The sequence below is a fragment of the Malania oleifera genome, chromosome 8 (genome assembly GCF_029873635.1).
Source record: "Malania oleifera isolate guangnan ecotype guangnan chromosome 8, ASM2987363v1, whole genome shotgun sequence".
NCBI lineage: Eukaryota > Viridiplantae > Streptophyta > Magnoliopsida > Santalales > Ximeniaceae > Malania > Malania oleifera.
Window position 1 is genome coordinate 77,683,884 of NC_080424.1, and position 72,089 is coordinate 77,755,972.

The following is a 72,089-nucleotide window of genomic DNA, read 5'->3' on the forward strand; positions in this document are numbered from 1 at the left end:
TAATTATTATTTAATTATATATATTACAATTATTAAAATATTTTTTACTTTAATATATAGAATTTATATATTCAATTAATGAAAATATTTATTTAAATTTATACATTTGATACATCAAACTTTATAGGTTAATATTTTGATTAAAACAGTTTATATATTTTAATAATATATGAATGAAAATAAATATACTATATGAGTCAAGATAAATAAATTATAAAATGAATGAAATTCTTATGATTTAATGAATATATTTATCTTTAAATTTTAATTATATAATTTATTGCAATATAATTTATAAATTATTAAAACTTTTATATTATTAAAATAAGATATCTTCAAAATTAAACACTATAGGCTATAATACTTGTAAAAAGTAAAATTAACTAAAATCAATTTTTAAAGATGTACTTAAAATGAAGATATTTCTTCAAGTACTACATACAATAAAAAAAATTTTGAAAAATATATTTTGAAAGTAGTAAATATTTAGCATGTTTGAAAAATAAATTTTCTTTATTGTAAATTTTCAAATAATTATAAAAACAGCATTTTATTTTTCAATATTTTAAAACTTGCATAGAAAAGTTAAAATTTTTTCCATATTTTCTACACAAATATTAAAAAAAATTAAAAATAATGCCACTCTTTTATAATTTTTAAAAAAATAAAAACTATTTTTTTGACATGCTACCAAAAGTCCGACAATGGCTTAGTTTTTTTTCTATAAAAAAAGAAGAAGATTTGTTAATGATTTTTTTCTCCCTACCAAATATGGTGACGGTAGACACCCCATTTTTGTCCAAAATTTATATAACACAAAGTTGGACAACTTTATAAATGTATTAAAATGGAAAATTATAAGAAAAGAAGAGAAAACCTGAATGCATGGAAAAAAAATTTTAAAAAGTGAGTACAATAAAAAAATAGAAAATGAAATTAAAAAAATGGGTCAACATTTTTATCTCTAAACTTATAAGCACAAAAGCCAAAAAATGGAAATTAAACATGTGGGAATTTACATAAGATATATGTGGATAAAACTATGGTTTAATGCAAGCATAAATTGATCAATTCAGTTTAATTTTGATTGATTCTATCATAATTGATTGAATTGATCCCTCAAGCTTATAAATAGTGAGTTTCAAAGGGAGAAAGACACACACAAAGATGGAAATACGGAGTGAGTAAAGAAAAAGAATTGTTCATTGAAAATTTTGAGAAAGAATTGTGATGGAAGGTTGAGTGGTTAAGATTGAAGAAAATTGAGGAGGACTAAAGACTAAAAAGCTGCAGAAAAAGCTTGGAATTAAAGAGGCTCAAGAAAGGGAAGGGCAGGATAGTAGATTCAAGAATAAAGGTTGGTCCTTTAAATTTCGTGTTAACTAGTTTAATTCTGATTGAATTTTGCAATTTAAGCTTAAATTCGAACAAAATCCTTGGACATAAGTCAAATTTTAAAACAAATAAATTTGAGGTTTCTTTTAGATATTTGACCTGAATATGAAAGTTCACATCCAGATTTGAATTTGAATGTTCATACCTGATTATCCGAGACCTAGACCGAAACCCAGGTCAAATTGAACCGGAACCAAGTCAATTGATCCAAATACCCATAGCCGGATACTCCTGGATCCGACCCAAAGGACCTGGGTCAACTTGACCTAAGTCCAGGTCTACTGGTCTAGGTCCAATAACCCAAGTCCAACTTAATAGCTTATGACCCAATTAGGCCTAGCCCAAAATTGATCAAATCCAATTCCCCAAATTGAGCTCAGCGTAGCCCAATTAATACAACGCAGTTGTCTCCAGCCTTCGACCCAAAACCAAATCAAGCCCATAGTTAGTCCAAGCCCATGACCTCAATTAACCTAACTTAGCCCAAGATTAAACCCAACCTAGGTTAGATTAACTTAAGCTCCATTTTGTTTGTCTCGAGAAAATCCAAGAAAATCAAAAATGAAAAGAGAAAAAAATATAAAGAAAAAAAAAAGATCAAAGAACTTATCTTCGGGGTTGAACACAGATTTGAAAAGCAGAGAACCCAAAACTATTTACTCATGGTTCCTTTTGATCAAAACCTAAAAAATGAGAAAAGAATGTGTGAGAATAGAGAAGAAAGAAAAGTCGATGGGGAAGGAATGGAAAGATAGAGGAGATCAAAGGAAGAGAGAAAGAGTGGGTGAGAGACAGAGAGAGAAGGAGAAGAGTGAGAGAGAGAATAGAAGTGATGAAAAGAGAGAGAGAGAGAGAGAGAGAGAGAGAGAGAGAGAGAGAGAGAGAGAGAGAGAGAGAGAGAATAGCTTTTATATATTCAAGTGGTACATGTGTCACTGTATAAACGATGACATGTAGCACACTCTGTGCATTTGAGAGTGACATGATGTGAGAGTGACATGACGCAATCCTAACTGTCCAATCTGTGTTTTCTTTAGACGATCGGATGGCTGTCACGTCAACAATCCGTGTCAAAACTCTCTAGATCAACCAAGACTTGCCATATGACGGTAGTGTCATGCTAACGTCACCCTCACCCTACTGTAAATTATTTTAAAAAATAATAATAACTAAAAAGCAGTGCCACATGTCGCCACCACTATTGGCTGACACGTGGCCACTCTATTGACCCGATTTAGACCGACTTAACCGTTCTAATTTATCAGAACTGTCGGATCAGCTAACTTAATATTAAAATTTGATTTTTAATTAATTTTAAATTTTCAAAAATTAGAAAAAATCATAAAAAAAATATTTGAAAATTAGGAATAAATAAATAAATAAATAAAAATTGTTTGAGTTATTTTGACTCGAATAACAAAAAAAAAAGGAAAATAAAATATAAAAATGAATGAAAAATTGTTTTAAAGTTCTATAAAATTGTAGAAAAATGTTGAAAAAATTTGAAAAAATCTAAGAAATGTTTTAAAGACTCTTTTTGATCAAATTTGATGAATTTGTTTAATTATTATTTATATATATATATATTCTATTTTTTTGTGCATCTCAATAAATAAATAAAGGATAAAGATATATTTCACACCTTACCTATATTAGTTCTAATGGAGATTTATTTAATAAGATCTACTTCGTTGGATGTCTTATTAGACATTCTTAAATTGTACCTTATTTCACTTTTTTTAAAAAAATTAATATTTATTTATTTAAATACCATTATATTTAGTTTAACGACAATTTATGATTAATTAGGTACCATTTGTAAAACAGATGTGTAGGAGGTGCTAGTATCTTCCTTTTGCATAACTAAACTCGTAATCCAAACTTTAGTAAAGACATACTAAGATTACTAGTTCTTTAGCTTATAAGTAGTTTAGACACCAATCAATAAATAGTAATTAGGTAAACTAACTGTACTTAGATAAATTACAAATTTGTAATGATTTTAACAAATTTTAATATTATTATTTCTCTCTATTATGGACCACTTTTCTCTACCGTCACAATAAGCAAATGCCCAACAACCCAAAGGAAGGGAGGGAGGGAGGAAGTTCATTGTCACTTCCATAATTCCATTCCATTCAAATGGGAAAGTCTAAAAGCAAGTAGATATTGACTAATGGGAATTGGGATCTTGGGCCACATTCTTTTGTTTTTGTTTTTTTGTTTTTTTTTGCCCCAATAATAATAATAATAATAATAAAGTAAGTGACCAAGGGCTCTTTCCCCTTTGTGATTTTTATTTCATCTCAAAAACAAAAAGGTGGCATCTAAGGTACACCTTCCCACGCAGAGTCCGCAGTCTTCCAATCACGCCGCACATCGCGGCCCCCAAGGTTTGTTATGCCATCCCACTCCAAGTTGTCATACAAAACAAAGAAAAATAAGCTAGATAAGGCCAACTTTGCCTCTTATGAGTTTTTGTCCTTACCCTTTGAAAGTTTGAAAAATGATTGTAACTTGAAATTTTTTTTTTATAAATTATGAAGAGTCTATTTTTTTTTTCATAATTGAAAAGAATTTAAGTTTAACCATTATTAAAATTTATTTAAAAATTTTTTAGTTATATTAAAATAATTTTTAATTTTAATTAATATTTTATACCAAAAAATATAACAGAAAACAAAGTTTATCCTCATTTTTTTTTTATTTACTCAAGCAAAATTTTTTTAACATCCACAAAACTCATTTTGTGTTATATCTCAAACTCTCTCTTTAACATGATTCTCTATAAAGGGAACAATAATAATAAGTATTTCAAGAATATAATAATAATAATGTGATTTATTAATTACTTGTAATGTACATAGATTATAGAAATATGTTTGCTAATGACAATTATCTATATTTTATGCTTCCATGCTAAAAAGACCATCTTTGGTCGAATACCTTAGTGTACAATGTATGTGAATTTAGAGTTTAAACTTAAATCTAATTGGGATATTGCTTGAGATGGGTTTTCTTGGGATATTGAATATTGTACTTTTATAAATATCTTGATTTAAAATAAAATGCCATTATTATAAGAGTATAAACTATTATTAAAAAAAATTATATATTTTTCTTATTTTGTATGACTGCTAAATTTTTAAAAAAATTCCAACATTTGTCATTGAAAATTTTAAGGATGAGTAAGACATGAATTTGAGATTCTTATTTAACATTTTCAAGAATACCCATTTACTATTTGGGATTTTAGAGGTACAATTTTGAATTTAAATTTAGATGAAATATAATATAAAATTACATTAAGGTTTTCTTGAATTTATCCGAAACAAATTAAGACCCAAAATTTATATTTTCAAAAACAATCTTAATAATTTTTTAAACAATCATATGACTTATATTCAATTTGGTATTGTGATTTTGTTGACTCTTTTGCACTCCATTTTCAATTTGAAAAAAATAGGGTTTTTTTTTTTTTTTTGGAACTTTCTTTGGAAATGCTGCCCAAAAAAGACAAAAAACAAAACTACAACTTCATCTCTAAAGTATGCTCTCTAGAAGCACCTCCCCCTACTTCACAAAAGAGTGAATTTAAAAAGGAAATGCATCCTTGTAGTTAAAGAGCACCAAAACTATTAAAAAATCATACCATGTGTAAATCTTGGAGCTCATTTTTAATGGGTCCAATAAATAAAACTTGCTATATTTGTGGTCTCATTAGTGATAATTATATATTGGGTTCAAAGTTTAGAATACTATTGAGATTCACCTACTTGATGTGTCAATTATTGGAGTAAATTGGAGAAGAAAATTATACGTATAAGTCTTTACAATGTTAAGATTTTTTTGTTTTTTTTACTAGTTGATTCACTTGGTTGACATGAAAAGTCAGAAAATTTTAATATATTTTCAAAACATTTTATATAGGGTTGAATGTGAACGTATTGTTTGTGTAAAGCTCAACACTTCATCCTTCGTTAATCTTTTCCTCTCATATGAACTTACATTTAAACATAAAAATGACATGTTTTTATGATAGAAACTTTGGGGTGGTAAGGTTTTTTAAATCTTTATTTTCTAATCAAATTCGGAGTGAATTGATCGCGTCGATCATATTCAATACAAGATAATCTATGTCAGATTCAAACTTAAAACCTCTTATCTTTTTCGGTGCTTGTTACTAGACTACATTCTTATTTGCTAAAATGATATTAGTAGATAAATATCTCATCAACACATTGAAGTTAGAACCTTCTTGACATGAGTTTTGTACACAAATCGCTACAATTGACCAAACAAACTTCAATTATTAAATTGTGAGCCACTATTTGTCTTAAGTTGCCATTGAAAAGGACAAACCAATTTTGATTATTTTGTGGGTCAATTTTTCTCCTTAAAGAGTATTTTTTTTTTTAAAATGTGCTTCATATACACATGCCTAAATTTATCATTAAAGCAATGCCCTCTCCTATTATAAATTAATGATCAAATTATTCCTCAACAATTTAAGTTGTAGTTGACTTAAATACTTAAATATAATTAATCTCACTTTACCTACTTAAAATTTGGAGTCATTTCTACACCCTCGTTTCCTTCACCTTACACAAAGTTATTGAGGCAGGAAATCATCCTTTTATGAATTACGAAGATCAGTAGGTTGGGGATTTCGAAGGATTTTCCTCTGAGGATTGCGATAGGGGTACTTGAGGAACTTCCTAAGTCTTTTGTACGCACAGGGTTAGCATATAAACAATATTGTAACCCTTATTTGAAGATTGATAGTGAAAATTCAGCCGTTTGCTCCCGTAGATGTAAGTACATTGCCGAACCACGTTATCTCTTGTGTCATTATTTATTTGCTTTCTTTTTATTATCTGTGTGATTGATTATTTTCATATTGTTTATCGTTGGTTGCCGTATTGCACGATCCGATCGATTTTTGTTTCTGTTACACATTGATATTTTTGTACAACAAATTGGTATTAGAGCCGTATTATGATGACTAGTATTTCTTCTACGAAGTTCAACATTATCAAGTTCAATGGATCATAAAATTTCAAATTTATTTGGTATTGTGATTTTGTTGACTCTTTTGCACTCCATTTTCAATTTGAAAAAAATAGGCTATTTTTTTTTTCTTAAACTTTCTTTGGAAATGCTACCCAAAAAAGACAAAAAACAAAACCACAACTTCATCTCTAAGGCATGTTTTCTAGAAGCACCTCCCCCTACTTCACAAAAGAGTGAATTTAAAAAGGAAATGCATCCTTGTAATTAAAGAGCACCAAAACTATTAAAAAATCATACCATGTGTAAATCTTGGAGCTCATTTTTAATGGGATAAAACTTGCTATATTTGTGATCTCATTAGTGATAATTATATATTGGGTTAAAAGTTTAGAATACTATTGAGATTCACCTACTTAATGTGTTAATTAATCGAGTAAATTGGAGAAAATCATACATATAACTATGTAAGTCTTTGCAATGTTAAGATTTTTATTTTATTTTTACTAGTTGATTCACTTGGTTGACATGAAAAGTCAGAAAGTTTTAATATATTTTCAAAACATTTTATATAAGGTTGAATGTGAACGTCTTATATGTGTAAAGCTCAACACTTCATCCTAACTTTGTTAATCTTTTCCTCTCATACATAAAAATGACATGTTTTTATGATAGAAACTTTGGGGTGGTAAGGCTTTTTAAATCTTTATTTTCTAATCAAATTTAGACTGAATTGATCGTGTCGATCATATTCAATACAAGATAATCTATGTCAGATTCAAACTTAAAATCTCTTATCTTTTTTTCATGCTTATAACTAGACTACATTCTTATATGCTAAAATGATATTAGTGGATAAATATCTCATCAACATGTTGAAGTTAGGACTTTCTTGACATGAGTTTTGTACACAAATCGCTACAATTGACCAAACAAACTTCAATTATTAAATTGTGACCCACTACTTGTCTTAAGTTGCCATTGAAAAGGACAAACCAATTTTGATTATTTTGTGGGTCAATTTTTCTCCTTAAAGAGTATTTTTTTTATGTGCTTCATATACACATGCCTAAATTTATCATTAAAGCAATGCCCTCTCCTATTTTAAATTAATGATCAAATTATTCCTCGACAATTTAAGTTGTAGTTAACTTAAATACTTAAATATATTTAATCTCACTTTACCTACTTAAAATTTGGAGTCATTTCTACACCCTCGTTTCCTTCACCTGACACAAAGTTATTGAGGCAGTAAATCATCCTTTTATGAATTAGGAAGATCAGTAGGTTGGGGATTTTGGAGGATTTTTTCTCTGAGGATTGCTATTGGGGTACTTGAGAAACTTCCTAAACCTTTTGTATGCATAGGGTTAGCATATAAACAATATTGTAACCCTTATTTGAAGATTGATAGTGAAAGTTCAGTCGTTTGCTCCCATGGACGTAAACACATTGCCGAACCACGTTATCTCTTGTGTCATTGTTTATTTGCTTTCTTTTATTATCTGTGTGATTGATTGTTTTCGTATTGTTCATCGTTGGTTCCTATTTTGCACGATCCGATCGATTTTTGTTTCTGCTACGCATTGATATTTTTGCACAACAAATTGGTATAAGAGCCAGATTAAGATGACTAGTATTTCTTCTGCAAAGTTCGAGATTATCAAGTTCCAGGGATCAAAAAATTTCAAATTTATTTGGTATTGTGATTTTGTTGACCCTTTTGCACTCCATTTTCAATTTGAAAAAAATAGGCTTTTTTTTTTCTTAAACTTTCTTTGGAAATGATGCCCAAAAAAGACAAAAAAACAAAACTACAACTTCATCTCTAAAGCTTGTTTTCTAGAAGCACCTCCCCCTACTTCGCCAAAGTGTGAATTTAAAAATGGAAATGCATCTTTGTAGTTAAAGAGCACCAAAACTATTAAAAAAACATATCATGTGTAAATCTTGGAGCTCATTTTTAATGGTCCTATAAATAAAGCTTGTTAAATTTGTGGTCTCATTGGTGAAATAATTATATATTGGGTTAAAAATTTAGAATACTATTGAGATTCACCTACTTGATGTGTTAATTAATTTAGTGAAAACGATGCAGGTAAGTCTTTCCAATCTTAAGATTGTTTATTTATTTATTTATTTTTTGGTGGCTAGTTGATTCACTTGGTTGGCATGAAAAGTCAAAAGTTTTAATATATTTTCAAAACATCTCATATAAGGTTGAATGTGAACGTATAATATATGTGAAGCTCCAACACTTCACCCTTTGTCAATCTTTTCCTCCCATATGAACTTACATTTAAACATAAAAATGACATGCTTTTATGATAGAAACTTTGGGGTGGTAAGGTTTCCTAAATCTATTTTTTCTTACCAAATTCAGAGTGAATTGATCGTGCCCATCATATTCGATACAAAATAGTCTAAGTGAGATTCAAACCTAAAGCCTCTGATCTTTTTTCATGCTAAAATTATATTAGTAGATAAATATCTCATCAATACGTTGAAGTTAGGACCTTCTTACTTGAGTTGACCAAACAAGCTTCAATCATTAAAATGTGAGCCACAATCTGTCTTAACTTGCCATTGAAAAGGACAAACCAATTTTCATTATTTTGTGAGTCAAATTTTCTCCTAAAGAGAATTTTCTTATATGCTTCATATATATATGCCTACATTTATCATTAAAGTAGTGCTCTCTCCTATTTTAAATTAATGATCAAATTATTCCCCAACAATTTAAGTTGTAGTTGACTTAAATACTTAAATATATTTAATCTCACTTTACCTACTTAAAATTTGGAGTCATTTCTGCACTTTCGTTTCCTTCACCTCAGACAAAGTTGTTGAGTCAGTAAATCATCCTTTTATGCTCATTTTTTTTTTAAAAAATTAATCTAAATTTAAATAATGGGGTTATTTGATAGTTAATTTAAGAGACAAATTATAGTAATATTTGTCAAATATTTAAACTCTCTTGACATTTCAAAAATAATATAAACCACTAGTGATTTTGTTTTTAGGACACTTCTTAATTAGCTACTTTTCTATAAATGAGCCATTAAAACTTATATAGAATGTGGTATTGTCACCCTTAATTTTTTAAAAATATCCCATCTACACTGATACATTTTTGCCCATAGTCTATTATATTTTGCCTAAACTTTCTTTTTCATTTAATGTAAAACAAAGAGAAGGAAAAATTATGAAATGTAAATAGAATTGAAATTCTCAAAAATGAAATATTAGGAATTAGAATTAACAATGGGTTTTCAATTACCAAATGTTGCCTATCAATTGTAAGTTGATGAAGGATTTTGAAAATAATATCAAACTTTAATAGGACATAAGTGAAACTAGCCTTAATTTTTTTTAATATGAAAGTCAATTATTTTACAAAACTATTAAGTTAAAATAATCACATTCTATTTTACAACAAATTAAATATTTGAATTTTTTAGGTGTTTATGAAATAAGTGGACTAGAATAAATAAAACATCTCTCAAAAACATCCTAATAATTAAAATTGGGACTTTAATTTTGAAGATCTTGAGTTCAAATTCTAGTAAAGTGAAAATGGGCATGCAATGGAGATGGACTACCTCCTATTGCCATGGCTCACCTCGCCTACAATTGACCAAATAAATAAATAAAAACTATCCAAAATCTAAAAAATTGGTGACATTTATTTATTTATTGTTGCTATTCCAAAACTCCAATTATTGGATGAGTTCTTTGTAGAGCTTTCAAGTGGCACCAAACCAAAGAAAGATAATACTATAAAGGAAATTGTGTAGTTTTCCTGCAAACCGTCGACGATTTCTATACATCTTTCGACGGTAGCTTCGACAGTTTCAGGTGGAATGATTTTTAGGAGAAAACCGTCGACGGATTACTACAAACCGTCGACAGTTTCAGCAAATCGTCAATAGTTCTACCAGTTATTGAATTGTTGAGAATCCTAATAGTTGAAGATTGACTGATATCCAATAGTCTGCAATGATTTGGGATTCTTCAATTGTATTACTTGAATATTTATTTGTATTTGATAGTTTAGGATATTCTTGATTTGGTATTTAAATACTTTTGAATTTGTAACAACTATACCTTGTACAAGTCCTATATGACATTTCTACATCAATGAAAGTGTTTTGCATTTTCTATATGGTATTAGAGCTCTTTATCTAACGAGCTTTCTTTTTTTCTTTCCTAATGATCATTTCCTCTGAGTCTGTTATTGTCAACACTCACGAGTTTCCTGGCAGTGGCAACTCTCCTCTTATTGCCATCAATGTCGGTTCCCAACTTCCTTTGAAGCTGACCCCTTCCAAATTCCCTTCTTGGTGCACCCAACCGACGTCATTTCTCATTGGCTATGACCTCTAAGGCTATCTTGACGGTACCATCGTATGTCCATCATGAACCCTTTCTACCAGCACCTCCTGTGTTGGTTCATCTTTTGCATGTGCCTCCAATTCGGCTTTCTAGCATTGGCCCCAGCAAGATAAGCTGATCCTTCATGCCATCCTTGCATTTGTCTCTAAATCAGTTATATAGTTCATTGCCGCTTCAACAACTACTCATGATGATTGGTCTAAGTTGCAACGATTGTATGCCAATCATTTACACACTCGTGTTATGCAACTTATGGAGGAGTTGACTCTCATTCAGCAAAAGTCCCGCTTGGTCTCAGAGTATCTCCATGCCTTCAAGGTTTTAGTTGATCAACTTGTTGTGATTGACTTTCATGTCTCAGAGGATGACATTACTCTATATGTCCTCAACAGTATTGGTCCTAAATTCTGTGAGATTGCAATGCCTATTCGGGCATGGGAGACTTCTCTTACGTTTGAGGAGCTTCATGACATGCTGGTTGGCTACGAAAGTTACTTGCAATGTGTTGATGCTTCCGATTCCGTCTTGGTTACCACTGCGAACACCACTCAACACTGCAATACCGCTTCCACATTCAACCGCAACTAACATTCTAGCCCTGGTTCCTATAGTCAGCGTCACCCCAACTCTGATTGTTATAATTGTAGGGAGCAGTCTGGTAAGACTCGAATTATTTGTTAGCTATGTGACAAATTGGACCACTCGGCCAAGACTTGTCACTCGTATTCAAGAGTGAAGTCTGCAAATTGTGCCTCTACCAATGTGTCAGCTGACAAAAAGTGGCTTGTGGATTCCATTGCTTCTCCCAACATCACCTCTAATCTTGCCAATCTCTCTATTCACTCGGAGTATGGTGGCAAGGATGAGGTTGTCATTGGCAATGGCTTAGGTTTGTGAGTCACACATATTGGCTCTATGACTCTTCCCTAATCCTCGTAGCCTTTTAAATTGACTAATACTCTTTGTGTTCCTAATATTCAAAAGAACTTAATCTCCGTTCATAATTTCACTCGCAACAATAATGTCTATCTTGAGTTTCACCCATTTTATTTTCTTGTGAAGGATCGGAGCACAGGGGCAACTCTTCTTTGTGGTAAATATCAGGATGGTGTCTATCCAATGCCGATGGCATCTTCTACTAAAAAGTCTTCTATTTTAGCACTTGTTGGTGAACGAACAACAATTGACACCTGGTATAGATGACTTGGGCATCCGTTAAATAAAGTAGTTGATTTTGTTATTCGTACTTTTTCCCTTCCAGTTGTAATGTCTCATGTATCTTCTTTCATCTATTTGTAATGCTTGTCAATGCAATAAAGGTCACAAGTTGCCTTTCTCTTCTACTTCTCTTGTTAGCACTCATCCACTTGAATACATTTATACTGATGTTTGGGGGCCTACAACTTCCACTTCACTTGATGGGTTTCGTTTTTATGTCTTGTTTGTTGATCACTTTACTAAATATTGTTGGTTGTTTTCCATCTGACGAAAAAGTGATGTTTGCTCCATTTTCTGTCAATTGAAAAGGCTAGTTGAAAAACAATTTGGTTTTCACATCAAACACTTGTACTCCGATAATGAGGGAATCAAGCTCTTCATCATTTTCTCTCCTCTAATTCCATTAGCTGGCTTATCACTGCACCTCATACACCTCAACAAAATGGTATAAGTGAACGTCAGCATCGGCACATTGTTGAAACCGGTCTCACTTTGTTGAGTTAGGCGAGTTTTCCTTCTTCTTATTGGTCCTATGTGTTTTAGGTAACAACTTATTTGATAAATCGTATACCCACTCCTATTTTGAAAAATAAAAGTCCTTTCGAATTTTTGTTTGGTTGTCGCCCCAATTACAAAAAGTTGCGAATTTTTGATTGTGAGTGTTACCCATGGCTCAAACCTTATACCACCGGTAAACTTCAACCAAAATCTACGCCTTGTCTCTTTCTCGGTTACTCGAGTTCCTAGAGTGTCTATAGGTGTATGGACCTTGTTACATCTTGCATTTACATGTTTAGGCATGTGGTTTTTGATGAATTTGTTTTTTCCTTTTCTTCCTCTACCCATGTTGCTAGTTGTGCCTTCTCTATCAATTTCAGGTGCTAACACATAGGATCTTGCCATACCAGTGGTGCCTTCCTTTGGACGGATACCCTCCTCTTCTACCACCGTGACAAATAGCGCTCTTGCAGCTTTGGGTTCACCTTCTGATCTTCATCACCTTCCCTTGCACATTCTCAGCCATAGGTAATTCCTTCATCCACTACACCTGCATCTCCGGCCTAATCCACCCATACTCATTTGATGACTACCCGGTCTATGAATAATATTCATAGACCCAAACAGCTTTAACTTGCCACTAGACACCCTTTTCTTCAACCTATCAAGCTCACATGTGTGCCTCAAGTCTTGAAGGATCCCAAGTGGCGGCATGCTATGTCCGAAGATTTCATGGCGTTGGTTAAACATGACACATGGGAGTTGGTTCCATTCCGCTCCACAATCAAACTCGTTGTCTGCAAATGAATTTTTTGCATCAAACGAAACCATGATGGTAGTATTTCTTGCTATAAAGAACGGTTAGTGGCCAAAGGTTTTCATCAATGACCTGATTTTGATTATAATGAGACGTTTAATCCTATTGTGAAGCCGGTGACTATATATTCGAGTTGTCCTCTCCATTGTTGATCAGAAAAATTGGCCACTATGACAGCTAGATGTTAATAATGCATTTCTGCACAACTGCTTCAAGAGGATGTATTCATGGTTCAACCTCCGGGTTTTGTTGATCCTAATCTACCCTCTCATGTTTGTAGGTTAAAGAGGTCTTTGTACGGCTTGAAACAAACTCCTCGTGCTTGGTATCAGGAACTGAGCGATTGTCTTCTTCAACTTGATTTTCAGTAATCTAAATCTGATTCCTCTCTGTTTATCTATACTTATGATGATGTTACTCTTTATTTTTTGGTATATGTGGATGATCTCTTACTCACCAAAAGTAATTTTGCTGCTATCTCTAAGGTTATTCAACAACTTGGTTATCAGTTTTCTTTGAAGGATCTTGGTCTCTTACATTATTTTCTTAGTGTTGAGGTGATTTTCGTTACCTGTGGGCGGTTCCTCTCCTAACAAAGGTATATTCGGGATCTTCTTTCTCACACCAAGATGGATGGTGCTAAGGCAGTGATGACTCCACTTGCCATAAAGGATCTTCTTTAGCTTCATGATGGCTTTTCTCTTGTTGATCTGACTGAGTACCGCCAACTTATGGGAGCTCTCCAATATCTCTCTCTTACTTAGCTGGACATTGCCTTCCCAGTTAATAATCTAGCTCTGTTCATGCATAAACCATCTCAGCTTCATTGGACCGCTTCTAAATGTGTTCAGTGATACTTGAAGGGCACTCTTCATCATGTTATCCTTCTCAAGCGCACTAGGAATCTCACTGTTCAAGGGTTCTCTGATGTTGATTGGGTCGGGGATAGAGATACTAGATCTTCCACCTCCGCCTATCTTATTTTTTGGGGTGATTGTCCCATTTCCTAGAGCATGCGCAAGCAGCATGTTGTGGTTTGTTCCTCAACTGAGGTGGAATATTGGGCTCTTGCTTAAGCCACCTCTAAGTTTGTTTGGATTCACTCATTGTTTCATGTACTTGGTATTTCGATTACTAAGCCCATGCATTTATCTTGTGATAATATTGGTGCTACTCAGTTAAGTCTTAATCCTATTATGCATTCACGGATGAAGCATATTGCTATTGATCTTCATTTTGTTCATGATCTTGTCACTAAAGGTTTGCTACAAGTCTCTCATGTTAGCACCCATGATCAGCTTGTAGACCTTTTGACTAAGGCTCTATCCCGTCAAAAATTTCACTCTCTGTGCTACAAGATTGGCTTAATTGATGGCACACCTATCTTGAGGGGGCATATAAAGGAAATTGTGTAGCTTTCTAGCAAACTGTTGACAGTTTTTATATAACCTTTGACGGTTGCTTCAACGGTTTTAGACAAAATATTTTCTAGGAGAAACCCGTCGATGGTTTCACCAAACCGTCGATGGATCACTGCAAACTGTTGACGGATTACTACAAATCATCAAAGGTTTCAGCAAACCGTTGACGATTCTGCTGGTTGTTGAATTGTCGAGAATCCTAGCAGTTAAAGATTGGTTGATATCCAACAGTCTGCGATAATCTAGGACTCTTCAGTTGTATTACTTGAATATTTGTTTATATTTGATAGTTTAGGATTTTCTTGATTTGGTATTTAAATACTTTTGAACATATAACAACTATACCTTATACAAGTCTTATATATAAGACATTTCTACATCAATGAAAGTGTTCTGCATTTTTTTATAAAGACTAATCCTACAATTCCCTTTTAATAAACCATGATTCGACATTCAATCATGATTCAACATTCATGTTGGAGTTAAATCCAAAACCTTTTATTACTACTACTTAAGAAACCTTATAGCCCATCCATATCCTTCTGAACACAAAGTAGATCTATATTCAGTTAAATGATATCGAGTTTGCTTATGAACTCACAAAAACCATTAATAATATACATGTTATATATAGGCTTGAGCAACATGATTCTTGGAATTGCATCCACTCAATATAGAGTCTAAGCCAAATAAACAAGACTCCTTTTTGTTAAAGTTTGATATACATTGTTGGCTCACAACCTAATAGTTTAAACTTTTAAGTGGTAATCCAACATGGTATTAGAGTTCCTTTCAAAGAGGTTATGGGTTTTAGTGTCGTTGCCTGTGTTTACTATGGTATTTTAAAAAAAAAGTTATTCTATTTCCTATCATGAGTGTTATTTATTATGTGTTTATCTCTCCACGTGTTATTGGGCTCCATGTGCGGGAGAGTGTCAAAACTTGAAATTCATTGTTGGTCCACAAATAATTTAAATTTTTAGGTAAAGCGGTAATCTAACACTCTCAATGTCTTCTAAAAATTCTATAACACATTTAAAACATTGAATTATTTTATTCTATACGAGTCTTGATTTGAAGTGAACTTATATTGTTATTTTTTCCATATTAAACCCTTAATTATTGGATAAATGATTGTTTAGTTATATATTAAGCGAGGTTTTCAATAGCATTATGAGTAAGTTTATTACGGAGTTATTTCTAAGTTTGTCGAGAGGAATTATTAGTTGTATCTTTTTTCTGATACAATCCGTGAAAATTGAAAAGTTACGCAAATGCTATTTCAAAAAGAAATAGTATAATAATTTATCATTATAAATAAATAATTTTAAAAAATTATCTCTTTCATGGGTCAAAACAACTCAGCCTTCCTGGACTATAGGCTTCACTTTTTTTTTTTTTTTCGAAGAGTTGCCTACTGGCTTCACCCTTGGAGGCTAACTTCATAATTTCTATTTGAGGAAGAAGACTGAATGCACATTTAACTTTTGAGGGTGCAAAATCAAAAGAGAAGAGCAGGGTATCTTCTCCCTTCTAAGATGCAATCTGCCATGAGATCCCTGTCGCGGATCAAGTAAAAAAGAACCAAAAAGAAAATAAAAGAAAGAAAGAAATCTTGAGATCTGTACTATTATTCTTATACTTCTTCAAATGGCATGAAGATCTAACTCATCCAGGTAGATTACGTACTCGGGACAGTTTCCTTTATTATTATTATTATTAATCATGTAGAATTATTCCCAAATATTAGTTCCAACCATGTCCCCGCGCATGACAACCCCATCACTCCCCTGTCCCTCTCTCTCTCTCTCTCTCTATCTACAGTGTTCTTCAGGGGGGTAAAAAAAGAAGGATTCGACTGGTAAATCATTATTTATAGAACACAATTAATATTGGCTTTAATCTCACGATTGGAATAAAAGGACTGCAAATCAAATGGGTGTTTTTTAAAACTAAAAGAAGTAGAAGAAGAAGAAGAAGCCTCACTCAAAATCATTACTTTTGCTTTTTATAATTATCATCATTGGATGCATCATATGAGGAGCAATTACAATGGATGCTTTCTTCAATTCATGGATGCCGACAGTGGGTAAAATTAGGAAAATAAGAGTCTGCATTGCACATATGCATGCACGCATGCATGGCAGTTGCAGTTGGCTAACGAAAGTTGAGTCAAAGGCATTCCCACCAGAACAGAAACAGAGCAGAACAGAGCAGGGGATGCTTTTGGAAGGGAATCGGCTGTGCTTTACTCTTCCAAAACAAACAGAACCATCCAACAAACATTTTTACATATGACCAGATCTGATCTTATCGGATCATCACATGCGCCCAAGAGAATCCATGAGTTCCTCAATTAATAATCTCTGTGTCAGAGTATCTTTTGAGCACAGATACCAGGTTTTAGGAGACTGATCATAAATTCATTTGTCGTTCAAATTTGGTTCACGACAAACTTTCAAGGTTTTGTATGATTGTAATGTTTTTGGTGTTAGATTTGGAATAATAATATTAAAGTTAATAGAGTCACCATTAACCTATTATTTACTTAGATGCAGTTAGTTCACCTAATTACTATTCGTTGATTGGTTTTTAAACTAATCTTAAGTCAAGGAACTCGTAATCTTGGTTTACATTTACTAGAGTTGGGATCGGGAGTTCAATTATGTTAGAGGAAGATACTAGCACCCCCTACATACTCGTTTTACTAATGGTACCTAATTAATTATTAATTATCTCTAAATTGAATCTAATGGTCTTTAATTAACTTCTTAAAAAATAAATAAATATTAAAAATTTTAAAAATAAAATATAAATTAAGGTGCGATTTAATATAGGTGAGGTCTGAAATATCTCTTTATCCTTTGTTTAATCATTGGGACACACACACACCAAAATAGAATACATACAAATAATAATCAAACAAATTTATCAAATTTAAGTAAAAGAATCTTCAAAACATTATTAGGTTTTCCAAAAAAATTTAAGAATTTTTCTTAAAAAGTTTCCAATTTTTCTGTATTTTTTTTTGGATTTTTAAAGACTTTATCTCCCTTTTATTTATTTTTTGGTATTTATATTTTATATGTTTTTTATTTGAGTCAAAATGACTCAAATAATTTTTATTTATTTTTTATGATTTTTTCATAATTTTTATTATTTTTTCTAATTTTCAAAAAAATAAAATTCAATTAAAAATCAAGTTTTAAATAAAAAAGTGAACCGGCGGTTCGAGACGAGTCGAGTCAACAGGTCAATTTAGGTTGACTCAAGTTAAACCGATTTGACTCGACTAAGGAAGCACTCCCACGTGTTGCCTAGAGAAATGTCGTCTTCACATCTATTTGTTCCAAATGTAGGTCATATTAAAATTAAGATGTATTCCCAAGAGGTGGGTGAATTGAGTTATTTAAAATTTATTTGCGGAATTCCTATTTGCTTTAACCTTTGATTATTTTAAATTTCAACAATTTACATACATAATATATCTATGCATTGACCGTACTATACTAATCGAGAGTCTTAGATATGAATATGAATGTGTATATGAAATCCAAACTTAAAATAAAAAATCAAACTTTAAGAGATTCAGTTAATCAATTTTGTAGAGATTGATTTTCAACAATTTTCAATGATGTATTCAAGAAAAATAAATATAGTTATTCAACATATGCTTCAATAGTATATTTAATATCAAGATCAGTTTTTCAGCAATGGATAATGTTTTCCTTAAAAAATAATTTCTATAAAAGCACTTGTTTTATTTTAGCACTTAAGCTTTAATTTGAAATTCAACTTGCAACTAGTTAGCCTTAGATTATTTACTCACGAATCGAGAGTTGTAAGCCTGTATGAATTTTCAAGTCAACAACTTAATCATGCAACTTGTAGACACCCTAATTTTTACTAGGGCCTTTTTTTTATAAAGAAAATAGGGCATAATGAAACAGACTTTAAGTCTAAGCACTGAGCCCTGATTTGTTTTCAATCGAGTCCTTTTCAAAGTTTGATTCTCGTTTGGAGTCTTAGTCATTCCAAAATAGTCTTATTATTTCAGGTTGAGTCTCGTTATGTTAGGAAAAATTTTGAGTCCCTTTACTATAGTTGTTTTTATAAAAATTTCTCTAGTTACAAGACTTCATCTCTTTTTGAAAGTTGAGATGTAGTCCTAAGAGGCGCCGGGGGGGGGGGGGGGTTTTAAAATTTTCTTTTAATTATATTCAAGAATTCTTAATCTCTTGTTGAACTAACAATCACACAACAAAGCTTTAGTTAATTACTCAATCCACAAACCAAAACTTAACACAAGTAATCAAAACTTAAACAATCAACCAACAATCAATCAATAACTTTAAATTAAACAACCAAAGATATCAAATCAAGATATTGTATACAACACGCGTTGCAATTTTCAACTTTGTTTGCAGCCCTGTGTATATGTGTAAGCCTTGTGTTGATGGATTTTATTTCTCAATATGATTCCCCAAATGTAATCCAACACTCCTTTCAAGACCTTGGATTTTAAATAAACTTTCAGTTAATTAGTCTTGGATGTTAACCAACCAATGTACTCCCTTATGATTTCCGCAATTTGTATTGATCAACCAACGTACTTCCTTTCGGTTTTCGCAAATCTCAAAATCAAATTAATCTTTAGTTTATTTAATATCCAATCCATGCTTTGTATATGATCAGAAATTAAATTCAACCACGCAGTTAATATTTACTGAAAAGTAAAGAGAGTAAGGAAGGAGAGTGAGACCGCATTTTTTACGAGGTTTGGCTTATCCCCAAACTACATTTCCGCCTTTGGCCAATACCAGTAAAGGATTCCACTATACTGTTCCTTTTCAGGCGGAACAAACCATTACAAGCGATACCCCATGCTCAAACACTCCTTCAGTAGGTTAGAGCAACGTCTCTCCAAGCGATACCCCACGCTTTGTCACTCCTTCACTAGGTTAGAGCAATACCTCTTCACGTGATACCCCATACTCAGTCACTCCTTCAATAGGCTAGAGCAGTGCCTCTCCAAGCAATACCCCATGCTCGGTCCAACCATCCAATAACCTGGATTCGTCAAAGAACTACAAGAAAACAAGATACAATCTCTGCATACAATAGCACTCTCACATAGAGCATATTAGTACAATTATAAGCACAAAATATACTTAAATGTAAATTCAATATAAAGAACTTGAAGTTAAATGAAATTCTATCACTACATATAATATTTCTTTGATTGAAAGATTCAGACTTTAAAGCTCAATTTCGTGTGAGATGATCAGCAAGAACTTTGTTGAGTAAGCAGCAAGATGTGTGCAAGAAAGCCTTTGAGAATTGAAAGCACTTGAGAGTCTTAGATTGCTGAAAATATTTCTTGGTTATGAAAATCTTTGTCTTGGGGGCAATTTATAGAGTTTAAAAAGTTAATTCCTTACTCCCCACGTTTACTTGGAGTGTTGGTCAAGTTTACAAAAAGAATGGAGCCCAAGAAAACAAATGTAAAAATTTTTCCGTTAGTATTTTTAAAAATCTCTCAAGTTACAGTCGCCTGACACGATTAATCAGGTGTCTGTCTTAGTTAAATTTGAAAGTCAGAATACTGGTAGTCGCCTGTCAAAACACAGGCAGGCTCCTCAGATGACCAAGCAGGCACCTGTTAGGCCACCATCAGGTGCCTGACACCTTTCTGTCTGTCAGTTCTTAAAAAACACAAAAAATGGTCAGTCGTCCGGGAATGTTGGGCAGATGTTTGAGCTTTCAAAAATATTTGTTTTTTAAGATTTGACTTTGAAAACTCTTTTCATTTAAGACCTTCATTATTTATAACTTTGGAAATTATTTTTCAAGGTCTTTAAAAAATGGTTTTTATGATTTTAATTTTTCCTAAAGAGTTTCAATGCTTTTATATTGAGTTTTACTTGAACTACTTACATAAAAAATTCCTTAAGACTCTAAATCCTTCAACTCTTGGAGTCTTCATGTATGCCCTTACTTTGAGCTCTCTTTGTAGTGATTCAAAAAAAAATAAAAAAATAATAAAAATAAATAAATAAATAAAAATTTAAATATGAAAAAAATTAAAATTAAAATAATTATATTATTATTAATTAAATTATATAATATCATATATTATATTATATTATATTATAAGTAAAGATATATATAAAAGGAGGAATGAGGATGCTTTTGAAGAAGCATCCTAAATTTTGAGAGTCCAGCGCCCCCTCCTTTGTAACTCATGCCACTCCTCTATTCATGTCTTTCTCTCTTCTCATTTTCTCGATGGATATTCGGCTGATCAGGAAACGGAAGGTACCATTGGGTTCCTAACTTTGCCACCGACATTTGTACCAGAATGAATTTGTCATAGGAACGGTGTAGATACCATTCCTTGGGTAAGGTAACTTTTCCCTATTTTCTCAAACAACCAAGATCTTCTCGATCTCTCGAATCCAATTATCTGCTCGGATCGGGTTTGTACTCCCTGCGAAGGCAGGAGGCTTCAGTCGGGTAAACTGATCAATATAACCTCTCAGCTTAGCCGTGGGACAGTCCTACCTCCTAGCATTCCACGTAACCTCCGCCATAAACTATTGGGCGAAGTCCCGGAACGCTACTATAGAGTCATTGCCACCCTCATGAGCAGCTCCCTCGCTGCTACTGCCTCCAGCGTTGGCAGTATTATCCCTGAACTCCATTTTGAAGAGACAATTGAGAAAATTGTTTAGAATCTTAGTACCTTACATATCTGCTACAATTACAATACCATATGACTTATTTTAATAACTTATCGTCCCTAATAATGACATACTCTACCAACTTAATACTCTAATTATAACTCAAGTTCCGCCCCTTCACTCGGAAACAAAATCGTCAATGGATTGCTGTGATTTTCTAAACACGTTGACTAACCTAGAAAAACACAGAAGTCTGCCAATAAATTTCTGTCTCCAAGCTTACAAAGAAAAACTCAACATTCCTATTCTACCTATTCCTATCTTCCTATACTCTAGTATGACCTCCTAACCTTATCTAACCAAGTCTACAAGACCTAACAACCTGGTTAGCTTTGATACCAACTGTAACGCCCTGAGCCGCCATGCGGGCCTGGAGTGCTAGAAAACATAAAATAAAAAAAATATTCTCTAATACAGTTCACAAGAGGGTTCGGCCTTGAAGAGTTCACGGTTGCCCTATCCATAAATAACATACAATAAAGCAACGGAAAAGTTTCAATCTCCAAAATAACATACACGAGTTTTAAGTTTATACTATTACATAAATACTTCCAATGTTTTGTATTACAACCCCAAAAAGATAACCTGACCATAGTCCAGTACTTACACGAGTACTTACAAAAAGGACTCCCAAAACACTACGATCTAGAACCCACTAGAACGCTAGGTCCGGTTTCCTACAGGACCCAAAACAAGATTTGTATATTGGGGTGAGACACTTCTCAGTAAGGTGGATCATATTACATCAGTGTGTGACTTCATGAGTTAATTCCAATAGAAAAACAATAGTAAGTTTAATTGAAATGAATTACGCAGTTAAAACATTCTCAACTGTGCAATATAAAAGATATGTATATAATTCTTGCAAAAGACAGTGTGGCTCATTACCAGTGAGAGTTCCCGAGGTTGGGGTAGGATACATGCCCATACACTGTAAAATCCCTCGGCTCGGAACTCAAAGCTGTAACTCCGCTCATTTTATTTTTAAATCATGTATATGCATATTGAACTCATCCTGCCTAGGAACACCATATAAACACCATTTACTTCCCCTATGGTACGGGTTGTGCGGTTTGTAGACCCGATCTAGCTCTGGAAACCCACTAGTCTAATCACTTCAATATTACAAGTCTGCCTTGGTCAATCCCACCCTAGATCAAACACCAGAGCCAGTGACCAATCGAATTTTTAGATAGCCACCCTTATCAATAAGGTGTGGTCGCACTCTATCACCCACTAGCAATGGTACCGTGCTCTCATAGTAACTAGTTCCTTAGGTGGTCCATGCATTATATATACAATTTATAATGAAAGCACAATAACCTATTTTCATTCCATAAAGCATTTAAGCAATTCCAGTACTTTTTTCACAATCTCATTCATTCATTGGCATTACCAGGCATTCATAGCCATCGGTCTTAAACCGGCATCCCATTTTCCATAATTCTTGAAAACAATTTGGAATTCTAGTTCCCATATCCCATACAGATATTTCACCAGTTCAGTTCATTCACATTTACCATCTCATGTCACACCCATTTGATTAAATATGCTATAATATAATAAATGGTTCATAAAATATCATTTAATTTAAAAACAGGGGTTCAAGCATCTCCAACCTTTAATATTATAAGAATATATGAGTTTAAAGAAAAATGGAGACCATACCCCAAAACCCTAATTTTCCCGAAACCATAAAAATATAGTTTAACCGGTTTATATTTCAAAAGTAACTAATGTAAGACAAATCCCTTTACATGACTTACAAGAAAGCCCACTGGAAACCCCAAACTCCACGCCCTACGGCGTTTGCAATTCAAAATCCTGAAACCACAATGTTCCCAAATAAATCAACACAAACTCTAGATCAGTAACCATTAATCATTTCCTAAGCCTTCCTATAGTTCACAATAACCATAAAGCCTTAAAAAAACTACCTACCCCGATTTTGGAGTAAAGCCCGAAAAGCTCAGATCAAAGATCTATTTCGCTATACTTGTAGAGAATCTCCCCTAGACCCTCATAGTAACTTCCAATTGTTGAATCTGTCAACAAGCAGCGAGAAATCGTAGAGAGAGAGAGAGAGCGTGGGCACGGGTTAGAGAGAGAGAGAGAGAGAGAAATTATGTTTCTAAATGAAGAAACAAACAAAATTTCTATCGATAAACCCCTTGACCCGGTCAAATTCGTCGACGAATGGCTCCTTCGTCAATGAACTATTGAAGGCCGTTCATCGACGAACGAAGGGCTTCGTCGACGAACTCTACGCCTGATATTTTTGGAATGTTCTTAATCTCTTTATCGAAGAAACTTTGAAATTCGGTGATGAACCACTAAAGGGCCTTCGTCAACGAGCACAGGGGACTCGTCGAAGAAGCCTGCTGAAATCCCTTTTTTATCTTCCCTTTCCTTCTTTTCTCATTCAGGTTCTTTATTTTTCGAATTCGGGTCTCTACACTACAGTGGGCAGAGCTGCTGGTTCGGCTTGACGCTAGGGTTGGTTGTCAAAGCTTGTGAGGCTGTGATGGACGAGGTTGCGAGGGGCTGAGTGGCGATGCTGTGCTCAGTGTATGGAGATGCGATCGTGCGTGAGTGGAGAGAGTGACAAAGATGAACATGGGCTCGATCAATGGTGTTGCTTACCAACCACGATGGCTCTGTGTATGGTGGTCGCGGGGGAGAGCCCGGAGATGAAGGAGAGAAAGGGATCGGAGATGAGGGTGGATGACGCTGTAGTTGGTGATGATGAGGGAGAGATGAGCGAGAGAACGAGGGAGAGTGACTGAACGAAGGTTCCGTGTGGGTTAAATGAGGATGACGAAGGAATAGTGAAATGGAGATCCCCCCTGTGCGTGAACAGTAGAAAATAAAAATGGAGACTCCCACCTCTTTCCCTCTCCTCTTGCCTTTTGCTTGCGCCGACACTCTCTCTTTATAAAGAGTCCAACAATTCTTTTGGCGCCTAAAATCAATTCCAACAGAAGAATATTTTCCCCCTTACATGCGATGTTCTGTTAATGGGGTTTGGGAGAGAATCACTTTCCAAGCAAATGCTTTTCCTTTCTTTCTTATTTTTGAATTTTTTTTATGTTCATTTTTGTGCTCCCATTTTGTCTTCCCAAAGGAAAGTCCCAGGTTTTAAAATACTTGATTCCTGACAATAAAAGGACCCGAACTCAAAAATAAAAATGACTCAAATAAAATAAAAGGGATTCAATTACATTTTTTAAACAAAAAGGAATTCGAAAAGAACCTCAAATTTCAAAATTAAAAGAACTTAATTTTTAAAATTAAAAGGACTCACTCTAAAATAATCGAAACTAGATTTGGGAAAAATCGGGACTTATTTTTTGACAATAAAACGGGACTCAATTTTGAACTAACCGAAACTCACTTTTGAAGTAAAAGGACTCAATTTTGAAGACTCAAACTCAAGGACTTGATTTTGAAAGGGACTCAATTGGATCCTCCCATTCCCGAGAATAAAGTTAACTTCAATTATGTCGGGTCTTCCTAAAAATGGTTTGGTTAAAATTAGGGTGTCTACATGGCCGATGACGAGTTGTATCACGTCATGGATGAAAAATTGCAGGCAACAGTTTGGCTGAAACTGGAGCGCAAGTAATGTCCAAGTCCTTGACAAACAAGTTATATCTTAAGGAAAAATATATTGGCTTAAGATGGCAAAGGGTTCAGACTTGACTCAGCACATCAACACATTTAATCAGATCATTAGTGATCTGGGCAAGTTGATGTGAAGTTTGAGGAAGAGGACAAAGCTTTGATGCTACTGAATTCCCTACTTAAGTCGCCTACATACGAGAATCTGGTTATAACACTAACTTGAGGGAAAGAAACCCTGGAGTTGGAGGACATTACGAGTGCATTGATGGGGTTCCATCAAAGGAAGAAGGCCAGCGGTGAGGGTTCACAAGGTAAAGGGCTCATGGCCAAGGGTAATCAGGATTGTGGGAGTGGCAAGTTTTGGAGCGTATTGAGTGGTAATAAAACTCAATCACAATATAGGAGGAGGAAGGACGATCGCTATTTTAAGTGTGGGAAAATAGGGCACATAAAATCGAAGTGTTCGGAGTGGGAGAAGGGGAAAAGCAAAAGCTGAAGAGGGTTCGTTAAAATCTGCTAATGTGGTGGGAAAAGGAGACTTGGGGAACAGTGATTGTGAGATGCTTTTTGTTTTATCAGGTTTAGAACACGTCATGGATTCTTGGATCCTAGACTCGGGATGTTCTTTTCATATGATACCTAACAAAGCCTGGTTCACCACTTACAGATTGGTGAGTTTTGGTTCTGTTCTGATGGGAAATGATGCAGTATGCAAAGTTGTCGGAATGGAGGATATCAAGATCAAGATGTATGCTGGTGTGGTAAGGGCATTATGTGGGGTAAGGCACGTACCTGATCTACAGAAGAATGTAATTTCATTGGGTACCTTTGATTGTAATGGGTATAGTTACAAGTCTGAAGGCGAGACAATGAAGGTGTGTGAAGGCATTTTTATGCTGATAAAGAGACAAAGGATAGTAGGGAATCTCTATACATTGCCGAGTAACATAGTTGTAAGTGGAGTGGCAACTAAGAGTTCTGAGTCAGATAATACCATTTTGTGTAACACAACCACACACAAAATGGAGGGTATTCTTAACTACATTATTTTGGATATTTGGGGACTGATGAGGGTAGCATCACAAGTTGGACACGGGTACTTCATGAGATTATCACGAAAGGTTTGTGGGTATCTCATGCGACACAAGTTGGAGATGTTTGTCAGGTGTAACTTGTGGCTGAGGTGGAGTACCATACTGGGAGAGAGTTCCTTAAGTCAGTTATTGGAACTGAGTACACTAGTGTTCAAGGAGTTTTGCGAGCATGGCATGGTGTATGCAGGGCTTGCAAGAAACTTCTTGGTAAAGTCAGTGAGTATGACGAGTTTCTCAATTAATCGATCACCAAAGGTATCACTACATGGGAGAGTTGCAGGAGAGGCTAGGACAGGTTATGCAGTAGACTTCTCTAGTTTGCAAAAGAGTTTGGATGTATAGCCATGCACATTTCTAATGAGGTGGGATCTAGGCTTGGTGTGATGTCTAGATGGTACATCTTTGTGGGATATAAGGAAAATGGGTTCAAGTTATGTGATCCATTGACAAACAGGGTGGCGATTGGTGGAGACATGGTTTTAGGTGTTCATCACAAAAAATAAGGTTTTTAGTGACGGTTTTCAATTAGTCGCTATATTTGCCGTTACTAATACTTATTTGTGACGAATTTTTCAAATCGTCACTAATAATAGAGTATTAGTGATGGATTAAAACCGTCACTAAAAATCTAAGCCCATGACTATAGATTCTACACCGACTTGACCAAAAATCGTCACTAAAGCCATAGTATTAGTGACGGTTTGAAAGCCTTCACTAAAACTTTTTAAAAAGACAATATTAGTGACGGTTTTGAAACCGTCACTAATACTTAAATTGGACAATTAGTAGTGAAGTTAATTTTTTTCCCAATTATTAATTCTTGTAAAAATATGTAATTAAATTACATTTTCTTATACATAACATTAAATCATAATTGCTAAAAAAATCATAAATTATTCAAAATTCTAATTCAAATTTAAATATAAATACGAATATATTATACAAATTCAAATTCAAATTCAAATACAAATATATTATAAAAATTCAAATTTAAATACAAATACATTATACAAATTCAAATAAATTTCATCTGTTTAGATAACAAAAAAAATCAAAAGCTGCATCCTGTAGTGCATGACATCGTGCTGACGTTGTCACAGTTGCAAACCCTACAAATTAAGAAAGTTAAAAAAATTAGTATATGCTTTTTGAAAAATTTTGACAGTATTTCTCCAGTAAATATGACATTTTCCATAGAGATATGCTCTAAACCTAGGTGTTTACAATAAACAGTTCACAATAATCCAACTAGTAATGAATTACGAGTGCACAAGAGCTTCATATAATAAACATTAAATAATGTAACGTGTTCATGCATCCCATAAACAATATATATCAGAATATAGTTCTATGAAAAAATAGAATGTGATGTTTATAGTTTACATGGCTTCCATACGCTTTTCGAATGTTTTTGTCTCTCTGTTTCTTATTTGAGCCTTCATTGGCCAGAGTAGGGAGCCAGTGTCAGTCAAAGTGTAATTCTTCTATATGCCATCTCTTTTTCCCATTATCTTAGACGCATTGGCTTATTTATTTTTCTACCAATATCTGCTCTCCAGCACTAAATTGCTTGTTCTACGAGCGTACACATGTAATAGATGTTTGGATGCAAGTGTTCTGGTCATTAGTATTTAACTAGTTAATATTAGTGTGATGTAGTATCAAGGAGAGAGGGATTTGTAGATTGGGGATACTCCTCTCCATGATTTTCCATGATTATATAATCTTTTCCACTGTGCATGAAGCTCCTAGTTTCTTTCTATAAAAAAAAAAAAGCTTTTGAAGGTGAAATCGCTACAACAAAAAAAAAAAAAAAAAAAAAAAAGGAGAACAAGAAGTCCTCATTCAAGAAAATAAAGAACACAAAACTAAATCAACTTAATAAAGCCCCCATTCTCAGATATCTTGAAAACAAGAGCCTTTAAAACATCCTGTGCTATAATCCCAAATAAAAGCCAAGTACTGTATCCTTGCCCTAAGAAGTACATCTGATAACCTCTCACCAAAAAATATTCTAGCATGCCTTTCCAGGCAAAGTTCCTATGAGACAGCAGAGGGCACACTTTCACAACCTCCTAACATTGTTACGTTTCCCGAAACCAGTAAAAGAAAGAGTCAGTAGCTCTTCCACCAATTTAGGACAAACTCAATTTCACGAAGAACCTTAATAAGAGTATCCCACAAGTTTCAAGCAAATGAAAAATGAATAAACAAATATGACGCATCCTCTGAACTATTTTCACACAAGAGTATTCTAATTATTAAATTTTTATATTTGGAATGTTTCTTATTATTCTTTTTATATTCAATTATTTTGTAATCTTAATGATAGGCTTCACCATTCCATTACCATTCACATTACTTCACTCTAACAAGAATTTCCTGAACTTCAAGATATATCACTACAAAGCTGGAAAATATCTTGGTTGTATCTTCAAAGATCTCAACTTTTATGTGAACTGTTGTCCTAAATCATCTATTCAAGAGAGGCAGACAATAAAAAACAAAAAAAATATATTAATAAGTTCCTAACTTCTAACTAATGAATTTAACATGAGAAACCCCAAAGCTTTTATGAATAAATTTGCAAGTTGCTAATCAAACTTCATATGGGTGGTTGTAATGAGCTTTTGGGCAATTTTTTCCTGAACAAAGTGACGATCAATTTCAATATGCTTTTTGTGCTCATGGAAAATTGGGTTGGAAGGAATATGAATGGCAGCTTGATTATTACACATCATCTCCATAGGTCTACAATGTGGAAAACTAATTTCTTCCAACATGTTCTTTAACCAAAGCCAAACAAGTTCACATGCGATACTCTGACTCAACACTTGATTAGGCCACCACAATATGTTTTTTACTCTTTTAGTACACTGAGTTGCTACCAACAATAATACAAGATTTGGTTGTGGATCATTTGTTAGAAGGATGTTAAATTTTTTATTGAAGCAGAAGATATCTGAAGCATGAACATACCGATGCTGTGCCAGAACCGAATGACATATTTATTTGATCTGTAGAAGAACCGAAGAAGAAGAAGAATACTTACGAAGGGTATTCTGTAGTTGTGTAGCAAAAGCTCCTGCAGCCTTACTGGTTCAAAGCCTGAAGGGTTTACGACAAACTCACGAAGGCCAGAATTGAAGGCCGAAGGGTTTTTGTCTCTCACTCTCTCCTCTTGTGTTGGCTCTTTGAAGTCTGAACAGAGATGCTCACGGCTCGTCAGTCATCACGGTGAAGAATCGAATAGGGTAGCGGCATTCTTTGGCAATAAACTCCAGGCTCCAGCAACTGGTCGATCTTTTTGGTTCCAGCGACACTCTTTGGCTCTCTAAACCTGCTATTTATTAATGTGGGCGGAGATGTTGTGGGCGGCGGCAGCCGGCGGAGACGCTGTGGGTGGCGGCGACAGGCGGAGACGCTCTCCGCTATGGGCGACGACTTGAGGAGCGAGGAGGGAGGGGCAGGAGTGAGGAGCGAGGGGGACGAAGGGGCAAGAAGGAGAAGGGAGACGGCAGGAATGAGAAGGAAATTTTGAGGAGGGACGAGCGGAGATGCAGGTTAATTAGGAAGGGATTTTAGATTTTAAGAACCGTCACTAATATCCTAAACTAATTTTTTTTAAATAATTTTTAAATAAAAACGCTAGTAGTGACGGTTTTAAAACCATCACTAATACCCTATTATTAGTGACGGTTCTCCTTAACTGTCACTAATACTCTTAACTAATTTTTTTAAAAATATTTTTTAAATAAAAACACTAGTAGTGACAGTTTCAAAACCGTCACTAATACCCTACTATTGGTGACAGTTCTCCCAAACCGTCACTAATACTCTTAACTAATTTTTTTTAAATGTTTTTTAAATAAAAACACTAGTAGTGACGGTTTCAAAACCGTCACTAATACCCTATTATTAGTGACAGTTCTCCCAAACCGTCACTAATACCCTTAACTAAATTTTTTAAAATATTTTTTCAATAAAAATGCTAGTAGTGATGGTTTCAAAACCATCACTAATACCCTATTATTAGTGACGGTTCTCCCAAATCGTCACTAATACTCTTAACTAATTTTTTTAATATTTTTTTAAATAAAAACACTAGTGACGGTTTCAAAACCGTCACTAATAGCCTATTATTAGTAACGGTTCTCCCAAATCATCACTAATACTCTTAACTAATTTTTTTTAAAATATTTTTTAAATAAAAATACTAGTAGTGACGATTTCAAAACTGTCACTAATACCCTATTATTAGTGACGGTTTCTCAAACCGTCGCTAATACTCTTAACTAATTTTTTTTAAATATTTTTAAATAAAAATACTAGTAGTGACGATTTCAAAACCGTCACTAATACCCTATTATTAGTGATGGTTCTCCCAAACCATCACTAATACTCTTAACTATTTTTTAAAAAAATATTTTTTAAATAAAAACACTAGCAGTGATGGTTTTGAAACCGTCACTAATACCCTATTATTAGTGACGGTTCTCCCAAACCGTCACTAATACTCTTAACTAATTTTTATTTATTTATTCATAAATATTAGTAGTGACGGTTAGTTAATTGTCACTAATAAGTGACTTTTAGTGATGAATTTAATCCGTCACTAATACCTTAGAATCGTAGCTAATATTTTCTCGAAAAAATTTTCACACTAAAATTGTTTACCGCACTGTTTTTAATAACGAAAGTATTAGTGATGGTTTTAAAACCATCACTAATAGTGTCGTATTAGTGACGGCTGCTAAAACCGTCACCAATGCTTACACTATTAGTGAAGGTTCTTAAATCGTCATTAATACCAATTTTTAGCGACGAAATTGAATTCGTCACTAATACTTTTGTCACTAAAACCAGTTTTTTTTGTAGTGGTTAAAGCTATGAAACAATGTACTCAGGTAGATGATGAGAAAGAGGTTCTAGAAAGCTACAATAACAACGAGCATGTTGTACAGGTGGAGTTGGAGACTCAGGGTATAAGTGCAGGGAGTTCTAACTCAGGAGACTTGTAGTGTCACAGGATAAACTAGAGCAGAAAGGAGATTGCGATGCAGGTTGAGTTACAAACTTAGGGCAGCGATGACATTGGTCATAGTGTAGGGAGTTCAAGTTTGGGAGACTAGTAGGATCACAATGGGCTCAGATGCACTATTAGGCCACCGCCTAGGTTTAAAAATCTGGTGTCTTATGCATCCATTAATACTATGAAGGATCCTACTACCTTTTAAAAGGCAGTGCACGACCAAGAGAAGGGTAGGTGGATACGTGCCATGGTGGAGGAGATGAAGTTACTGCATAAGAATTAGACGTGGGGGTTGGTGGAGTTCCCATAGGGGGAGAGGGGGATAGGATGCAAGTGGGCAAGTGACATGCATATTACTGGGAAGGTTCCTACTGAGGCAAATGAGTCGGGAACTCTATTGAGAAAGGAAGTTGAAAGGAAGGTTTTGGGTGCTGACAAGAGTATTGTTGGGTTAGAGATTCGCAAGGATAGAGCTACATAGAGATTGGGATTATCTCAGAGTGGCTGTATGGACAAAACTATAGGGAGAGTATGGTTATCTTAGGGTGGTTTTGTGGATCAAGTGTTGGAGAGGTTTAGCATAGTTAATGTTAAACTAGTCACCAATACACCATTGGCAAATCTAAGTGTTGTCTACCGCTTAGTACTCAAGGACAGACGGTGATGTTCGGCACATGTCAAAGGTTTCCTACGCCAGTGTAGTGGGGTACTTCGGCGGGCAACAAAGTAACCTGTCAGTTATGAGATTCGTAGATGCAGACTAGAAAAGGGACTTGAATGATAGGAGGCCTACAACAGGATGTGTTGTGGAAAGGTCTAATTTTTAGAAGTCCATGGTAAAGTGTAACGCCCCGGACTCGCCACGTGGGGCCCAAAGTGTTATGAGACCAACACGTGTCTTTGATACCATTCATGCAATGGAAATAATAAAATAACCTCCAACATAATATACCAGAATTCTATATTTACATATGTAGATCCATATAATTACAGTCTCACTTTTCATAATACATCCAGAATTTAAAATATGTTAAACATAAAAGTTAATACATAACCGTTCTGACAACCATTCACAAAACTACCCCACCCTGGAGCTATCTAAACTCGATCACCTAGATAACCTGAAAAGATTGATAAATCGATGGGGTGGGCTGAGACACCTCTCAGTAAGGAAGAAATAATTTACAATAATGTGTGGCTAAAGTGTTTTTAATATATAATTAAAATATCCATTCAAACGCATTCAAAATGTAATAGCAGCCGAAATAATGCATTCAAATCACAACATGGCCATCTTCTCCATCATCCAATCACATGCCACATAAATAAATATTTTTACTAATAAATCTCGAGAATAGAAAAGTCTACCTGCCCATAGAAGTAGATTTCCTCTGCTCTAATGCTAACACCAGGGCACTCACCTTTCTTAGTAAGCCCTTAGGTTATGTATCCAGGTAAAGTCTCTGAGAATAGAGAGGGTCACCCGCCCATACAAGTGGCTTCCCTCTACCCTAGTATCCACAAATAATCACTAGAGTACTCACGTTCCTCAGGAAGCCCTTGAGTGGAGTAATCTACTTTACCATAAATACTTAATTAATTAAAGTCACACGCAACCAACAATACTCGTTCCACAGAACTCCATACATATACACATATCACAATCAATCCACATAAGATAATCCACACAGTCTTCAATTATCCCACACAGGGACTATATCTATATAAAATATAATCATCCACACAGAACTCTAGCACACACAACATACATGTCCACACAGGACTATCAACCATACGACATACATGTCCACAAAAAATTGGTCCACATAGGACTAATCAAACCACACAGGTTACAAAACAAACACCCCGTTCACGGTAAATAGGTAAACAACCTCCTCATACCACTGTCAATGTTTACCTCCCAATATAAATGCTCATATAACGACCTCCTCATACCACTGCCAAAACTATATCGCAATTTACATTAACCACAACACAAATCAATCAGCAAAACCAATTACTCAACACGTTCACAACTCTACCATAATATACACAACATCAGTATCCTCAATCAACTAGTATATTCAACCGAGCAGAAATCACAGCCAACAATATTCACAATCACCATAAATTATCACTACACAATACTCGCAACCATTTAATTAGCAAAAATGGTTTCAAGCCACACAATTTTTCCCAATATATTATATATTTAAAAACAGTATTTTTCATACCAGCATGGTTTAGAAAATTATACCTGAATATGTAGAAATTATACCCAAAATTAGTCAATTTAAATTAATAAAATATCGTTATAAAGTATTTCCCCTTACTTGCTCCTTGGGATTCCTGCTCAAATCCGAACAAAACGAGATCCTGTATTCCAAAAATCCTAATTTCCTCAAATCTCAAAAAAATACCCATTAAATACTTCCTAGGCTCCAAATACCTCATAATAATAATAATCCTTAAATTATCTCACTTACCCTTGTTTTGGAATGTTTCCCAAACTTTTAAAATCGAAAATCCACTCCACCTGTATTGCAGAGAATCTTCCCAGGAGTCTTGTGGTAGCTTCCGATCATCGAATCAAGCTAAATCCAACCTGGAATTGAAGAGAGAAGGCAGAGGAGATGTGGGTAGAGAGAGAAAGTGAAGAAAAATAAAATTCTTCCATTGAAATATGATTTTCCCCTATTTATAAGCAACTTGCCACGTGGCTTCGTCGACGAGACATCTGAACTCGTCGACAAGCCCAAGAACACCACTCGTAGATGACACCATGATCTCATTGATGAAATTCAGAAAGTGAGAACCTCTCTCTATGAACCCTCGTCGCCGAGATATGCATACTCGGCGACGAGGCTAAGAAGACTGCTCCTCGACGAGAAAATTCCAGCTCATCGACAAGCGCCCGCTTATTAAACCTTAAAAATTTATTTTCTATTTTCTTCTATTTTACCCTTTTTTTCCTTTTATTATCTTTCTTGTTATTTTAAATAGTTAAAAATTTCTGGGTAATTACATACAGTCTTAGGTTGCACTAGTTACAACTGAATCGGAGTACTAGGTAGTGACTGAGGCTGTCAAAGTAGCATTGTGGTTTAAAGGATCGTTTAAGGAGCTGGATGTTTATTTAGGTGGAGTTCCTATTACCACGGTCAAGTTCAAGCATTGCTTGGACTTGGTTTACGTCTCCAAGTGTTAGATGGGAGGTGGTCCCAATCTACTGACTCGGGTGGAGCAGCGGGATTATGCTTTCAGATTTCTCTTGAGTGGTGAATATTTGCCAAAATGGAGATTGTTGGGGATGTGACTCATATTTTAAGTGGAACACATGAACTGGGAAAAGCATCGTGAAACGAGGAAAAAGAGAGAGGTTTCTAGGGTGCCAAGTTTGAGGGCAAACTGTTGACAGTTTCTAGCAGTGCTGCAGGGTATTCTTCTTGACTTAAAACTGTTGACTATTTGGCCTAAACCATTGACGATTTTACTCACGGACGTTACAAATTTTCAAATCGGAGATCAGTAGATTGGGAGTTTTTGGAGGAATTTCCTCAGGGGGATGGCTACAGAAGTGTTTTAAATTAAGTAGGAGTCTTATGTAAGCATTAGATGTAGCCATAGTTTTATAAGCTTGGTGTAAGCTTCATTGTGATAGTGAAAAACAACTGTTGCTCCCATGGACGTTGGAAAATTTCCAAATCACGTAAATTCTTGTCTTTGATTGTTACTTTTATTGATTCTAATTTTTGAGTGATTTTTTTAGATAATTCAGTTCCTTATCGAGTGCTTGCCTTGCTTGTTCTATTCATATTATTTAGTGAGTTCGTGTGAGGTCTTCTGCTGCGCACACTCGGCAACAACAATTGGTATCAAAGCACTGATTGTTCACACAACAATTGGTATCAGAGTGCCAATTGTTCGCCAATATGTTCTTTTCTCTCTCTCTCTCTCTCTCTCTCTCTCTCTCTCTCTCTCTCTCTCTCTCTCTCTCTCTCTCTCTCTCCATCTTCTCTTCTTTGTTCTTCTCTCCTTTCTTCTTCTCTCTTTCTTTCTTTCTTTCGTTCTTTCTCTTTCTCTGCTCTCTCTTTCTTTTGTTTTTTTATTCTCTCTTTTCGATCCCGTTTTATCTGTCTTTTATTTGATCTTTCTCTTTTCTAATTTTGTTTTATTTTTATGATATTTGTTTTCTTCATTTTTGCAGGTTGATCTATGAAGACCAGCCTATGAACTTAGATAATTTTTTTGTGCATTTTTTTGAAGTTTTTTTTTAGAATTGGTTGGTTGTTGTTGTTGTGGATTTTCCTAGAGTCCAAACAAGGAAGATTAGGATTTTGGTTAACCTAGATTAAGTTTTTGGGCTAAGTTAGTTTTAGCTGACCCAAGTCCACATTGACTTGGGTCCAAGTTTTTGGGTTGAACTCGGATCATTGGATCTAGGTTGGGTATTCAGATCGATTGACTTGGACCCGGGTAAAGTTGACCCGAATATGGGGAACTCGAATTTAGGTTATTGGATCCAAATATGGGTATGGGAATACAACATTTAATCTGGATATGGGTATTCAGGTCTAGCTTCAGATTCTCTTAAATATCCAAATCTATCTTAGATCTTTCCTTTTGGATCAATATGAATTAAAATTTCTACTTACATTCAAACCACAAAATTTTGAATTTAAAATTCTCCATTTTAATTATCCATGAAGCGAAACATTACTAAACAAAATTAAGGGAACTAACCTCTGTCTTCTAACTCCTCCAATCTTTAAACTTGCTACTTTGAATCTCCATTGCCAATGCCTCTAGTGCTTCTGCCTTTTAGCCTGTTTCTAGCTTTCTCTTCAAACCTCAGTACGTACTCTCAAATTTGCTTTCTTATTCTTTTAATGAGCAACTCCTCTCTTCTGTCTCACACAGTTCTTTCTCAAAAACTCCCAATAAACAATTTACCCTTTGTATCATAGTCACTGTGTGTGTGTGTGTGAGTCTATCTATGTGTGTTTTTGTCCTTCTAAAGCTCACTATTTATAAGCTTAAGAGATCCAGATTCAATCAATTCTGATAGAATTTAATTGATCAATCCAATTTAAATTCATAACTCAAAGTATGCTTGCATTAAACTAACATTTTAATCACATGTTTATTATGCAATTCCACATGCGTAACCCCTTTTTCCTTTTGCTTGTTTTCCTTTTGCTTGTAAGTTTAAAATGTCATTCCATTGATTTTCTGCTTCATTTTTCTTTTCTATTTTCTTTATTTTCAATGTAAAAATTAAAATTTTCCTATATATATATTTTTTTATTTTCCTATATTTTTCCTAGTTTGTTGCATTAAGGGACTTTACCCAATTTATATTATATAAATCTCAGACAAAATATATCGTGTGTCTACATTTAGGATGATTACAATTTTCATGTTAAGTGAAACATTAACATAAGTATAGTATGTATATTCCTAAAAAATTAATAACACTAATCAAATAAAAATATTCTCATAATTAAACATAGGTTGTTTAATTATAGTTTTGTGATCCAAATGTTCATTAGGTTATGTATTGTCCTATATGACTCGCATGTGGACAACTTGCCATAATAGGTCTACTATCCCGTGTCATGTACACATGGACAATCTACATAAGGCAGGTTCGCATTTTTGAGCCTTTAATAATTCCATTCTCAACAATGATAAAAAATAAGATAACTTAAAATACAATTAGTTTATTTACTATTATAAATTTTAAAATAACTTCTATTTGGTTCTTGCTCGATAATTAGTAACATTAAGCTAAAAGTACAATTATTCTACTTATTATTATAATTTTAAAACCACTTTTATTTCATTCTTGCTCAATAATTATTAACATTGATTTTTAACAATTGCGGGTAAATTTTTATTTTAAAGATTCTTATATTGTATACATTAGCCTAATTTAATTTGAAAAAAGTCACTAAAAATACAAAACTTAGACAGACTATAATGTATTTCTTAAAATCTTGAGAAAAAAAAATAAGTATTAGTGCTAGAAATATTTTGAAGGAAAATTTTCACAATTTAACTATACTTTTCTTTTATAGCTGAAAAATTTTAAAAAAAACTATTTGATAGTTTTGAAACAAAAGGCAAAGATTGAGTAAATAAAGATTGAAGAGAAGGATGAATGGTAGGTCTCTCCATTTCATTCTAGATGAGTATGCAATTAATCACTAGCTACATATATACTAAAAATGTCTCAAATATTATTTTATTTCTTAAATAAGAATGTACTTAAAAAAACTACAACTAAGATAAAAGTTAAAATAATATTGTGCACAAAAATTATTATTATAATTTCTTCCCACTCATTAGTCACATTGTTTAAAATATTAATATATAATCCATTAAATAAACTTTTAGAAAAGTTGGTATGTTATGCTTTAATAATATGAACGGTATAATAATAAATACGAGCTTTTATTAATGAGAAGTAAATTTTATGTCAAAATTTTAGAGAAGGGTACGTGTTAAATAATATATCAGCATTAGATGCATGAATCTCTAAGCAGTATTATCATTGGTTTTAATTCAATTTATTGGTCATTTAACTCTTTTTTTTTTTTGCCTTAATAAAAGAAATTGAATGCAAGATTTGGTAACATAAAAGCTAACATTTTGAATTTAAAATTATACAAAATGAACAAGAACATAGTTATATATAAGGTGTGAGTGGGTGCATTTAATGCCCTTCCAAATTAGTCTAGCTAAGACAAAAACCTTAGGATAGAGAGATGAGTCAGCTAAGACCTCCATTATGATTCCATCCTGACTAGTAAAATCCTTTCGCCATCCATTTCTAACACTTAGATTTTGAGAGATTTTCCACTAATAATTGTTTAGTTCAATGCATTTAAAATCATTAAAATTTAAAAATTTAATTGGTTGTTCAAAATGTGACGTTCTTATATAATCCAAAACAATAATTTCTCACTTCTTGACATTGTGGGAAGTCCTTCCCTAAGAGTCACCAATCTATCTTGACCTTTCTTATCACGCATGCATCTACGATATGCAAAGACGATTCTACTCACTCTTGATAGTAAGAGAAATATGTATATAAGGCAATCATATGAGTTAAATGATGTAAGACTCTCTCTCTCTCTCTCTCTCTCTCTCTCTCTCTCTCTCTCTCTCTCTCTCTCTCTCTATATATATATATATATATATTCGAAAAGTAGTGTGTGATTTTTGGTGTAATCTCAATAGGTGGGGGGTGAGTTGGTTATTTTAAAAATTTAGGTCAAGTTTATATTCTATTTTGAAAAACACAACCATAATGTCTCAAGTTTAGGGTTTTTTAAGCAATCTCAAATCCCACAAATATTTAAGTATGCAAATATTTAAAACATATGCAATAATCACAACAAATTAAATAATAACATACAAGTGTGGAAAAATAAATAGTGTAGGGAAAGTGAATGCAAACACGCAATTTTTACGAGGTTCGACTATCCCCTCCTGCGTCCTCACCTTAAGACAACCCACTTGAAGATTTTACTATTCCACTCCTTAAATAAAGCGGAGCCACCCCAAACGATATCCCACGTCTGGCACGTTTCTATACCCGAACCAAAAAATACAAATAAGATAAAATATTTGTGTACAATAACATGCTTCTTCAAAAGTTAAGTTATACAATGAAAACCTAATACACTCTCACAAGATATGATTTAAGTTCAATAGAGTTTGTGTGTTTCTCTCTCAAAAATATTTTGAAATAAATGAGAGTAAATGATCTTTGAGTGAGTAAATGTGTATGAAAATAAATTGTCAAAGATTCAAATGTGATAAATGATTTCTCCACAAAAGATTTTTGCAATAAATGAGATTTGGAGAAATTGGGGTTTTGCTCTCAAAATTAGTTTTTGCAAGGAGGAGATTAATGAGCTTTTGAATCTTGCAAATAAGATATAAAAATGCTTAAAGATTCACTAGCAATAAATGGTTTCTCCAAAAACATCTTTAAAGAAAAGAGTAGGAGAAACTATGGATTGGCTCTCAAAAAGATTTTTTTCAATGAAAAGTATGTGAGTAAAAATGCTTCTTTGATTTGAGAAGATGAGAGAATGAAATGCTCAACAATGTAAGAATATGATATGAGTTTAGAAAAAAATGGTTTAAGGGTTTTGGGCTTGGTATTTATAGGCCAAAGCCCTTTGCGGCCTTTTTATGGCTGTTTAAAATAAAATACTAATATAAATTTGAATTTTATGGCCGTTGGGAGCTGTTTGTGTTAGTCTTCCCGTTGTAATCATCGACAAGTGGCCTTCAGTCGTCGATGAGTCACCTGGGCTGAAAAACACATTTAGCTATTGGAGAAATTCGTCGATGAGTCGTACCCATTTGTCGAGAAGTCAAGCCTATTCGTTGACGAATCACTTGGGCAAAAACTCAATCAAGCTTACTGGTTTTATTAGTTGAAGAATGCATTCCATTAGTCGACGATTCCCCTGCTTTTCACACAAATAAGCCTTCTTTTGACCTAAAAAACACTTCAAACTTTTTGTATAAGTTTTATCTTTTTAAACCAAAGGTTTTCCATGCAAAATTGATTTCCTAGGGTCAATCTATGATTGATATTGAGCTTCAAATCAGATCAAGTAAGACGTGCATGTACAATCAAATCTAAATATAGTACACCTCAAAAATTATATGTCTTCACCCTTTGCTCTTCAATTTGCCATGTAATGGGTCATGTGATGTGTTCTTTAAGTGTCTCATGACTTCCATTTTTCCTTGACTATTTGTGTCTTCTGAAAGATTAATCTGTTCATAGACTAAATGCAAAAATGAGATGCATATGATTTGTCATTACCAAACACGATAGGACTCAAAAAATCAACAATCTCTCCATTTTTTATGATGACAATTACAAGAGCAAAATGAGGTTAACCTTACAAGGCTCCCCCTTACAATATTCCTAATTTCAAAGTAGACAATGCAATCCAAGCATATGTAGAAAGAAGACATTGAAATTTCAAGTTGAGAAGTTTTGAATTTTAGCTCAATATGCATTTAGTTGTAGCAGTATATCTTAGATATTTCTCCCCAATTTCGCTTAGGTATTTTTCTCTCCCTTTTGATATCAACAAAAGGACTAAGCTAAGCATAATATAATTTAAGAATTATTTTTTTTTACCTTGAAAAGTTCTCTCTTTTTGATTAAAAAAAAAAGGGCTAAGGTAGCAGTCTTACTGCCCATTTGAGTTCAAAATTACATGTTAAACATAGTAAGGTCAAAAAAGATCCATAAACCATCACAATTATGATAATACATAAGACCTATAAAGATTGGAGTTCAAAAAGAGTCTTATGGAATCATGATTTCAATCTAACTTTCTAGTCAACTAGTTAGCATGTATGTCTATATTTGATCATTTAATTCAAAATTCAATACCTTAGTCAACTACCAGCATGCATACACAAATTCGGCATCAACCATGCAGGCGACGTTCAGTTCAAGTAGCATGCAACACCCTAATCATCTCTATAGCGTGCATTCTGCATCTACCATGCGGATGTATCCAATCAATTTAGTATAACTCAAAACAGTTCATGCTATAATCAAGATACATTAACCATCAATTAAAGAAATTTAAGCATTCAGTATATTATGGATAGTAAGCTGCATTTTTGTTCTCACAAAAACATATAAGCATAAAACAAGATATGATTGCAAGAATATTTAATCTTCAGAACCATGAAATTACAATGAGATCGATATGCTTCCCCTCAGTTATGCACCCTACTCATCACCATGGGATAGGCCTAATTCCTTAAATGATTACTCAAGTAATTCTAGGCAAATTCCCTAGTGTGCAATAAGCCTAATTCATGTCTAATTTGGATAAATCTATCCTATTGAAGTGGTTTGGTGAATATATTAGTCCATTATTCATTAGTGCTCACAAATTCAAGTGCCACATCTCCTTTTTGCACATGATCATGAATAAAATGATGTCTAATTTCAATATGCTTAGTTTGTGAGTATGAAATGGGGCTCTTTGATATGTTTATTGCACTAGTGTTATCACATTTTATGGGAACAATGTCACAGTGCAATTTGTAGTCCATAAGTTGTTGTTTCATATAAAGTGTTTGAGCACAACAACTTCCAGCAGCTATATACTCAGCCTCGGCTGTGGACAGTGCAACTTAATTCTATTTCTTGGAAAACCAAAAGACTAGAGATTGTCCTAAGAAATGACACGTACCACTCGTGCTCTTCCGATCAACTTTGCTATCGGCAAAGTCTGCATCGGAGTAGTTGACAATCTCAAATGAGGTATACTTAGGGTACCATAAGCCTAAATCAATGGTCTTGATAAGGTATCTAAGTATCCTCTTAAGTACTAGTAGGAGTGACTCTTTTGGTGCAACTTGGAATCTCGCACACATACATACACTAAACATGATGTCTGGTCTGCTAGCAGTCAGGTATAGAAAGCTACCAATCATACCTCAGTAGAGCTTAACATCTACCGATATACCTTACTCATCTTTATCTAATTTAGTGGAAGTGCTAATAGGTGTTCCTAGAATTTTGCAATCTTCCATATTGAATTTGTTGAGCAAGTCTTTTACATATTTTGATATGCCGAGAATAGTTCCTCGTTTAGCTTGTTTTATTTGAGGTCCTAGAAAGAATGTGAGTTCTCCCATCATGCTTATCTCAAATTCATCTTGCGTGTATTTGGCGAATTCATTACACATCTCTTCATTAGTTGCTCCAAAGATGATATCATCTACGTATATTTGCACTAGGAGCATATTTTCATTTTTAGATTTTATGAAGAGAGTTGTGTCAATTTTACCTCTAGTAAATCCCTAATCAAGTAGAAAACCACTTAACCTTTCATCCCAAGCTCTAAGAGCTTGCTTTAGACCATATAAGGATTTTTAGAGTTTAAACACATGGTTTGGATGTTTGTGGTTTTCAAATCTCAGAGGTTGCTCTACATACACCTTTTCATTTATATAGCCATTCAAGAATGCACTTTTAACATCTATTTGATATAATTAAAATCCTTAAAAGATGCATAGGCTAATAATATACGAATGACTTTCATTCTAGCCACAGAAGCATATGTTTCCTCAAAGTCTATTCCATCTTCCTGGTTGTAATCTTGAGCTACTAATTTGGCTTTATTCCTAATTACAACCCCATTTTCATCCTTTTTATTTCTATAGACCCATTTGGTTCCAATGATAGTATAATTATCAGGTTTGGGAACTAAGGTCCAGACTTTGTTTCTCTTAAACTGGTTAAACTCTTCTCGTATTGACATCACCCATGATTAATCCTCTATTGCCTCGTGTACATTCTTAGGCTCTTCCTAAGACAAGAATGCCTTGTGACTACACATGTTTCTTAGTAATGAACGGGTGGCTACTCCATGTGATGTTTCACCTATGATTTGGTCCTAAGGGTGATTTTTCAAAAATTTCCATTCCTTGGTAGCTCAAGAACCTCACTCTTTATCTGATTATCCTCAATAGATGATTCTTAAAATTTTAGTGTTATTTTCAGTGTTATTTTCAATGGACAAGTTTTCTAACCCCTTTCTTATCTATAGGTCATCTTCATCAGCATTTTTGGAATAGGGATTGGATTCATCAAATACTACATGGATAGATTCTACAACAGTTAAGGTTCTTCTGTTAAACACTCTATAGGCTTTACTATCTAGAGCATATCCTAAAAATATTCCTTTATCAGATTTTGCGTCAAATTTTTCTAGGTTATCTTTATCTCTTAGAATAAAACACTTACATCTAAAGACATGAAAGCAGGAAATATTTGGCCTATGACTATTCCACAATTCATAATGGGTTTTGTTGAGAGTGGGCCTAATTAATACTCTATTCATGACATAGCAAGCAATACTTACCGCTTCAGTCCAGAAGTGTTTTGGAAGATTGTGTTCATTTAGCATAATCCTATCCATTTCCTGTAAGGATCTATTCTTGCTCTCAACTACTTCATTTTGTTGTGGAGCCCTAGGTGTAGAAAAGTTATGAGATATGCCATGTAGATCACAAAAGTTCTCCATATCCTTATTTTTAAACTCTCTACCTCTATCACTATGGATATATGAGATGGTATAGCCCTTTTCATTTTGAATTTTCCTACACAATTTGGCAAGTCTCTCACATGCTACATCCTTAGATGCTAGAAATAAAACTCATGTGAACTTAGAGTAATTGTCAACAATCACAAATGCATAGGATTTACCTCCTAGGCTTTGGACTTGATTTCGACCAAATAAGTCTAAGTGAAGCATTTGTAGTGGTCTACTAGCAAAAATTAACTTCTTCTTTTTAAAACTAGACTTGGTTTGTTTACCGAGTTGATAGACATCACAAATTTTATCTTTCAAAAATCCTGTCTTAGGTAAGTATTTAACTAATTCCCCTTTTACCAGTTTTGAAAGCAAGTCCACACTAGCGTGTCCTAATCTCCTATACCAAAGCCAAATAGCCTCATTAATTGCAAAAAAGCATTTTACATCTTGAGAGGCTAAGTTGTCAAAGCTAGTAGTATAAACATTATCATTATAATCAGCCGCAAGTAGTATTTTATGTGCAGATAGATTTTCAACAATGCATTTATCATGTTCAAAAGAAACCCTATACCCTTTATCACATAATTGACTGATGTTTAACAGATTATGCTTTAGACCTTCCATAAGAAAAACATTATCAATGATGAGAGAGGGTTCCTTACCGACCTTACCAACTCCGATGATCTTTCCTTTGGCATTGTCTTCAAAGATGATGTATCCTCCACCCTTTGGTACAATGGATGCGAACTTGGATTTATCACCTATCATGTGCCTCAAGCATCCATTGTCCATATACCACTTGTCCCTAGAGGAGGACGTCCTGAAGCATACCTTATGATTGTTGTGTGCCATCAGGCACAAATTAGCAACTTCATTGTCGCTGGAGTCGCTGTCAGAACTATTGGAACTTTGTTTGTCCCAAGAGATGGCTTTCATTGCCTTCTTTTTCTTTTTGAAATCCTTCTTCAGCAATGGGCACTCTAGCTTGATGTGGCCAAATTCTATGCTTTCGTTGCACGTCGGGGGATCAAACTTTTGTTTTCTTTTGCTTGACTCCCCTTTCTCTATTCTCGAGCCTCGATAATTTTTGTCAGGCTCCTATTCTTTTTAAAGAACTTTCTAAACTTTTTGGTGAGCAAGACCATGTCCTCGTCAGAGTCCTAATCATTTTCTTCACTGGAGTTACTTGCTAAAGCTTTGAGAGCTATAATTTTCTTTGTTCTGTTATGCTTGTTTAACATCTCATTGATCGCCATTTCGTATGTGAGGAGGGATCCAATGAGCTCATCCAGCGTCATTGCTTTCTAATCTCTACCTTGAGCTATGGCTATTGCTTTTGGCTCTCAGATTAGAGGCAATCCTTGGAGTACTTTCCTAATCATTTCACAAGTAGGATACAAGAGCATGTAAAGAGTTAGTAATGTGTGTGAATCTAGTGTATATGGATTGTATGGATTCACTAGAAGTCATTCTGAAAGCCTCATATTCACTAGTAAGCATATCTATGCAACTATCCCTTACATCCTTAGTTCCCTCATATGTTATTTCTAGTATATCCCAAATCTCCTTAGCAGTTTTACATGCCATGATTCTATTAAATTCATTTGCATATAATGCAAAGTATAAAGCATTCATGGCACTAGCATTTACTTGTACTAATTTCATATCATTGTCAGTAAAATTATCCTCAGCCTTAGGAACACTTTTACTTTCAACAACTCTCATAGGAATATATTCTCCCTTGGCTACAACCCTCCACACTTTCCAATCTAAGTTTTGAAGAAAAATTATCATCCTTTGTTTCCAAAAGGTGTAGTTAACATGACAAAATATTGGAGGGTGTGTGGACGATTGTCCCATGCCAAAAGAGGATACGCCAAGATGAGCCATGTGATCTTTAAAAAAAATGTTTAAGATTTTTACAACAAGGCTCTGATACCAGTGGTGATTTTTGGTGTAATCTCAAGAGGAGAGGGGGGGGGGGGGGTGAATTGGTTATTTTTAAAATCTAGGTCAAGTTTATATCCTATTTTTAAAAACACAACCAAAATGTCTCAAGCTTAGGGTTTCTTAAGCAATCTTAAATCCCACAAATATTGTAAGTATGAAAATATTTAAAACATATACAATGATCACAGCAAATTAAATGAGAACATACAAGTGCGGAAAAATAAATAGTGTGGGGAAAGAGAATGCAGCCAAGAAAGTTTTACAAGGTTCAGCTATCCCCGCTTATGTTCTCTCCTCAAGACAACCCGCTTGAGGATTTCACTATTCCACTCCTTAAACAAGATAGAGCCACCTTATACACACTCCTTCACTCGGACGAAACCTCCTGTTACACCACTCCTTATAGGCGGAGCCACCTCTCCAAATGATACCCCACGTTTGGCACGATTCTATACCCGAACTGCAAAATACAAATGAGATAAAATATTTGTGTACAATAAAATGCTTCTTCAAAATCTAAGTTGTACGATGAAAACCTAATACACTCTCACAAGATATGATTTAAGCTTAATAGAGTTTGTGTGTTTCTCTCTCAAAAATATTTTTGAAATAAATGAGAGTAGATGAGAATAAATTATCTTTGAGGGAGTAAATGTATATGAAAATAAATGCTCAAAGATTCAAATGTAATAAATGATTTCTCCACAAAATATTTTTTTGAATAAATGAGATTTGAAGAAGTTAGGGTTTTGTTCTCAAAATAATTTTTGCAAGGAAGATATTAAATGAGCTTTTGAATCTTACAAATGAGATACAAAAATGTTCAAAGATTCACTAGCAATAAATGGTTTCTCCAAAAATGTTTTCAAAGAAAAGAGAAGGAGAAACTATGAATTTGCTCTCAAAAAGATTTTTGCAATGAAGAGTATGTGAGAGTAAAAATGCTTCTTTGATTTGAGAAGATGAGAGAATGAAATGCTCAACAATGTAAGAATATGATATGAGTTTAGCAAAAATTGGTCTAAGGATTTTGGGCTTGGTATTTATAGGTAAAAACCCTTTGTGACCGTTTTATGGCTATTGGGAATAAAGTAATAATATAAATTTGAATTTTATGGTCATTGGGAGTTGTTTGCGTCAGTTTGCCTGTTGTGATCATCGACGAGTGGCCTTTAGTCATCGATAAGTTATCCTTTTTCGTTGATGAGTCACCTGGGTTGAAAAACACATTTAGCTTGTCACACCCCGAACCCGGAAATGGGATTAGGGGTGAAAATGTAAACCAACTAGTCCCTGTATCATACAAAACATCCATGATACAGAGCAAAGGATGAGGGTCCGACCCCGTGGGGTTCCCAAGCACCCTATACACATCCAAACATAACAGAATGTATACAGCGGAATAACGTCTTACTATATACATACAGTCTCATACTAGAGTCTATACAAGGACAGAATCAAGGTTCCATCAAACAACATACAACCGGGTGCCCAATATATCTCAAAATAGCAACCCACAAAATGCAAGTCCTAGCACTTACCCAAGCGCTACTCGCAGTGCACCGACCACTACGCTCCCGACACAAGGACGCTAGTTCTGGTTACTCGAAGAACCTATAAAAATGTACATACAGTAGGGGTGAGACACCTCTCAATAAGTAAGAATATAGGTTATATCGGTGTGTGGCGTTTGAGTGTTATCATGATGCAACATACACGCAGTTAAATGCAGTTCCAGTACTAATTTCATAACAGTGCATACACGCACACACACACACACACATGATCAACAATCTTGGTGTAGTCACACCCATCGACCTGAAGCTGGCCCGCGACATACGGTGTTGGCCCGTAGTCAACCCGCATAACACAGCACCACCGGCACATGGCTAGTCCTCGACTCCCATGACATCGTGCCGGCGCTAACTGGTGGATCCACACCCTTCGGCCTGATCTGCCGGAATAGGCTCATGCCCTCGGATATAGAGCTGGACACTCTGCCAATCTATGGCCAGTAATTTCATACGCCCTCGAATATAGAGCCGGACACTCTCAGTACTTGGAACAATTCGGAACCGCGTTCCTACTAATATTTTAACCAATCACACACACATGCATGCTCATATAACCAAACAAACCACACCCATTTGGTAATCTAAAATCATGGTTTTTCAAAAAAATACAGTTTAAATAAGTCAAGGCACGACCATCCCTATAACACAGTATAAATCAACATATACGTTCAATTTTCAACAAAACCAGGGATGTAGCCCGTCGCCGCCTTTTTCCCAAAACTGTAATCATGAAAAAGCCATAGTTTTTCTTATTAGATCCCCCCAAATGAGTAGCCAAAACACACACAATACCATGAACCACAGTTCTACCGAATCTGATTTCAAAAATAACCGATATAAACACAATTCCCTTTACCTTTTCCCCAAAGAGCAAATCCCGAACTCTAAGACCCCTAAACAGCAAACCAAGTTCCAAAACCTACAATTAACAGTATAGAAGATACTCACAACATTGTTCTCAACAAAACTACCAGGTCAAAACTGAAAAACGAGCCTTACCTCAATTTTTTGCCAAAACCCAAAAATCTCCGAAACGGGATTCCGATCCGCAGAATTTGTAGAGAATCCTTCCACGATCCTCATGGTAACTTCAGATTCACGATTCTCGCGATGAACGGCGAAGAAATCTAGAGAGATGAAAAGTAGGTAGAGTTGTAGAGAGAGAGAGAGAGAGAGAAGATATTTGAGTTTTCTTAGCTTGGAAGTAATGAAACTTCTATTTATAGCTCTTTGACTCGGGCGTCCTCGTTGACGAAATGGTGTCCTCGTCGACGAGGTCATATAGACAGCTCGTCGACGAATCCTGATATCACCGGTTTCCCGAAATCTCTTAACTTCTCCTCGTTGACAAGCCTCTAAACTTCGTTGACGAGAGATACATGGACTTCGTTGACGAATTTTGGCTTCGTCGATGAATCCTGCTAAATCCCCAATTTTCCCCTCTCTTATTAATTTAAACCCATATATCACGGTTTGGGTTCTTACAGTCTCCCCTCCTTACAAAAATTTCATCCTCGAAATTTGCAATCTCTCATTCATGAACTCATTCATACAACTAAATACATACACGCAATACTGACAATAAACCGGTGACTACTACAACGCAACCCCATTATACACATACACACACACACACACACACATACATACCCTCACTTATGGCAGAGGAATACCGTGGTTACATATACACTCGTCTCAGGAGTTCACAATACACACACTTTCGACGACTAACCACCTATCCCAACCCAAAGTAGGATAACATACAAGTGCTCAAAACAATTGTGGATACTTTCGGCATATTTCCGTTTCCAATTCCCAAGAAGCTTCCTCAACCTCGTGGTTCCGCCACAATACCTTCACTAATGGTATATCTTTAGTACAAAGCTTCTGAACTTTACGGTCCAGAACCTGAACATGTATCTCCTCCTATGCTAAAGTATCCCCAATTTCCAACTCATTATAGTTAATAACATGTGATGGATCCAACACGTACCTCCTCAACATGGATATGTGAAACACATCGTTGACCCTCGAGAGTGCTGGGGGTAGTGCAATCCTGTAGGCTATTGGACCCACTCGCTCAAGTACCTCAAATGGTCCGATATACCTCACGCTCAGCTTGCCCTTCCTCCCAAATTTCATCACCCCTTTCATCGGAGTGATACGCAGAAATACCTTACCCCCACGTCGAACTCTAAATCACGGCAGCGAACATCTGTGCAACTCTTCTGCCGACTCTGAGCTGATCTAATCCTCTCCCGGATCAAACCCACCTTCTTAGACGCCTGCTGCACAAGTTCAGGTCCTAACACCTGACATTCACCAACCTCATCCCAACACAAAGGAGATCGACATCTTTGACCATACAAAGCCTCAAACGAAACCATCCCAATACTAGTCTGGAAGATGTTATTATAAGCGAACTCTACTAGTGGCATAAATTGTATTGAGCTACCACCAAAGTCTAACACACAAGCTCGCAACATATCCTCTAAGATTTGTATTGTCCTCTCCGACTGTCCATTAGTCTAGGGGTGGAATGTTGTACTGAAAGTAAGTTTCGTCCCCAATGCCTCCTACAGGCTCGTCTAGAATTGAGAAGTAAACCTTGGGTCTCGATCTGACACAATAGACACCGGTATTCCGTGCATTCTCACAATCTCATACATATACAACTCTGTCAGCCTACTTAAAGGATAGCCAATCTTTATCCGTATGAAATGAGCAGATTTCGTCAATCTATCCACAACCACCTAGATAGCATTCTGCCCGTGAAGTGCTGATGGCAATCCGATCACAAAATCTATGGAAATATGCTCCCATTTCCATATCGGAATAGGTAAAGGCTGCAACGGCCCTGCCGACCTCTGATGTTCAGCTTTTACCTGCTGACACGTCAGACACTACTCCACAAACTGAGCAATCTGCCTCTTCATACCAGACCACTAGAAGGTTTCGCGTAAGTCTCGATACATCTTTGTACTACCAGGATGTACCGTATACAAAGAGCGATGCGCTTCCTCTAGAATCGTCCTTCTGATCTCATCATCATTTGGAACACATAGCTTGGTCTCATACCTCAGCACACCTCACTCAAAGATGTTAAACTCTGTAGCTAGTCCCTGCTATACCTTTTCCATAACTTCTGCCAACTCTGCATCACTAGCTTGCGCAGCTTTTATATGCTCAAACAAGGTCGGCTGGACCACCAAACTAGCAAAGAAAGCCTGATGATTACCAGACACCAACTCTATACCTGAGCTCTCCAAATCCCATATGATGTGACACTAAATTACAACCGCAGATACAGCCGCAAGTCCCGACTTCCAACTCAACGCATTGGCTACCACATTAGCTTTCCTCGGGTGGTAACTGATTGTGTAGTCGTAGTCTTTAATCAACTCTGGCCACTGCCTCTACCTCATGTTCAACTCCTTTTGCATGAAGAAATACCTAAGGCTTTTTTGGTCAGTGAAGATCTCGCATTGCACACCATACAAGTAGTGTCACCAGATCTTCAGTGCATATACAACAGCAGCCAACTCTAGATCATGCGTAGGGTAATTTTTCTCATACTCTTTCAATTGTCGAGAAGCATACGCTACTACTTTATCCTGCTGCATAAGCACACATCCCAAACCTTTCAGAGATGCGTCGCTATAAATCACAAACCTACCATCCCCCGAAGGAATGGTCAAAACCGGAGTGGTAACCAACTGGTGCTTTAACCCTGAAAACATTGCTCGCAATCACTGGTCCACTCAAATTTCACTCCGTTTATGGTCAACCGAGTCAAAGGCCCAGAAAATTTAGAGAACCCCTCAAAGAACTGATGATAATAACCTGCCAGTCCTAGAAAACTCTGAACCTCCTGCACATTTTTAGGTCTCACCCAGTCAACCACAACTTCAATCTTGTTAGGATCAACTTATATACCATCACCAATAACCACATGGTCTAAGAATGCAATCTGACTCAACCAGAATTCACATTTCTTCAGTTTAGCATACAACTTCTTCTCCCGCAGAATTTGTAATACTAACCTCAAATGATCCTCATGCTCTTCCGAACTCCTCGATTATACCAGAATATCATCAATGAATACCACCACGAATTGATCCAGGTACTCATGGAAAACCCTATTCATCAGATCCATGAACATCGCCAGAGCATTCATCAACCCAAAAGGCATGATCAAAAACTCGTAGTGACCATATCTGGTTCGGAAAGCGTCTTCGCTACATTCTCAGATCTTACCTTCACCTGATGATATCCTGATCGTAAGTCGATCTTTGAAAAGACTCGTGTACCCTGCAACTAGTTAAAGAGATCATCTATATGAGGTAAATGATAGCGATTCTTCACAGTCATCTTGTTAATCTCATGGTAATCAATGCACATCCGCATTGCCCTGTCCTTGTTCTTCACAAACAATTCTGGAGCTCCCTAGGGCGACACATTAGGTCGAATGAAACCCCTGTCCAGTAATTTCTGCAACTGCTCCTTCAACTCTTGAAGTTCAGATCGAGCCACCTGGTACGGAGCTTTAGAGATCGGTGCCTTGCCAGGCAACAACTCTCTAGCAAACTCCACCTTTCGATCTGGAGGTAAACTGGGTAAATCATCTGGAAACACATCCAGGAACTCACTAACTACTCGAATGTCCTCAATCCTAAACTCATCCTGTGGCGGTTCCTTCAAATAAGCTAGGTACCCCTGACACCCGTCCAAGAGTAACTCCTCGCCTGTAGTGTCGACAGAATCTATGGAGCTGGACGCACGCACAATCCCTCAAATTCATACTCCTACTCCCTAGGAGGTCTAAACACTACTACCTTCTTACGACAGTCGATCACGATATAACTGAAGAACAACCAATCCATCCCCAGAATGATATCGAACCCTGACATGTCGTATACCACAAGATTCACCGGTAGCAGCTTCCCCTGAATTACCACTGAGCAATTTACCAACATCTTCCTTCAGAAAGATACACTCCCAGATGACGTAGTAACATATAACACTTCGTTCATGTCTCGGGTCTAAACCCCAAAAAATTCACAGATACAAAAGAATGGGTTGCACTCGAATCAAACAAAACAAAAGCCTTATTTGAAAGCAATAGTAAGTTACCTGTCACTACGTTCCCTGCATGCTCAGCATCCGCTGGAGTAAAAGAGTATACTCTAGCCGAAGCTGTATTTGTTTGAACAGTTCCCCAAGGTATCTGATTGCTCCTTCGGTTCACACTAGATGCAGACACATCTCGCTTTGGTGCACAACGATCATGAAATGTGTGACCTAGCTGGCCACAGTTGTAATAGTTACCCCCAAATGACCGGCACTCACCCTCGTGCCATTTGTGGCATATGGTACAACGTCCACTAGTCTGGCTCCCCTAACAAACCTAGCGTTCGGTATTCTGGTGGTAACCCAAGCCCTTGTTCCTCTTCTTCCATGACCCCTAACGAGCTCCTATCTAAGAACCAGAAGGTACTGTCCTCTTCCTCGATTCCTGATCCACTTCATCCTCTCGGATACCAGTCTCAATCACTGTGGCTTTATCCACCAACACCGAGAACTCATGGATCTGAAGCATACCCACTAGTCTACGGATATCCATCCTCAGGCCCCTCTCAAACCTTTGAGTCTTCTCATACTCACTCAAGATCAAACAATACACAAACCGGGACAACTCTATATATCGAGCCGCATACCCTTGCACTGTCATACTCCCTTGAGTTAGAGTAGAAAACTCATCCACCTTCGCATCACGTACTGAAGTCGGGAAGTATCTATCAAAGAACACCTCCTTGAAATGGCTCCACGTCATCTAGTCTAGACCACCCCTTTGCTTCTCCAATAGGTTCACTGCAGTCCACCATCGACCCGCCTCCCCAGCTAGCTGGAAGGTGGCATAAAGGACTCACTGCCTATCCGTGCAGTGCAGGATCTCTAAGATCCTCTTAGTCTTCTTCACCCAATCGTATGCTATCGTTGGGTCAGGTCCTCTAGAGAACGTCGGAGGATGCATGCGTGTGAACCTCTCAATAGTGCACCTCGCAGCAATAGGAGAGCACTCGCGTCTCTCACACTCCGCCCAATCTCCCGTAACACCTGCCTTGTCAAACCTCGAGACACAGAAGGAGACTCATCATTCGCAGTCTCCTCGGAGCCACTTCCCAAGTCATTATCTTTGGGCTCCATTCGGCAACACAATAGGAACCTATCAGTATCCTTACGACACGTGCAAACGCATAGTTAACACAATTATCTTTCTCCAATCATATTAACTATTCCTGCTAGGTCTAGGTCTGTCCTATCACACCAACATGAAAACCATCAATGATCTGCCTTACTTTTACTGGAATCGTCATCCTAGGAAAAACACGGAATACCGTTGACAAATCCCGATATAGCAATCGAACAACCCTCAACCAACTCTACCCATATCCAACATCCTATACTCTAGTATGTATTCACAGTTAAGCCTAACCAAGTCTACATGACCTAACAACTTGGTTAGCTCTGATGCCAAGCTGTCACGCCTCGAACATAGAAATGGGATCCAGGGGTGAAAATGTAAACCAACCGGTCCTTGTATCATACAAAACATCCAAGATACAGAGCAAATGATGAGGGTCTGACCCCATGGGGTTCCCAGGCATCCTATACATATCCAAACATAACATAATATACGCGGCGGAATAAGGTCTTACTATATACAGATAGTACCATACCAGAGTCTATACAAGGACAGAATCAAAGTTCCATCAAACAACGTACAACCAGGTGCCTAACATATCTCAAAATGGCAACCCACAAAATACAAGTCCTAGCACTTACCCAAGCACTACCTACAATACATCATACGTGCTCGATACAAGGACGCTAGTTTCGGTTACTCGAAGGACCTGTAAAAATGTACATACAGTAGGGGTGAGACACCTCTCAGTAAGGAAGAACACATGTTATATTGGCGTGTGGCATTTGAGTGTTATCATGATGCAACATACATGCAATTAAATGCAGTTCCAGTACTAATTTTACAATAGTGCATAGACACACACACACACATGATCAGCGATCCCGGTGTCGTCACACCCATCGGCCCAAAGCCGGCCCGTGACGCTCCCGATACAAGGACGCTAGTTTCGGTTACTCGAAGAACCTATAAAAATGTATGTACAGTAGGGGCGAGACACCTCTCATTAAGGAAGAATACAGGTTATATCGTTGTGTGGCATTTGAGTGTTATCATGATGCAACATACACACAATTAAATGCAGTTCCAGTACTAATTTCACAATAGTGTATACACGCACATGCACACATGATAAGCAATCCCGGTGTCATCACACCCATAGTCTCAAAGCCAGCCCACGATATATGGCGTTGGCCCATAGCCAACCCGCATATACGGCGCCACTGACACATGGCTAGTCCTTGACTCCCATGGCATTGTACCGGCACTAATTGGTGGATCGACACCCTTCGGCCTGATCTGCCAGAATAGGCTCACGCCCTTGGATATAGAGCCAGACACTCTGCCAATCTATGGCCAGCGATTTCATACACCCTCGGATATAGAGCCGTACATTCTTAGTACCTGGAACAATTCAAGACCGCATTCCTACTAGCATTTCAACCAATCACACACACATGCATGCTCATATAACCGAACAAACCACACCCATTTGGTAATCTAAAATCATGGTTTTCTAAAAAAATACATTTTAAACAAGTCAAGACACGACCATCCCTATAACACAGTATAAATCAACATATACGTTCAGTTTTCAACAAAACCAGGGATGCAACCCGTCGCCCCCGTTTTTTCCAAAACTATAATCATGAAAAACCTATAGTTTTCCTAGTTAGATCCCCCCAAATGAGTAGCCAAAACGCACACAGGACCATGAACCACAGTTCTATCGAGTCTGATTTAAAAAATAACCGATATAAACACAATTTCCCTTACCTTTTCCCCAAATAGAAAATCTCGAACTCTAAGGCCTCTAAACAGTGAACCGAGTTCCAAAACCTACAATTAACAGTATAGAAGTTATCACAACATTGTTCTCTACAAAACTACCGGATCAAAACTGAAAACCGAGGCTTACCTCGATTTTTTGCCAAAACCAGAAAATCTCCGAAACGGGATTCTGATCCATAGAACTTGTAAAGAATCCTTCCACGATCCTCGTGGTAACTTCATATTCACGATTCTCACGATGAACGACGAAGAAATCTAAATAGATGAATAGTAGGGAGAGTTCTAGACAGAGAGAGAGAGAGAGAGAAGATATTTGAGTTTTCTTAGCTTGGAAGTAATGAAACTTCTATTTATAGCCCTTTGACTCGGGCATCCTCATCGATGAAATGGTGTCCTCGTCAACGAGGTCATATAGACAGCTCGTCGACGAGACGATGGATTCATCGACGAATCCTGATATCACAAGTTTCTCGAAATCTCTCAGTTTCTCCTCGTTGACAAGCCTCTGAACTTCATCGACGAGAGATATATGGACTTCGCCGAAGAATTCTGGCTTCATTGACGAATCCTACTAAATCCCCAATTTGCCCCTCTTTTATTAATTTAAACCCATATATCACGGTTTGGGTTCTTACATAGCTACTAGAAAAATTCGTCGACGACCCAAAGACCATTTGTCGACGAGTCGTGCCCATTCGTCTACGAGTCAAGCCCATTCATTGATGAATCACCTGGGCAGAAACTCAGTCAGGCTTACTGGTTTTATCAGTCGACGAATGCATTCCATTAGTTGACAATTCCCCTGTAATTCACACTAATAAGCCTTCTTCTGACCTAAAAAACACTTCAAACCTTTTGTATAAGTTTTATATTTTTAAGCCAAAGGTTTTCCATGAAAAATTGATTTCCTAGGGTCAATCTATTGTTGATATTGAGCTTCAAATTAGATCATGTAAGACATGTACAATCGAATCTAAATACAATACAACTGAAAATTTATGTTTTCACCCTTTGCTCTTCAATTTTCCATGTAATGGGTCATATGATGTGTTCTTTAAGTGTCTTATGGCTTCTATTTTTCCTCGACTATTTGTGCCTTCTAAAAGATGAATATGTTCGTAGACTAAATGCATAAATGAGATACATATGATTTGTCATTATCAAAACGGGATAGGACTCAAAAAGTCAACATAGCATGTGCCAACATTTGTCCTGTTATTAGGTGAGTTTGATTAGTAGAGTTTATCCCAAATGTGTAAAAGATTCTAGCCACACTTAAAAGCTAAGTAATCTACCTATGTTAGCTCGACAAATTCAGAGAGTTGGTGGTTAACTGATTGGGCCCTACACATCCAAAAGAGAGCACCTCACAAAGTTAAATGATGTAAGCCTATATATATATATATATATATAGGCTTACATCATTTAACTCATATGATTGTCTTATTAATTATTACGGGAGAAAATCATATTATACAATGTAGACATGTGCACTAGTGCACGGATGCATTTATAGAGAAAGAATTGAGGCATATATATATGTATGTATGCATGTATGTATGCATATACACGCATTGCAGACATGTAATCAATTTAGGAAAGGTGAGACAATTTTTAATTTTTTTCTTTTGGTATTATTTTAAAAATATGTTTTCTTTTATCAATTTAAATTCAAAGCACGTTTCTCAACTAATGGATAAATTAATAAATTGACAATTCTTAAAAAAAAAAAAAAAACTACCCATAACTTTAAAAATTTGAAAACAATTAATTAACTACGGTAAATCTACGCATAATCTACATTATTAATTATATAAATATAAAATTTTTCAATCAACACTTATTCTTCTTAAAATATCATTTTCAAGTTGCTTATTCATGCATCTCCACATGCATGTGTGCGTAGGTCTTTAAAATGAATGAGACACATAGTTGTCATTGCATAGTACATACTCGAATTGCCCTTAAATCTAAATCGATTTTGAGTGGTACAACTTTTTAGCTGCTAGTCTGGTCCTCACACTAGGGAGGGAGCATTTGGTTGCTTTGGTGCAAAATACCAAATAAATACTTTAGAGGCTAAAATGTGTAAAACCTCTTGCATAGAATCCCTTTTGTGCAATATCACCTTGAATTATTTCAAGCACTATTAGTATTTGAAATGAATGTATATTTTTAATTTCAAAAGTACCCTTTAACTTAATGTATATTAAAAAAAATTGACCCTTCACTATTTCTAAATGATATGTTTTTGAGAATCATGTATTAATAGATATATAATTCATTTGATTGTTATCCATGACATTTCATAGACTGGGGCAGCATCCCCATTCATGGGATGTAGGAGAATAATTTTTTATTATATTTCTAGATATCTAATTTTATTTTTACTTTACATATGAGATTATGGAATTCGAATCTTGAACTTTACTTTGTGTGGATTATGTATAGATTTTCTTCTAAATCCACCAAATCCAAAATAAAGTTTCAAAATCTATGATCCCAAAAAATTCCTTACATACTTTTTGGAAAATTGAAAAGTAAGGTAATCTTTGTAATTACTTTTAAAATATAGAAATAAAAATGGAAAAAAATATTTTGCACATTTAAGCAAACTCCTTATTTTATACCTTTTTATACGAATATTGAAAAATTTTAAAATAAGCTAAAATTTTTATAAATATTTTGAAAAACCAAAAAAGGTGAAAAACAAAATAATAATAATAATATTTTCCACAATTAAACAACTCAAATTCCTTTGGTCTTGTGGATAATACATTATATATACCAGTATTGAATTCCCCATCTATGGGTAATGGATCCTATGTCAAAGTTGCGTAATTAAGTATTTAAATGCATTAATTAAATATCACTATTTTAATTAAATACTTAATTATGTCCCATAGTTTAATCAGTGAGCTCATTTGATAATTTAAAGAAAATTTGGACAGACCATGCATTTAATGTCTTGGGCCATGCATGCAATAACAAGGAAACCGGATCACGCAAAATGATGTAAATTGAGGTGTTGAGTACAAAAACAAAGCTAATTGGGCGATTATGGACAGTTTCGACAGTTTCGTAATCTGTGCATAACTCTCGCATCCAACTTCCGATTCAGATGATTCAAGATGTTGCAAAAAGCTAAGAAAACGCTCTACAACTTTTATGTTTTGCGTTTTAAGAGATATGAAAGTGAAGTAGTTATCCCAAGAGGGAGGTGAATTGGATTATTAAAAATTTTAGTTCTTTTTATGGATTCTTGACGTACATGTTCAATACACAGCAAATCTTTTAGTAATTCAATCAATTCACAACCAACGCTAAACATACCACAAGTTAAAAAAAAACTTGACCAAACAATCAATCAATCAATAACTCAAAATAACCAATCAGAAATACCCAATCAACCACAATTTGCAGTACTTTGTGGAATTTCAGCTTTTGAATATTTTTTGCTTTGATAGCGACCCTATGAGTAATTGAGAGCCCTGTGTTTGGATGAAATTATTTGCTTTCTCTTAATTAAGATTTCTGCAAACAATTAACCAACGTACTCCCTTGTGAGTTTTCGCAAAAATTTAATTAAAACGTACTTTCTTTTTATTAAGAGTCTTCATTTTAATTTAGTTTTGATCCCTGTAGCCAGCACTTAGCACACACACAACAATATATAACGTGCTGAAATTTAAAAGAGTAGGGAAAGAAGAACACCAAGCTTTTTACGAGGTTCGACTTGAAAGTAGAGTGCTTGAATGCTGATTGCTTGCTTAGTCCACTAATTCATTGGGTTAAAGGAGTATTTATAAAGTTTTTAGAATGAGTTTCCTTATTGCCCTAGTTGCTTGGAGTGCTCCCCTACATTTAAATTTGAAAACTTAATTATTTAAAATTTTCCCATTGAAGTTCGAATTTTAAAATCTCCATGCGTCTCTAGGCTGAGTCACTCAACTAGACCTATTTTTGTATAGGTCAATCGACTGGAAAATCAACTGAGACCATTCGGTATGTCCAGGAATTTTAGGAATTAATTGTCAGTTGGCTGAATCACTCGACTGAACCTATTTTTGTATAGGTCAGTCGGCTGAGACCATTTTGTCTGTTTAGGAATTTTAGGAATTAATTGTCAGTCGGCTGAGTGAAACAGTACAAATTGGTCAGTCGGCTGAGTGAACATAGTTCATCCAAGTCAGTCAGCTGGACAGTTTAATCGACAGTTTTAATTGTCAGTCGGCTAAGCAAGTACAATTCATTTAGGTCAATCGGCTAAACTGTTTCAACTTTTCAAAAACTTTTATTTTTAAGACTTTGATCCCTTGTTCTTCATTTTCAGCCAAAATTGATCCACCTAGTAACAAAGAAAAAGATGACTGGGTAAGCATTTTATACAGGGTCAGTTGGTTGGACAGGCGGTTGAGACCTTTCTGTCTCCAGAAATTAATTCCATTAATTTGTTAGTCGGATGATTGAACATAGTTCAAAAAGTGTCAGTCGGCTGGGCTTGTCAGTTGGTTAACTGATCTTAGCTCAAAATGGTCAGTTGGTTGGGTAGTTATTCAATGGTTATATTTATTAGTCGGCTGAGAAAATTCAAAGCATTCTGGTTAGTTGGCTAACTAGTCAATTTTTTCAAAACTTCTAATTTTTTAAGATTTTAAACGTTTTTTTATTTGAAAAACTTAAATATGACTTTTTTTTTTTAAGTAAAGGAGGGCGACACCTCCATTTCTTTATTAATAAACCCTCACTTTTGGCGGAAGAATACTGTGGTTACAAGTTAAAACCAACTAACCAAATTAGGACAAACAAAATTAAACATAACTAACAAAGGAGATAAAAACATAAAAACAACCAAAAACAAAACGAAATACACCAAACGAAACTCTAGAGATGAACTAACGTCGAACGGAAACAAGACCCCACCTATCCATCCAAATGATACCTTTCAGATATGACCTTTCAAAAACATTTTCCAAGGTTTTAAAAACTGGTCTCTAAGTCTTTGTTACACCCTAATGAGCTTCAACATATTTTAAAAGATATTTAAAATATGAAGAACTTACATAAAGACTTCTTAGGACATTTGACATTCTTAAGTGCTTAAGTCTTCATGCTTTTTTTCCTTTGAGCTTTCTTGATTTGCTTCAAGCTTTGACATACTTTAAGCTCTTTAATATCCATGCTCTCATATTCTTCAAGCTTTGATAAATCATCCTTGAATCCATGCTTTAAGTTTCATATGATTATCCTTCTTTGAAATATAAGCTTTCATGAATCCTTTTGAACACTTAACCTTACTTTCCAATAGTTGAGTCCTGAAATGTCATTACTTAACCAAATATGTTAAGTTTCACTTGTTTGTTAGCATAAAAATAAGATGTTAAGCCATGTAAGGCCAGCAGGTTTATCCCCAGCCTATGTCCTCACCTTTGGCCAATACCACCAAAGGATTCCACTATTTGCACTCCTTTCCAGGTGGAGTAAACCTTTTGCAAATCCCTCTTTTTTTTAGGTGGAGATACCTTTCCAAGCAATCCCTCATGCTTGGTCCAAAAATCCAAATCAACCTTGAACTGTCAAAGAACTACAAAATAGGAATAAGAATGGGTGTACAAAGACACTCTCACAACAAAGAAAGTTAGTACAAATCAGAGCACTAATATATTTCAAATCAAATACTAAATAGACAATATGAAGCTCAAGATTAGATATCACCAGAGGTTCTTTCTCAGGATTTGAGAAATCTCAGTAGCAAACCTAGAACCATAGGCTTTTGATTAGCAGGAAATTAGTGGTATTCTTCCAACAAGAATATGAGCAAGAGTGACCTTTAGAAGAGTTTGAAAGTAGAGTACTTGAATGCTAATTGTTTGCTTAGTCCACTAATTCACTAGGTTAAAGGAGTATTTATAGAGTTTTTAGAGTGAGTTTCGTTGTTGTCCTAGTTACTTGGAGTGTCCCCCAATATTTTATTTCGAAAACCTAATTTTTTGGAATTTTCCCGTTGAAGTTCGAATTTTAAAATCTTCATGAGTCAGGCGGCTGAGTCACTCAACTAGACCTGTTTTTGTATAGGTCAGTCGATTGGACAATTGACTGAGACCATTCTATCTGTCTAGGAATTTTGGGAATTAATTTTCAGTCAACTGAGTCACTCGACTAAACCTATTTTTGTACAGGTCAGTCAACTGGACAGTCGGCTGAGTGAACACAATACAAATTGGTCAGTCAGCTAGACAGTCCAATTTGTTAGTCAGTTGAGTGAACATAGTTCATTCAGGTCAGTTGGCTGGACAATTTAATTGACAGTTTTAATTGTCAGTCAGTTGAGCAAGTACAGTTCATTTAGGTCAGTCGGCTGAACTGTTTCAACTTTTCGAAAACTTTCATTTTTAAGAATTTCATCCCTTGTTGTTTGAAAAACTCAAATGTGACTTTTTAAAAAGCATTTTTCAGGGTTTTCAAAAATTTGGTCTCTAAGTCTATATGGCATCCTAAAGAGCTTCATATGTCTAAATAATATTAAATTGAAGTACTTACATATGACTTTCTAATTATGAACACGTTAAGCACTAAGTCTTCAAGCTTTTCCCAACTCTTGAGGTCCAACTTTACTTCAAGTCCCAATGAGCTTTAACCTTTTGCTTGTCTTCTTCCATTCAATGCTTATATTCCGGTAAGCTTTCATTTGATTGCTTTAATTATAAGCTTTCTCCCATGATAACCAAGTTAGCATTTTGATCCAGAAACATTGTCACTTAACAACACATGTTAAGGTATCCTTCATTTGTTATCATCAAAACAAGATTGAAAAATCATGTTAGGCCAACAAGATACTAGTTGCATTAAGGTCGAAATTGGACGTGAAGTTACCATACGCGGTTTTTTATGGACAATTTTGACATTGTTTTGTAATCTAGGCCTAAATTTCTCATCCAAGCTCCGATCGAGCTGATTCATAATGATATGGAAAGCCAATAAAATTATCTACAACTTTAATATTTTGAGTTTTGAGAGATACAAATTGTAGGAAGGTCAAAATTGGGCTTGAAAGTGCAGGGTAGGTCATGTGCTTTTGAATTAAAAGGAAAAGCCCATGTGTGAGGCCCATGATGTGACCACGTGGTGAGTGGGCTACTAGACCCACATGCATCCGCAGGAGCTCCAAGGAATTGCGCCAATTGCTAAGGATTTGCAAGGGGGCAATTTTGAAATGTCAACACAAGGGGGAAATTTTGAAAAGTCAAAAAAATGGGGGCATTAAATGGAAAAAGAAGTAGGGTTTCTTAAGTTTTTTTTAGCTAGGTCTTCTTTTGGGGGGCTAGAGTAGGCGTGCGCAGCAAGGGAGACTCTTAAATCTCCACATTCGCATGGCCTTCAATTCTCTCTCCCTCTCTCTCTCTCTCTCTCTCTCTCTCTCTTATTACTTTGCTTTATTTTTTTTTTTCTCTTGAAGTATTGTTAAAGTTTATTTTATTTTTTTAGCAGCAGCAAGTTTTAATTTGTTTATTTTCTGCTTTAATTAATTATTGTTACTTTAAGTTTGTTTGGGACTGTTTAAATTAGTTTCTCTTCATCTTATTTAAATACCTTGTTTTAGGATTCAAACAATTTCTTTGGACATTCTATAAATTTAGTTCACATTTTTATTCAGTATTTTTCCGACAATTTTGCTTGATCTCAACATTAAATATGGTATTTTTATTTAGTTGAATTTTATTATTTTGCGTAGTTGGTTTTTATTCAGTTGAATGATTGCAGGGTTTATTTCTTTCATTATCCTGGTATCTAGTTTGGTAGTTGTTTAGTTATTCCATGTGTGTTTAATTTTTAGTTAGAGTTTAATTTCGTCACAAAAAAATCTCAAACATCCTAGGAAACCGAATTGGGACAGTGTTTAGTAAAAAAATATTTTCTTATTTTCTTTGGGATTACATGAAGTCTGGAATTAAAATGCATTTCCTGAGGATACGATCTAGCCCTTGGGCTAATTATTACATGACTAAACTCCTATACTTGGGATAGCCTTCGCACTGCTCATTTTTAGAGTGAGTCATCAGGGGTTGCAAACGAACTAAGTCAAGTCGAACTTTGCCTTACTTAAACTTGTTCATGAAATTTTTAACTGAACTCAAGCTCAAATTGAGCTTTAATATAGACTCAAGCTTGTTTATTATGTAAATGAATGAGCTTATGAGCCCTTATCGAGTCTAACTACTGCGATACTTATTAGCAGTTTGATTCTTTTGGAACCTCTCATTTTGAGAAACTAAAGGTTTGTTAGGAAAAAAGGCAAAAAGAAACTCTTACTAATTCTACTTTAGAGTTTTTTCCCCCCACCAAACTAACCTATTGGCCCTGATCGAGCATTAACTTTGTCACAAAATTAAGGTTATAAAGCTTGAGCTAAATAATCTTATGAACAAATAGTCCATACTTTTAAGCATATCATAGTTAATCAAGTTTCATTCTACCTTGTTAAACTAATCCATAAATGATTCTAATTCAATTATATTAAATGAGTCCCAACCAAGCATATAAACGAGGCACTCATAAGCTAAGCCCATTCATGTTCAGGCTTAGCTCTTTCATTAAACAAACCATAAAATTGGGTTTTAGAATCGTTCGTTTAAATAATGAACAATTCTGAACGAACTCTTACTGAGTTGAGCTTTTGAGTCATTCTTGAGTGACTTGATTTGTTTTCAACCTTACCTATGCCCATGGATTATGGAATATTACATTTTTTTATAATATAAATTTGACAATCAAACTTATTTGCTTAATGAATTTGGATATTGTTATGTTTTTGTGGCTTTTATACTTGGTGAAGTTCATAAAAAAAAAAAAACAGGGAAGAAAAGCATATGGGTGAAGTCTTTGTTCTATGCAGCAGGGCATTTGTTGACAAGTGGGTCTCATTCGTTGACGAATGGAGATGCTGAGAGCAGGAAAAGTTTAGACATTTGAGATACCGAGAGTAGATAATATTCAAAAGTTCAGACTTGTTAACAAAAAGGCATCATTAATTTGTCGACGACTGGACATCAATTGTTGACGAAATTGACCCTTTTCATTGACAACTGCTCTCGGGGCTGCGAGAAAGAATTCAAATTTTGAATATGAACGTTGGGACGATTGGGTATTTGGAGGGAAGCCTCTGAGGGGTTGTTAAATATGTATTTCTAGGCATATTGTGAGAGAGAAGACCATTGTAAATTCATTGTATTATGTACTTTGTTTTTCATAGCAAAACCTTTGCTAATTTGCTCTCGTGGATGTAGGCATTGCTGAACCATATATATTTTCGTGTTGATTCTTGTTGCTTTCAGATATACTGTGTGTTTGAATTATATTTTGGTGCTTAATTGTTTGTAGCGTTCATATATTCTGTTGTGCAATCTTATACTCTTTTCACAACAATTGGTATTAGAGCATTGTTGTCATGGCATCGGGTTCTTCTTCTGCAAGGTTTGATGTTGTCAAATTTGATGGAACCAAAAATTTCAGTTTGTGGTAGAGGAGAGTGAAGGATTTTCTTGTGCAGCAAAGGATGGTAAAGGCCTTGTATGATGTTCAACTGGATGGTATGGATGAGGCAAATTGGAGAGAATTGGAGGCAAATGCAATTTCCACAATATGGTTGTGTTTGACCGATGAAGTACTCTATCATGTGAAGGAAGAGGATTCTCTAGTAGTAGTTTGGCGTAAACTTGAAAGCTAGTATATGTCTAAGTCCTTATCAAACAAACTCTTTCTTAAGCAAAGGTTGTATTAGCTTAAGATAGAGGAGGGCTCAAATTTGAACCAGCATATCAACACTTTTAATCAGATTGTGAGTGATTTAGTGCATATTGATATAAAGTTCGAGGACGAAGAAAAGGCGTTGATGCTATTAAATTCCTTACCTACGTCTCAAACTTATGAGAACTTGGTTACCACTCTTACATGGGGCAAGGATAATCTGAATTTGGAAGAGGTGACAAGTGCATTGCTCAGTTTTCATCAAAGAAAAATGGTTAGCGATGAAACTTTACATAGTGAAGTACTTGTTGTGAAAAGTAACCAAGAACATGAGAGACGTAAGTCCTAGAGCAAATCCCGGCTGCAGTTTGAGAAGAAGAAGGACATGAAATGTTTTAAGTGCGGTAAAATTGGGCACACAAGATCAGAATGTCCGGAGTGGAAGAAAGGGAATTCTGAAATTCAGCAAGGTCCGTAAAAATCTAAAAATGTAGTAGAAGGAGATTCAAAATGTAATGATGGGGATATGTTATGTGTTTCATCGGGTTCGGAGTGCCTCATGGATGATTCTTGGATCCTAGATACCAGATGCTCTTATCACATGACAACAAATAAGAAATGGTTCGAAACCTACAAGTCAGTTAATACTGGTTGTGTTTTGATAGGAAATAATATTTCATGTAAAATACTTGGTATTGGAAATGTCAAAATTAAAATGTATGATGGTTATGTAAGAACCATATATGATGTAAGGCATGTACCGAGTCTAAAGAAGAATGCTATTTCATTGGGTACTTTAGACTGTAATGGATTTTGTTACGAGTCTGAAAGTCGAGAAATGAAAGTGTGTTAAGGCGACTCGATAGTGAAAGGAGATAAAGTAGTGAGAAAAATCAATGCACTGTAGGGTGTTACAATTGTAGGTGGAGCTGCAGCTGTTGAGTTGTTGAATCTAAGTTGGTTTTTTTTTTTTTTTTTGTGGCATATGCGATAAAGCATATGGGTGACTACATGTATTCAAATGTTTGGGAACCGATGATGATAGCATCGAAGGATAGACATATGTATTTTGTGGGTGCATCGCGAAAGGTCTTGGTTTATCTCATATGGCACAAACCTAATGTTGATGTGTTTACCAGGTTAAACTTGTGGTTGAGGTGGAGTACCAAACCAGGAGAGAAATCCTTAAGTCAGACATTGGGACTGAGTACGCTGGTTTCATTCAAGGAGTTTTGTGATTAGGGCAAGTTATATGTAGGGCTTGCAGGGTACTTTTTGGTGAAGTCAGTGAGTATGGGGCGTTTCTCGTGTGATCAATCACCAAAGGTATTGCTAAATTGGAAAGTTACATGTCAATTGTGGGCAGGTTTTGCATTATACTACTCAGTTGTGAGTGGATGTCCACTGGTGTACTATTCTAGTGATGGAGAATCTAAGCTTGGTGTTATGTCCAGATAGTACATCTTTCTGGGGTATAACAAAAGGTGGGTGCAAGCTGGGAGATCCTATGGCAAACAAAGGGGTGATCAAGGACATGACTTTTGTTGATGAAGCTATGGAGTAGGGTGCTTAGGTTAAGGAAGAGAAACAAATGCCAAAATATTGTGGCAATAGCAATCATGTTATTCAGGTAGAGTTAGGGACTCAAGGTAGAAATGCAAGGAGTTCTATCTCCGATCAATAGAATCACGGTGGATCCATGTATATTATCAGACTACCACTCAGGTATAAATTTGGCATTTTGGTGTTTCATGTATTCATTACTACCAGTAGCAAGGTATCTACTATTTTTCAAGTTGTAATGCATGGTAAAGGGAAAAATAGAAGGATAAGTGTTATGATGGAGAAAATGGAGGTATTACATATGTACCATGTGCGTGAGCTGGTAAGGCTTCCAGTGTGGAAAAGGGTGATAAGATGTAGTGGAGTGATATATTTGTTGTGTGTGCATGACATGTTATTGGCTAGAAATTCTTTAACTGAGGTGTTAGCTTTACCGTGGTCCCAAGAGGGGGGGTGAATTGGTACTTTTAAAATTAATCCCCTAGGTCAATATCCTAGAAGTAGTATATTCACAACCCTATGATCAATATAGTGTAAGTAAACTAATTAAGTATAATATGTACCATAAATTAAATAATGCAATTTAATTAACTATGCATGCACCAGAAAGCAGTAAAGAGGAGTGATCTCAACCTTTACAACTAGGTAAATTAGCACAACGATTACCACTATAATGTTCACTTAAACGGGTGGAGCAGCACCTAAACAATCAGGAAAATTAGCACAAGGCTGATCTCAACCTTTACAACCAATCCTTACCGGGCTGGATTACTGCCCCCTCATGCCACGCCTAGAAACATAACAGTATGTTCATAATAATGAAATTGGTACAATGATTATGCTTTCATGTAAATCATATTTGTACCCACTATAAATAATCACATACACCACAAAATGATATAATGAAGTATGCTCAATGTGGTCTAAGTTGTCTACTCTCAAATATTTATGCAAGCGTTGCAATCAGTACGTGAGAGTGCAAGTAATATGATCTTTGTATCACACAATATATTCAATCACAATGATCAAACAAAGATACTTGCCACACTTCGGATATCTCAACAAATTCAAGCCTCAAAATATGTATAGATTTTGTTTGCAAAAGGATTTGATCTTTGTATTCAAAAGATAATATTACTCAAGGAATATTGCAATAAAGATCTTTAGAACATAAAAAAATATCTCTCCAAGATTTTTCTCAAAATGATACACACAAGATATTTGAAAATTATTTGAAAAAGTTTTAGCAACCAAAATCGAATGAGAACTTCTTAATATATTGCAATGATAGTGTAATACTCAGAAGCTCAAGTGAAGTCTTCTTAGGAAAGACTTATTAATAAAGTCTCCTAAGAAAATTTAAGGTCTTGCTCTCAAACAAAATACTATCAATCAATCAATCACAAATTTGAGAGAGCGAACCTATAGGACAAGAACACTCAATTCACACTTACAAACGAATCTTTGGCAATATGGCAAGGTAAGTGTGAGTGTAGGATACTTGGTAGTAAGAGAGAATGATTTTGGAATTTAGAGAAATATCACTAATCAAGTTTGGTAATCTTGTTCTAATTATTTCAAATGAGGTGGTATATATAGACTTCCCTAAAAATATAACCGTTCAAGACACATATGGAATTATTATAAATGTTTTAATACATTTTAACCAAAATAACCCTATTTTATTATTTTAACCACGGTAAAAATATTGGGGCAACCCGAGAGCACCGGTCAACTGAAGCAAGGTTCGGTTGACCGAGTTGTGCACATTCGGTCGATCGAGCATGATATGAATTAGAAGTTCAGTCGACCAGACATAGTGTCCCAAAGGCAATTTTTCTTTTCTATGCGGTTCGGTCGACCAGGATGTTTTGAACTGAGTAGTTCGGTTGACCGGAGCGTTAGATTTTCCCATGTGTGGGTACGGTCGACCAGGTTGTTGGCTTATGATTTTGGCTCGGTCGACCGTATGGTCAAATGGTTGACTTGGAGGGAGTTCGGTCGACCGAGTGAGAATGAACTGGCATGGCTCGATCAATCGGGCAGCAGTCAAACTATTGACCCGTGCATCGTTTCGGTCGACTAAGAGATTTTGTCCTTTGTGCAGTACGATCGAACAAACATGCAACTTAAGTGCATTTTGGTTCTATTTAATTATGTAATCACCCTTTCCATATGACCATATATCTATATATATGTGTGTGTGTGTGAGTTTCCTAGGGTCATTCTAGGCTTTTTTTCGTTTGAGCTTACCTATCATACCATGACAATCCAGACCTTATTTACTATTACAGACCCATAATGAATAAAGAATTTAAATAAAACATAAATAGAGTCTTCAGGGCCTTCAACTTCTACTCCTTGTGCCATTATTTTGATTTACCAACTATACACCTGCACATTTCCTCAAACATCCATAAAATACAACAAGTATTTGTCATTATCAAAATCGGGTGTGACCTATAAGGTCAATATGAGGCTAATCAGTTAGGAACTTTGTTGAAAGGTTTTGACATGAATGTGTTAGGTACAGTCAAGATGAGTCTTGGTTTGCTGATTCACATGGATAGAGCTACAAAGTTATCTCAGGGTGACTTTATGGATGGAACCATAGGGAGACTTTGTTTGCCATCTCAATGGGGTTCTGTGGAGAATCAATATGGAATGTCTGTCATTCGGTATCCTAGAATGAGTTGTGGTGTTTGGGATATGTCAAAGGTTCCCCATGATTGTGCAACGGGGTGTTTTGACAGGCAACAAAGTGGACTGTCAGTTGTAAGTTTTGTTGAAGACTATGCAGGGGGCTTTGATGATATAAGGCTTGCAACAATTTTTGTGTTTATTGTTGTGGTATGGTCTTGTTGGAAGCCTAAGGTAAAGTCTTCGAGCATTGCATCTACAACTGTATTAGATTTTATGGTAGCAAGTGAATCTACTATCGGCAAGTTCAAGCAACATTGCTTGGACTTGGAGTTTGTCTCCAAGTTCTAAAAAGGAGACAGTCCCAACCAAACGTTCTAAGTTCAAGATGGAGCAATCATATATGTTTTTCAGGTTTTCTTAAGGGGAATATAATCGCCAAGGTGAAGATTGTTATGTTTGTGCGGCTCTTATACTTGGTGGAGTTCATAAACAAAGGAAGAAAAGCATATGGGTGAAGTCTTTGTGCTGTGTAGCAGGGCATTTGTCGACGAGTGGGTCTCATTCATCGACGAATGGATATACTGAGAGCAGGAAAAGTTCAGACATCTGAGATACTGAGAGCAGATAATATTCAAAAGTTCAGAGTTGTCGACGAAAAGGCATCATTCGTCGATGACTGGACATCAGTCGTGGATGAATCGACCCTTTTCTTCGACAACTGCTCTCGGGGCTGCGAGAAAGACTTCAAATTTTGAATATGAACGTTGGGATGGTTGGGTATTTGGAGGGAAGCCTCCAAGGGGTTGTTAAATATGTCTTTCTAGGCATATTGTGAGAGAGAAGGCCATTGTAAATTCGTTGTATTATGTACTTTGTTTTTCATAGTGAAACCTTTGCCGCATTGCCCCTGTGGATGTAGGCATTGCTGAACCACATATATTTTCGTGTTGATTCTTGTTGCTTTCAGATATATTATGTGTGTGAATTATATTTTGGTGCTTCATTGTTTATTCTTAATTCATTTAATTAATGACATTATCATTGATATCATTTCGAAGGTTACAAAAGTTATTTGTGGATATTATTAATGACTTAATCCTTTGAATATTTTAAGGGAGTTATGTGGTGATTATTTAAATTCAGAGAGTTTTGTACAACATGTGTATGGTGCAGAATAATTTTATGCATTTTAGCCTATTTTAAAAGAAGAATAATCGAAAGTTAGTCCACAAATTACAATATATTAAATTTATATTTAGACTATTAATATATTATGGGACCAAATTATTTGAATCATCTCACAAGAAAAATCTGAAAGGAAATATCTCCATTTAAAATTTGAAACTTACCCATTGTAAGATACAACATTAATATTTCAAGTCACATAAGTGAGAGGTATGGTTTGGTGGACCTGACTAATATGGGTCCCACACTACTTCAATAGGATTCAAATATTGACATATTAATTATTTGTAAATATTTTTTCACCTTTCACTTGTGTAGGTATAACTGCTAGAGTGACATCTTATGATTTATTAGTTATAAATCCTATTTGGAGGAACTATCACTTGTATGTCTTTTTCATGTTCTTGAGTAATCATTTAGAAAAATACTACGGAGGAACAATTCCCACACAAAAAATTTAGAATTCATCAATCACAAATTGTTATATTAATGTTTGAAACCATTGAATTTTGTACTTAAGACACACACACACACACACACACACACACACACACACGTGACAACACCTTTCACTTGTATGGGTCCAAGCTAGTGTTGATGTGAGACCTTGATTGTCTCATACTATTATTATACTATTTCTCAACCACGAGAATAAAATGATATATCTTATAAAATAATACACGAATAAATAAACGTGGATAATTAGAAAATAATGAAGAAGAGCAAAAAAAAAAAAAGTGAGACCGGATTTACGCGGTTCGGTTTATACCTACTCCATAGAAGGATGAGATCTGAAATCCACTATTTTAACAGGAATTACAAAATATACTTGACTTTTGTACAAATATCTCACCTTCTTAACTTACAAAATATCTCACTTTCTCTTTTCTCTCATGCTTCTTTCTTCTCTATTTTCTGCACGTTCAATATTCTGCACTCTGCACTCTTCGTTTTACTCTCCTTATCTCAATCAGGTGATTCCCTTTATATAGCCGTGGGAGGAGCAAGTAATATATTCTTTTATAATTAAGAGGGCAAGTGGGTTTGTCTAATAATAATAATGGATTCACATGCATGGGAAACATGAGGGAGATGGGGCAGGTATGTTAAAGACATGGATGGTGACATCCACCATTCATTTCACAACACTCCTCCTTGGATGTCACCCGTATATTAACTTATCTAGTTAAGATATTTAAGATGTCTCATTCCGATAAGATAAACTAGTCTCTTGAATGTTGTAGTTGACAAAGCCTTGATGAATAAATCTGTTAGATTATCACTTGATTGGATCTGTTGTACATCTATATAACCATTCGTATGGAGTTCATGCGTATAGAAAATTTTTGGAGAGATATGCTTTGTCTTGTCACCCTTTATGTATCCTCCTCTCAGTTAAGCTATACATGCGACGTTATCCTCATACAAAACTATTAGAATATCCTTGATTAATTGAAGGCTACAATTTTCTTGGATACGAGAAATCATTGATCTAAGTCACACGCATTCTCTACTAGCTTCATGAATAGCTAGTATTTCAGAATGATTGGAGGACGTTGTTGTAATCGTCTGCTTCACTAATTTCCAAGATATAGCAGTTTTTCCATAAAGAAATACATATCCAGTTTGAGATTTAGCATTATGAGGATCGGATAGATATCCAGCATCTGCATATCCTACTAGTTGAGATTTGGAATTGAACGAGTAAAATAGACCCAAATCAGATGTACCTCTCAAATAACATAGAATGTATTTAATTCCATTCCAGTGTTGTCGAGTAGGAATAAAGTTATATCTTGCTAGTAGATTCATAGCAAATGCAATGTCAGGTCCAGTACAATTTTCCAGATACATCAAAGAACCGATAGTACTTAAATATGGTACTTTAGGACCAAGCGATTCCTCCCCCTCATCACGAGACTGAAAGGGATATTTCTTAACATCAAGTAATCGCACCATCATTGGAGATCTCAGAGGATGAACTTTATCTATATAAAATTGTTTCAATACCTTTTCAGTATTTTTAGATTGATGAACAAAAATTCCGCCATTTAAATGTTCAATCTGAAGGCCAAGAAAATAT

At 35.3% G+C, this 72,089-nt stretch overlaps 1 protein-coding gene across 1 annotated transcript; it reads left to right on the plus strand.

Annotated features, from left to right (window-relative positions):
• The first annotated feature begins 11,052 nt into the window (after window positions 1–11,052).
• Window positions 11,053–24,045, plus strand: LOC131162747 (uncharacterized). The gene is made up of 3 exons (XM_058119353.1): window positions 11,053–11,328; window positions 11,482–11,689; window positions 23,924–24,045. Exons 1-3 carry the CDS (start codon window positions 11,053–11,055, stop codon window positions 24,043–24,045), a joined length of 606 nt encoding a protein of 201 aa, XP_057975336.1.
• Window positions 24,046–72,089: the final 48,044 nt, after the last annotated feature.

Coding starts and splice junctions, on each gene's coding strand:
- LOC131162747 (XM_058119353.1), top strand. CDS start 11,053: ATGGAGGAGTTGACTCTCATTCAGCAAAAGTCCCGCTTGGTCTCAGAG. Junction 11,329..11,481: donor ATGCTTCCGATTCCGTCTTG/GTTACCACTGCG, acceptor ATTATTTGTTAG/CTATGTGACAAATTGGACCA. Junction 11,690..23,923: donor TGTCATTGGCAATGGCTTAG/GTTTGTGAGTCA, acceptor TTTCTCATTCAG/GTTCTTTATTTTTCGAATTC.